Genomic DNA, 72,089 nt, shown 5'->3' with positions numbered 1-72,089 from the left:
ACCTCACTCCAAAACTGCGATCTAGGTTGCGGCTGGTCAGCTCTTCTTACACAAGAGAGAGCTGTCTCCATCAGGTGCGGCAAAGGATGAGGGCCAAGGATTGTAGTCATCTTGGGCCGGGGAGGATGAAGGACTCGATCTTCCATTAGGTCATTGCCCTGAGCTCTCTTGTGGGCTCCAGAGACACGACCAAAGTGACGGGGCTGGTTCAAGATGGTACTCTTAAGGAAAACCTTTGAGTGCGAAGGCTGAAGGTTGTTGTTTGAAGAAGGAGAAGCATGCAGGAGCTAGGTTGACTCATGAGGAGGCCTGAGTCGAGGGCAAGGGGACATATGTGATGGAGACGCATGTGCATCCCTTGAAGAAGGATCACAAGTGACCTGGGGATCAGCCTAGGCTCGAGCTAGTGGTTTGGCCTTAAGAGGCCGAGAACTACGAGCAAGTGTCTGTAAGGGAACAGGTGGAGGCTTGCCCCTTCCAGGGTGCCCTTGTATGTTCTGAGTAGGAAGATGAGGAAGTCGTGTCCTGTGTACTTGGGTTGACGCAATGATGGCGTTGCCTCAAGCAGTGAGATGCATGTGATCAGCGTCCGCAGGACCTGGCCTTAGAAGGTCTGTTCCTAGGTGCTGACTCGTGGTAGCACAAGGGTTGCCCCGAGGTGTGGCTCGAGTGGGTGACCCACGAGCCTTGTGGTGTGTGTGAGGGGTGGAAACCGTAGGGCTTCTGCTATGATGTGTTGAGCCTCTGAGGATAGAGACTGGTGGGGCAGGAATGTGGGGGGTAGCCTTGTGCCAACCCACAGAAGCAATAGCAACGTGCTTGCCTTTTGTATAAAGGGACTAGGTAGCCTTCCGACGTACCTCAGGAATACGACTTGCAAGTGACTTGTCGGTGGCTGGGTGCATGCTATGTAGGGAAATAAAAGTGTTGCCGATGCAGGGTGCCTTGGTGGAGGTTCCAGCAACGGGAGAAGATGGGGAGTGAGGGACCTTTAAGTCTCACCTCACAACGGTCTAGGGAGCTAAACAAGAGGTTTGTGCTCAAAAGGATGGTTGAGAACAAGTTGGAGGAACTTGTTCCCTAGGGACACTCACGGATGCAGGGATAAGAAAATCCTCGATTCAGATGAATGGGTTACAGAACCTGCATGCCATGCAATGTGAAGAGATAATGAAAGCAGATAATAAAAGAAGAAACTAGTCCAACAAGAACGATCCGACGAAGGGGTAGTAAGTCCCTAATGGAGTCGGCAAGCGGGTTAGGTGCCTCGATCTCACCTTTCATATATTTAAGGATCGGGCGGCACGCGTCTCAGGATTCAGGAGAGACCCAGGACTTTTGAGATCACTCTCTCGGGAACCTCATTCGAGAACGAGGGCAGGTATTACCAACCGGTGAGAGAGGAATTTAAGGTGGGTTTGGGACTTACTCGGGCTGGCTCTCTGGGCACCCTCTTAGATCACGAAGAAAGCCCCCCAATAAAAACTGGTTCGGAATCACCTCCCTTGGCTTGTATTCTCCTGTTTTTCACAATCACACACATATGAAAAATATTATAAGATAGGTGGGTTGACGGACATCACCCTTTTCCTCTTTGGTGAACGTACAAAAGCATGCGCATTCAAAAGAAGAAGATAAGAATAAGAGAAGAATGATGGGGGAGAGAAGAATTTGACCAGGCGGGGAGATCAGCACAGTAACTAAGCTGGTGAATAGTTGGCCTGACGTGGTAGTAAACGGGCTCGGTAACTCAGATCGGCTCACAGGATTACTACTAGACCTTAACACCGATACTGACTAACTAGGCACGATGGTTAGTCTGTCGTGGCAATAAAGCAGGCACAGTAATTTTGGCACAACAACATTACAGCTAGACGATAGAACTATCATAAGAGGCTAATCTCAACCCTTCTTGAGAGTAAGAAATAAGAGAATAAGAAAGATAAGAGAAGGGAAAGAGAGGAAGAGAAAGAAAGAAGAAGAAGAGTGTGAGAGACGAGAGAATGAATGAGAAGATTTTGAGAGACACAGTCGGCATTAGGCATCGTGTACTGAGTTTGAAGAGGAAGAGAAGGAAAGGGATAGACGCTAGGCATCGCCGGCTGGGTTAAAAGGAGAAGAGACAGATAGACACAGTCGGTGCTAAGCTTCATCATTGTGTTTAAGAAAAGAGGACAGACAAGACACAGTCGGCGCTGGGCATCGCCGGCTGGGTTGGAAGAGAGAGACTGATACAGTCGGCACTAGGCTTCGTTGGCTGTGTTTAAGAAAAGAGGAGAGAGAAGACACAATAGACACTAGGCTTCACCAACTGTATTAGACGAAGAGAGAATAAATGCAGTCAATGCTGGGCCTTGTTGACTGTATTAGACAGAGAAGAGAGAGAAGATGCAATCGGTGCTAGGCTTCACCGATTGTGTTAGACGAAGAGAGAAAAGATGCAGTCAACGCTAGGCTAAGCCGACTGTATTAGATAGAGAATAGAGAGAAGATGTTGTCGGCGCTGGGCTTCACCGACTGTGTTAGACGAAGAGAGAAAAGATGCAATCGGCGCTCGGCTTCACCGACTGTATTAGACAAAGAAGAGAGAGAAGATGCAGTCGGTGTTAGGCTTCGCCAACTGTGTCAGATAGAGAAGGAAGAGAAGATGCAGTCGGCGCTAGGCTTCGCCGACTGTGTTAGACGAAGAGAGAAAAGATGCAGTCTGCACTAGGCTTCACCGACTGTATTAAACAGAGAAGAGAGAGATATAGATAAGAAGAAGAGAGAGAAGATGCTAGCAAAAGAGAGAGAAAGAGAGATAGAGATGAGAAGCAGAGAAAGAAAGAGAGATAGAGATGGGAAGAAGAGAGAGATATAGACGAGCAGAAGAGAGAGAAAGAGAGATAGAGATGAGAAGAAGACAGAGAAAGAGAGATAGAGATGGGAAGAAGAGAGAGACAGAGGGATAGGGATGAGAAGAAGAGAGAGATAGAGACAAGGAGAAGAGGGAGAATGAGAGATAGAAATAAGAAGAAGAGAGAGATCAAGATGAGCAGAAGAGAGAGAAAGAGAGAAGAGATGAGAAGAAGAGAAAGATAGAGACGAGCAAAAGAGAGAGAAAGAGAGATAGAGATGAGACGAATAGAGAGAAAGAGAGATAGAGATGGGAAGAAGAGAGAGACAGAGAGGGATAGAGATGAGAAGAAGATAGAGATAGAGAAGAGTAGAGGAGAGAGAAAGAGAGATAGAGCTGAGAAGAAGAGAGAGAAAGAGGGGAGGAGAGAGAAAGTTACCTTCTTAAGGGGTACCAACCCTTTTTTCTCTCTCCTCTCTCTCTCTCTCCAAGATGTACCCATGAACTTAAGCAAAAATAGAAGTCTTTATTCAATATTGAAGAACGAACCTAGAGGGTGTTTTACAATGAAGCCTTGCATGTTTATATAGAATTGGGCTAAAACATGCGTGTACGCCTAAAAACTACCTAAAATGGAAGATAATTACAATTTAATTGAATTAAACAAAATTCTAAAAATGGGGCAAAAGGATTGCTTTGCCCCTACCTAACAATGTGTGGAATTCCATAACAGTCCCTACTACTGCCCGAGAACTTACGTGATCTTTCATGACTGACTCAGGGTTGTTCTGATGTCCGTTTGATCGAAAGATTATTTTTTTCTTATAGGGCTCAGCATGGCGATTGTTTTGATACCAACTTCGAGCTACGAATCATGTTTTTGAGCCATGATCATGAGACTTAAATTTTGGATGAAACTTGAAAACTTTTGATCGATTGTGTGCTCGTTCCTCGATGTTTTTCTTTATTTTCTTCACTGACTCACACTGAGCATGTCGTCACAATCACAATGCAATAAACGTAGCTTGATTGGGTGTCCGGATGAAGACTTTGTCGTCTTCAGTTTTTGGCCGAAATCTTAAAATCTGGCGACTGGAATTTACAGTAGCTTCGATGCCTTTGTGTGTGAAATCCAACCGTTCATCGAAAGCTGGATTCGGATCAGAGATAGCCTCGGACCTTACGCACATAATGCAATTTTTTTTTATGTTGATCGGGTATGCGAGTGTCATGATTTGGCCGCTTGAGCGAGGTGTGCTACTGTTGAATTTTCTGTAACTTTCTTCACGGATCAGCAACTTCTTTTTAGTTTTTCTCCCTACTTGGGCATCGTTATGAGGCATACCACATATCGAATCGCTCGTCTTCATGAGACGAACACGCTCACTAAATTTGGGAACGATCCGACATAAAGAGAGTGAGATATAGGCCCCAAAAGTGACTACTTGTGACTGTAAAAATAGCCACCTTTAATGGTGTTTTGGTGCAGGATAGCCACACGGGAATAGCTACCTTTAATGTTGTTGTGGTTTCGACTGTGCTGGATCCAATGGTGGTGGTCCCATAGTTGTTTCACGCACCAAAAATACAGCTCTAGTTATAGGGGTCCATTTTAGGGTGCTAGAGGCCAGTTTTGCCGAAATTGTTTCTTTGTGTTCACTACCTTAAACATGTCTGATCACGATGAAACTTGGCAGATGGTATTTTGAAGTGTTGATGAAGATCTTGATCAATACTAGAGCCATTCTAAGACTATCAAACTTTCACTTATTATGTAGGCTTTATTGACCTGCTTCCTTCTTTATTTCACATCAAGGACTAAGGTGTTGAAAAATGGGTTGAAATAGTGGGTTGAAGTGGCCCCCCTTAAGCAAGTTCTTCGGACAATAATGGGCAACTTCATTCGACATCACATTATATATCGGTTTGGGGCGCCTAACCGGATTATCTCGGACAATGGCCCTCAATTTCAAAGTCATCATATTAATCGCTTGGTTAATCAGTTTGGTTTTGAGTGGAAATACTCTACTATGTACCACCCTCGAGTGAATGGCTTGGTTGAGGCCTTTAACAAAACTCTGTGCAATGTTTTAAGGAAGTCAGTATCAAAAACAAAGAAGAATTGGCACAAGAAGCTTCCAAAAGCATTATGGGCTCATCGTACTACTACACAAAATGCTACTGATTCCACTCCTTATTCTCTAGTTTATGGGGGTGAAGCAGTTTTACCTCTTGAAATTTAGATTCCTACATTATGTATCGCTATACATCAAGGACTAACCGAAAATGAGAGATTCAAACTTCAGAATCAAGAATTGGATGCGCTCAATGAAAATAGGCTAGAGGCTCAGCAGAACCTCAAACTTAACCAAGGGAGAATGAAGAGAGCTTTTGACAAGTCTATCAATGCCCGCTCATTCGCCCATGGTGATCTGGTTCTAGCCATCAAAAGGCCGATTGTTATGCATGGATGTCATAAAGGGAAGTTTGAACCCAAGTGGGAGGGTCCCTTTATAGACAAAAAGGTCTCGTCAAATGGAGCTTACATACTGGCACATACTGATGGAGAGGAGGCAATGCCCCTTAACAAATACTATTTGTTATTCATATTCAAGAAAAGAGACTCAACGCAAAGCAAGCGAGATAGTCCAAACAAAGTCTAACTCTTTTTATTGTAGTAAAACTGAGTTACAAGTTACAAGCCAAAAAGCCCATTATTAGGGAGGTTACAACTCTCTTGCATCTAAGGATAAGAGGACGGTTACAAACTAAAATCTACAGTGTTGCTCTTACATCTGAGGATAAGAGGACGGTTACAGGCCCACAAGAATTGCTCTCCTCATGAAGAAGAAGCAAACCCACCAAAGAATTTCTATCCTCATGAAAAAGAAGCAAACCCACCAAAGAAACACCCTCATAATGAAGAAGAAGCAAAACCACTTAGAGAGTCAGCTTCAATTCATCTGACAAGTGTCTTCAAAGAGGATGATTACAGGCCAAAAGAAGAAGCAACCATTTCGAGTCAGCTTCAATTCATATGACGAGTATATCAAACATACAAAGAAGACTTCCTTAGCAAGGAACTGGCCTATGATGGAGAGCATAACCTGTCCACGGTGGATGCTCTTCCACAAAACGACATGGACTTCACTGTTGTGCTGGAAGACTTGGCTTCCAATGGGCATCGTGGCTTGACCACTCGTCGCCACCCTTTGCCTACCCAAGTCAGCATCATGTGTAAACATCATCGCACATGGCTCAACGTCATGCGCAACAGTTCCCACATTTTTAGTGCCTATTACCGGCCGTGTATCTTAAATGCTAGCGTCGACTATCTTCCTTAAGCCCGACACCGACTACATATCCCGAGTCAACGCCGACCGTGTTTTAAGGCCTCCCACAACCATGACTATTCACCTACCGGTCGCTTTTCATTTTCCATGTGTCTCCTCGATTTTCATGACCCCTTGTTTTTTTACCAAAGTCCCTTCACCTCCCCGACGGTTGCACGATTTCCAAGGGAAACCGTCCACTTCCAGCGATGGTTCGTTTCCTTGACCCTTCGGTTCTTGCCGAAAATCCCCTTCTGTTGCTAAAAAAACCTCTGCAACCTCCCCCAAGTTGCCAGGAAATCACCTTCGCCTGCAAAAAAACCACCAAGAAGCAGCAAAAAGGCTTAGGCAACACTCTGCTACTGCCTCCCGCCCTTTTCCTCTTCCCTGGAATTCCTGAAAGTTCACTGTTGAAAATTTGGCAGACCCCAAAAAACCCCTTTGCCGATAAAGTACCCTTCCCTTGCAAAAGGCCTCATGCTCCTTGCTGATGCCCTCTTCTCGCAGCTGGAACCTCCTCCCTGCGTGCTAGCGAACTCTGGTCAACTTTGCTGTCCTGTGTGCTCAATGAAGCCCTCGCCGAAAAAACCTCCCTCTTGCTATTTAAAATTTTTACTTAAAAGTTTTTACCTTTGGTGAGAAGCGGTGAAATGGAGTCTTACCCCTTTTTATAGCCGATTCTTCCCTCAAATGCCCCTCGTAAATTGGGAATCCCGGCTGTGTCCTAGAAGGCCAAACGACGATGGGTCGGGTCAAGATTTGACCCAGGTTACAAGGCAAGTCTCATTGCCGCTTGTAAAATTCCATTCCAACAGAGGCCAGGACCAGGTCAGGCTCGGGTCAAGGCATGAATACTAATATACACCCAGCACCGTCCATGTTGTTGGAACTACCCAGTGTCAGCTGAGTCTGCAGTAACCCCAGCACCGGCTGTGTCGTTAGTAACCCAGTGTCAGCTGCGTCCTCAGTAACCCCAGCGCCGGCTGTGTCCTCAGTAACCCCAACGTCGGCTATGTCTGTAGTAACCCCAGTGCCGCCTACATTCTCAATGACTCAACGCAAGCTGTGCTCAATAGATAACATGGGTTGTCCTCAGCGTCGGTTGTGTTCAAGAAATAATGTTGGTTGTTCTCGGCACCAGCTGTGTTTTTAACAAACCCAACGTCAACTGAGTGTTCAAGAAATAATGGCTATTGCGCTTACCGCCAGCTGTGTTTTAAACATTCTATTGTCACCTACTCCAGGTCGAAGCCTTGTGTGTCCTATTACTATTATCCCCAGTGAAGTTGCACCTTGACTGTGACCTATTATCCCAAGCAAAGTGGTTCCTAAGTTGTTCAATCTCAGGCCATGACTTCTTGACTCCAATTGGAGATTCATACTCGTGTTGTAGCTTATTATCCCTCACAGAGTTAGGGGTCATTTTTACTGCTGCAACCCCCATTGGGTCTGCCTCACATCTGGTGAAGGTCAAGCGTCATCTGTCTTCTTTTCTTTCTCTCACTTTTGTCACACTGGCGGAAAGCACATTGCTGCTTGTGCCTTTTCCTTCTTCTCTCTACTTGTCATAGCTGGCGGGGATTCATCGCTGATTAAGTTTTTTTGCTCCTCCTCTTGTTGTCGTCTGTGTCTTTGCTCCTTCCTCCTCTCTCCTCTCACACTCTTCCCTCCTTTCTTTCTCTTCCTCTCCTTTCTATTCTCTGTTTCTTCTCTTATCTCACTTCTTATTCTTTCTCTATGATCTCCATTCTTTCTGTTATTCTTTTATTTGATTCAGAGGGGTCAAGATTAACCTTCCGTGGTAGCCCTGTCGTCTAGCCATAATGATATTGTGCCAGTCAGAGTTACTACGCCTGCTTTATCGCCACGACAGACTAACCACCATGTCTAACTAGTCAATATTGGTACATCCTTTGGAGTCGATCTGAGTTACTGAGCCCGTTTTACTGCCACGTCAGACCAATTACCTACCAATTTAGTCATTGTGTTGATCTCCCCACTTGGTCAAATTCTTCTCTCCCCAACTTTCTTCTCTCATTATTCTCTTCTTCGTTTTGAACGTGCACGCTGGTGTATGTTCACTCAAAGGCAAGGTGAGGTCTGTTGACCCACCTGTCTTATAACATTTGTCATATGTATGTGATTACATAAAATAGAAGAATACAAGCCAAGGGAGGCGATTCTGAACTAAGTTTACTACTGAGGGGGCTTTCTTTGTGATCTAAGAGGTCACCCACATGAGCCAGCTCGAGTAAGTCTCGAACCCACCTTAAATTCTTCTCTCATCAATTGGTAATAACTGCCCTTGTTCTTGAACGAGTTTCCCGAGAGAGCGATCTCAAAGTCCCGGGTTCCCCTAAAACCCGAGACGCGTGCCGCCCGATCATCTGAATTGAAAGGGTGAGATCGAGGCACCTAACCAGCTCGTTCCCAAAGCTTCTTCTGTCGTGGTGGCCCTAGTAGCAACGTTTAGGCCTAGTTTCGGTTGGATGTCCGGCATAATTATGGACATGCTCCGCCTGGGCGTTCAAAGACTGAAGGATCTGCCTCTTACTGAACTTGCTGATGAGATCCAAAAATTAAGGTAGATCGCCCTTCTAAGGGGTGCACCAGAGGTCCTCTCATACTTTGATGACACCATAAACAAGCTGGAGGGATGACGAATAAAGGCACTTGAAGAGGAGGTAGCAGTACGGTAGTTAGAGGATTCTCACTTGGCCTCTCTAGAAGCCTCTCTCATGCATCATCATGAATCAATTGAGGCCCATACACAGAGGAGGGACGATGTGGCTTCTCAGAGGTCTGACCTAAATGAAGGGGTGATCACCCGCTTCAACAGAATGACAGCCCTGAAGGAAAGGATGAGGGAGGAGTTTCATGGGCTCGAGAAGGAAGCAAAAGCTTGGGAGACAGAAGATGGGGTCTTGACCCAAGAAATATCAGCCCTTGACTACACCCTGGGGGAGGAAACGCCCTCTTTGGAACAAGAGGCCCAACTAGTGCTTGATCTGAAATAACACATTGAGCATGACCAAGCTTCTTCTGCAGCATCCAAAGTGAAGATCAATGAGATCATTGATCATTTTTTAATGTGTCATTTTGTACTTTTCTCCTTTTTGCTAGTTACCTTGGGCATTGATCCGAGAATTGCCATTGCCCCGGTTGTTTCCTGAACTTGAAGATTGATGATTTGACCCACTATGGTGGCATGACAAACTCTCTATGCGAATTAACTTAGAGATCAGCTTTAACATGGAGGTCGGATTAGAGGCCTCAACATGTAGAGCGATCTTAGGTCGCATGTTTTGTACACATGTCCCAACTGCTTCCTTCTCAAGCATGGGATTGGATGGTGAGCAGCCAAATCTCTCCATCCTACTATGAATTGATCCACGGGTTCGTCAAGCTCCTGAGTCAAGGTGAGAAGCTCGATGGTTTGGACCTCTCTCGACCTCATAGAAGCGCTGGTGGAATAGTTGCTCCATTTCCTCCCAAGTATGTACTTAATTGGGGGAAGCCGAGCATACCACTGAAGGCCGGGCCATCAAGAGTTTCAACAAACTAAAGGAGGAGGAGTCTCCCATCAGCCGCTATCTTTCGACATGACACATGGAAATGCGCAATATGCTGGTACGGGGATGGTCATACCATTGAATAGGGGAAACTTCCCTTTTTTGTAGTCTAAGGGAAACAGAACCTGATTAATGTAAGAGGGTTATGGCTTTTGGTAAAGCGTTGTACCCTTTATACCCTGGATTTGTCTGTTCTTCAAGCTATGGGTTACCATACCATCAATATCTACCTATGAAACGGGGTGAGGGACGGAATTATCCTATGAGGTAGGAGGACGAGGCTGCCTTGGAGCTACATCATCCCAGTGAAGGGAGTCGGCCTCATGATGGGATATATTGACTAGGGACCGCATGCTTTCCATGTAATCAATCTTCTTCATCATTTCTCGTACCATCTGTTCGATCCTATCCATGCATTCTTCCTAAGAGTCACTACGTTCGTTTACAATCATAACGCTAACCATTTCTTCAGGGAGGTCAACCTTAGGTGCAGTTGAGGGCTTCCGGGCTTAGCGGGTTGTCCGCGACAGATCGGTTAGCAAGGGTTTAGCATGCCCTGACTGAACTCCAGTTTTTATGCCGACCGTGTGAGGACAAGTTCTCGACGGTCTTGGGACCGTGGCTGCTAAGTGGTCGAGTCATCTTCTGCGACGCTGACCACTGTGTAGGATTCTCGCACTTCCTCTCCGGACTCGGTGATTTGAAGGGGATAGAAGGGATTCTCAGGAAGGAGATCCTTGGAACTAGCTGCTCCGACTGTCCTGGTTGTCTTCTTGAGTAAGATCTGCAATCCTCTGTCTTGCTTGATCTTGAGGCTGTGATAGACTTCTCTTCAAAACTGAGACTGGGGTGGCCTACCTTTTTAGAGCATGAGAGGGCCATGACCATAAGATGGGGCAGCAAATGCAGACCAGGGATAGAAGCCAACTAAGGCTGCTGCCTCGGGGGTTGTAGGACTTCATCAACCATCAAGCCTTTGCCCCGAGCTCCTTTGTATGCTTCAGAGGTATGACCGACCTAACAGGGCTGGCTCAAGATGGTACTCTTAGGGAAAACCTTTGAGTACCAGGTCTTGAGGAATCCACAGGAGGAGAAAGGGTGGAGGTAGAAGTGACCGACACTCGACAGTGTCTGAGTTGGGAGCGAGAGCTAATCTAAGAAGGCAGCACATGTGCGCCCCTTGTAGAAGGATCACAAGTGACTTGGGGGTTAGCCCGGGCTCGAACAGGTGATTCGGCCTTAGGAAGCCGACAACTGCGAGCAAGTGTCTGTAAGAGAACAAGTTAAAGCATGTCTCTCATAGGGTGCATTATTGTGTGCTGAGAGGGAGGACGTGGGGGTCGTCTTCTGTGTGCTCGGGTTGGTGCAGCGATGGTGTTACCCTAAGTAGTGGGATGCACATGCATGTGTACAGGTTTTGACCCAAGGAGGCCTGATCCTGAATCCTTACTCTAAGTAACATAAGGGTTGCCCCATGGTGTGGTTCGAGTAGATGACCCACAAGCCTTAGTTTGTGTGCGTGAGGTGGAGGCTTCAGGGTCTCCACCTTGATGTGTCGAGCATCTAAGCATAAAGACCCGAGGTGGTGCAGGAATGTGGGGGGTAGCCTTTCAACGACCCACAGGAGGAATGGCAACTTCCTTGGCTTTTGTAGAAAGGGACTGAGTAGCCTTTCAGTGTACCAGCCACCTTCAATGGTGTTTTAGTGCAGTGAGGTTGCACGGGAATAGTGTGCAGCCTACTCCTTTTTAGTCTTTTACCCATAACTTTGTCCTGTAGTTTTCGATTAAGCAGAAACTTGATCCATAGGGGTTTTTTACCATGTCGGATTTAATGACGGTGGTCCCATAGCTGTTTGACACACCTAAAGTGTAACTCTAGTTACGAGGTCCATTTCAAGGTGTTAGAGACCGATTTTGCTGAAATTGTTTCCTTATATTCACTGCCTTAGACATGTATGATTGCGATGAAACCTAGCAGGTGGTCTTTTGAAGTGCTGATGAAGATCTTGATCAATTTTGGGGCCATTCTGAGACTGTCAATAATTTCCACTATTTTGTAGGCTTTATTGATCTACTTCCTACCAGGGACTAAGGTGCTAAAAAATACGTTGAAACACACTCGAGTAACCATGAATGGACCCTTCCAATTAGGTTTGAACTTGTCTAAAGGGTGTGGATATGCAGGAGTGTGGAAGAGTTTCTTGAGTACCACGTCCCCTTCTCTGAATTGTCGAGGAACAACTTTTCTTTGGTATGCCCTCTCGATTCTACACTGGTAAACAACAATATTTTGTATTGCTCATAGTCGTCTTTCATCCAAAGTAGTGAGGACAGTGATTCATGCTTCGATCTTTTGTTCCTCATTGGAATTTTTGTGAATAAGCACTCGGAGAGACGGTATCTCAACTTCAATGGGTAGCATTGCTTCCATACCATACACCAATGAGTATGGGGTCATACCAGAAGGAGTCTTCTCGGTTGTCTGATAGGCTCATAGCGTGTCATTTAACTTTTCGTGCCAACCTCTGCCACCTTCTATTATTCTATCTATAACCCTGAGAAGTCCTTTGTTTGTGGCCTCTGCTTGTCCATTTCCTTAAGGGTAATAAGGTGTGGAGAATTTTTGAATTATCTCGAACTTTTTCCATACCCTAGTGACCTTTTCATTTTTTAAGTTGGATCCATTGTCAGTAATGATTGACTCATGAACACCGAATCTGATTACAATGTTGTTCTTTATGAAATGGGCAACATGTTGTCCCTCAATTTTGACAAATGATGTGGCCTCTACCCATTTTGTGGAGTACTCTATAGCTGTTAATATAAAGCGGTGGTCGTTTGATGCTTTTGGTGAGATCATTTCGATGATATGAAACCCCACATGGCAAAGGGCCATACGGGCGGTGTTGAGTTGAGTGGTACGGATGGTGCATGGATGAGGTCTTCATAAAGTTGACATTTGGGACAACTCTTAACAAACTTCCAACAATCTTCGGCCATGGTGGTCCAGTAATAGCCTTGGCCCCTTATTTTCTGAGCCAAGGCGACTGCCCCAGAATGACCTCCTTCATTGTGCAACTCTGTCAGTACTTGGTCGATTTCTGACTGATAGAGACACCATAGAATGATGTCATCGAAGGACTTCTTGAACAGGATATCACCTCTTATTAAGAATCCCATATAAAACCTCTGAAGGGTTTCTTTATCATTTTTGGTGACTCCTTTGGGGTATAAACCATCTTTCAGTAGGGACATAACATCATGGAACCATGGTTTTGCCTTAACTTGAGCATCTAAAGCCACGAGAGAGACTTCCCCATCGTTCTCATTTTCTTGCTCTATTTCTTTTCAATCCTTGGTGGGGAAGGGTCATGTTTGATCCTTTTGTAGAATGGCAGTGTGGTGATTTCTGAAGGAATATCAACCATTGAAGCAAGGGTCACAAGGGTGTCGGTGAATCGATTATTTTCCCCAGTTACATGCTGAAAGATGATTTTCTTAAAATATGGTATCATCTTTTCCACCCTTTCTTGATAGGGTTTGAGCTTTTTTTCTTTCACCTTCCAAATCCATTGAACTTGGTTTATGACAAGTAAGGAGTCACCAATCACTCGTATTTGTTGGATTTTCATTCTCATAGCGTTCTCTAGCCCAGCTATCAAGGCTTCATATTCAACAATGTTATTGGTACATGGCAAATTCAATCTAATGGCATTAAAATCTTCTCGGGTGAGCATAGTATGATACCTACACCTAACCCGTATTCATTCCTTGCACCATCAAAGTATAGCTCCCAAATTGATTTCTCGCTTGAGAAGAGGTTTTCATCAGGGAGATTCGTGTTAACGGGAGTGTTATCTGACAGTGCGTATTCAACTAAGTGGTTAGCAATGGCTTGTCCTTTAACCGATTTTTGAGTGACATATTCGATCTCAAACTCGCTCAAAAGCATTCTCCATTTCCCCAAAAGTCCGGTAAGGACTGGTCTCTCCAATAGGTACTTGAGTGGGTCTATTTTCTAGATGAGCGTGACTGTATGAGATAAGACAGTGTCTTAATTTTTACATAAACCACACAAGCATCAACAATGCTTCTCCACATCTGTGTATCTTGTCTCATAGTCAACCATGGTTTTGTTGATGGTTCGTTCTTTTCCATGGTCATCGTATTGCCTGAGCATTGCCCCCATGGTGTTATCTTTCACTGACATATATAGAAACAGAGGTGTATCTGGATTAGGAGGACTAAGGATGGGAGGTTTCGTGAGGTACTCCTTAATTTGATCGAACACTTCTTGGCATTCATTATCCCATATAATGAAATAAAACGTCTTATGGCTTGTATGCAACCTTGAAGCCCTCGGATTTCTCTAATGTTCTGGGGAGGGGGCATTTCAGTGATGGCTCGTATTTTGGACGGGTCCACCTCAATGCCCCTTTGTCTCACTATAAAGCCTAGTAATTTGTCGAATTCAACTCTAAAGGCACATTTCTGTGGATTGAGTTTGAGTTGATGTTTCTTGAGTATTTCAAAAATGGTTCTCAGGTTGGTGAGATGATCAGACCTAGACTTTGACTTGACCAGAATGTCGTCGACATAGTCTTCCATAATAGTGTGCATCAAATCATGGAAGAGGCTAGTCATTGCCCGCCAATAAGTTGCCCCTGCATTATTTAGGCCGAAGGGCATGACTTGGAAGTAGTAAGTTTCCCATTGTGTTATGAATGCAGTCTTGGTTTGGTCTTCTTCTATCATGAGGATCTGGTTGTAGCCTGAGAAGCCGTCCATGAATGACAACATCTCGTGCCCCGCAGTGTTGTCGACTAAGGCATCTATGTTTGGTAATGGAAAATTGTCCTTTGGGCCTGGTTTATTGAGATTTCGGTAGTCGACACACACTTGGATCCTCCCGTCTTTTTAATTACAACCACTATGTTGGCCAACCATTCTGAGTAATCGATGGGGGTAATGAACTTCGCTTTGAGAAATTTGTCAATTTCTTCCTTAATTTTGAGCTCAAGGTGGGTCTTTTGATGTCGGAGTTTCTGCCTTATAGGCTTTGACCCTTCGTTAAATATTAAGGGATGTTGCACCAATGTGGGATCTAGCCCTGGCATATCATTGTATGATCAGGCAAAGACATTGAGATATTCCTTAAGAAAGGAAATCATATTTTTCCACTCCTCAAGAGATAGGGAGGTTCCAATCTTAGTTAACCTTGGGTCCATCTCAGTTCTTAGATTTACGTCGATCATCTCTTTGATGATTGCCGTTAGGTCACCATCAAACCTCTTCTTGAATTGCTCAACATGGGAAGTGAGTTGCTCAGATTGAGAGATTTCTTTAGACTCTTAGCTCTCTTGATCTTCGTCTTGGTCGTTCAATTCGTCGTCTTAGGTATTATGCATTGTTATTGGGCTATCTTGAGTGTTCACCGTTTTTGAAAATTCTTTTTTGTTATTATCAATTTTATAATGTTTAGAATTTTTGGTGGATTTTTTAAATATCGTAAGAGGCGTCCCTTATGGGACTCGCGAGAGATATGTTGGGGACTGGATTCGCAGGGTGGTTAGATGGCCACCCTGTGCCGATCCGTTTTTTGGCATCGAGACTTGAAGGTGCTGCAAGTATGCTTCCAGCGATTCTTGAGATTGAGGGATGATCGACCAATTCCCTTCCTGGGTTTGTATCGGTGGATGAGCATGCTTGGCTGTGTTAGAGCCGATTGTGCATACCTTCAAATCTAGGTCAGTAAAAAGGTCTTCAATCCCTAGTTCTTGTATGTGTTGAGGTGTGGAAGAGGAATTATTCCCCTTTAGGGATTCAAGGATCACCTTTGGGCTTTTTGAATGACAGGGATTGAGAGGGTTGAGGCTTTGAATGCCTCCAGATACAAAGCTCGAATGGCTTGAAGACCTCATCTGGCTTTGAAATAAGGTGAGAGTACACTCGAGTCCCCTTCGATCCCCGTTTTTAGTTTTGGCTTGGGGTGATTCAAAAACTGCCTCCGTTAGGCCTTACCCTTGACTCCCCAAGCCTTGGCTTGGTTGGAAGCCTTGCGAGAAGAGCATGTGCCAAGCCTTGAGGGACTTGAAACCATATCGATGTTGACATTGGATAATTTCATCCATTGATACGGAAGTTTGTGAGATTTGGGGAACAGGGTCACCGGCCTCTAGGCGTAAGATGGCACAATCGGCTTGCTCGAAGGAAGTGAATGAGATTTCTCCAAGCTTGACCCCTATGGCTAGCTTCCCGTTACCTATACTAGGATTGAGAAAAGAAGGGGGTTCGGCATACACCTTCACGACGTCGTTTTTAGTCCGAAATTTGAGGCATTGATGGAGTGTAGAGGCAACCATGAGGTTTTCATGCAGCCATGGTCTTCCTAGCATCATGTTGAGTGAATGTTTTATGTCCAAAACATAAAACATTACCACTTGAACAATAGGGTCAATCTTGAGTGTGAGAGGCAGTATGCCTTCAGCTTGTCTCTTGGTCTCGTCGTATGCACTGATAGTTAGTTGACATGGCAAAGTCATCCGGGCTTTTGCATATTTGCTTCACATATGTTTAAGGATGCCCCATTATCAACAAGCACTCTCCGTATCTCATATCCTTGCATGAAAACGGTGATCTGCAAAGGTTGGACATGAAAGCAGTTGAAGTTAGCTGGGATGTCATCGTCCATGAACACGATTGACATTAGTGTCATCAGTTGGTTGATCATTCTGCACAACAAATCTGGTTGTGTGTTGCTGGGGATGTGTGTATTGGCGAGGACCTTTTCAATATAAGCTTTGTGTGCTGGTGAATTGGCAAGCTACTCCAAGATGGAGATTTGAGCCTGGATCCTCCCGATATGAGCCAGTAGATTGTAGGTGGTTGCCGATCCTTGATTTTCTTTATTCGGTTCATGATCTGCGACCTCTGGTAGTTGTCTGACTTTTGAGGTGTTTCCCATTCTTTCATCTAGAGTATCGGCCATCAATTGAATGGGTTTGAACACTCGGCCTCTTCGGGTTAGGGAATCAACCTCGCTAGCCTGAAGCTCAACAGAGTCAGCCCTAGTGATAGTAATGGGAGATTTCAAGGTGTTGACCCCTTGTTTGGGAGATGACGCCTTTTCATTGATTTTGACCATATCGATTTCTAACGTATCATCTTCACCATATTGGTCCCATTTGAGAAGGTTATCGAGGTTCAGAGGTGAAGGGTTTCCTCTTAGTCTTCTTCGGACTCTTAGAAGTGATGATCACAGGCAAATATTAATTGACTGGGATCATCTTCTCGTCTCCACTCTCAATCATGTGCATTGCCACATTCTCTTTTGAGTTGTCTTGAGCTCCCAGCTTTTAGGTCGTTATGACTATATTTTTAGGGAGAGGATTTGTGAATATACCGATCTTTTGAATAGGTCCTTCGACAGGTTGATTTCTAGGTGCGACGTTGATGTCCCCCTACTGATTAACCCTTGAATCACTCGTTTCAAATACAAGCAGTTTTGAGTATCATGAGCATGGTTTTGATGCCATTTGCACCACTTGCTCTTATCCGTGACTTGAAATGGTGGTTCAGATGGTGGCAAAAGATAAACCATATTTCTAGCCAGGAGTAAATCCAACACTTTTTCTAATGGGTCTTTGAGAGGGGTGAAATTATCTTCTCGCCTTTTATTATTATTTTGAGTGTTGGCTCTAAGCTGACCTTCTTCGATTTTGGTTCCGATTGTTGTGCGGAGTGGCTGAACCTTGAGCCGGTCTGCTAATGACAATCTCATTAACCTGACCGGAAGCATTCCCCTTGTTATTGTTTTTGTTCTTATTTTGGGGAGTTGTTATCGGTTTATTGTCGGGTCTGGTGCTGAGGGGTGTCCCTTTGGCCCTTTCATGTCACGCCACCCGTTTAATCATGGAGTTGAAAGAGTGGGGGATAAGAACTTGGCTGAAGAAGGTCTTGTATTCAGGAACAGCGTTATCTAAGGCTATGGAGATTTTAGCTGGGTCCGTAAGTGGACATTCTACGACTCGCATAGTCGCCTCGCGGAATCGACTGATGAAATCCTTGAAGGATTCTCATGGGTTTCATTTCATTTACTAAGCTCACTCAGGGAGAGAGATCTTGGTGGCCAGTGATAGTGAGAGACGGATAGGTTGAACATTTCGTCTAGAGTGATGTGTGGTTGAGTGGACATTATTCTTCGATGCAAGTTTAAGGCCTTGCCGGTCAATGTTTACGAAAATATGGCCTTCAGCTGGTTAGGCATGCCTCGCAAAGGTCGAACAGAGAGGAGGTACGCATTGACTTGAGTATCTGGATCACTCTTCCTGTTGAACTTGTTTCTAAATTCTGGGATGGCAAAACCCAGGGGAAGGTCTTTCATGCCTCCAACTCTCATGAACATAGGACTTCAAGGGTAGAATATCATGCATGATCATATCATGCATTGCTTTTATGGTGGCTTCATGTTGGGTACTTGGCATGACAATAGGCCCATCAGTCGATCAACTCCCAAGTGTAGATTGATGAGTCGAGACTTGGGGTACATGTTGGCCTGCATGGGCCTGAGATTGATGAGCCGCAGTCTCCGGGGCAGTTTGATACATTTGTGCTTGAGGGGCATACTAACCAATAGGTGTCGCCACTGGTTGCGAAAATTGCACAGTTTGTTGGATCAGAAGAACTAGAGGGACTAATTGAAGAATCGGCAGACTCGGTGTTGCTAGGGGTTGACCTATACCACTGAGTTGGTTTGGGATCGCCTCGTAAGCTGGAGCATGAATGGTGTAACCTAGGTCAACTAGACTTTTAAGGGAATCTTGGATGCCCATCTCGCCTAAGGGTCGGTCTAGATTGACACCTCTGCTTCGTACAGTGTTCAGGTCATCACAAACTGTACTATGGTGGCACGAGGTTGGGTTAGATCCCCTAGACCTAGGTGGGTCTTAGTTTTGAGATCATTGTGCCTCGAGGTTATCCCGGTTCGAGTTGTGGGAATTGGCGTTATATACTGAATAAAATTCTTCCCTCACTCGACTTCTACTTTGGTTGCCTAAAAGCCCCTGTAGGACGACGCCTGGTGGGACCCCTTGACTATTCATAGTTTTTCGAGTGGAGCCGACTTTTCGGACCACACAGATTTTAGGATTAGGTGTGGACCCTTGGGACTCTGTCTCTAATTGAAGGCCTGGGCATTGGATAATGGATTGATCTGAGTTCTGTCGATAATCCCAAGGGATCGTCGCATATTAGCTCCTATGTCTGGGCAGGTTAGGCTTAAAGTCAGTCGTGGAGCAATCATCATAGCTGCCTTGAGTGACTGACATAGTGATTGTTTTTTATGGGGTTCTAGAAATGAGATTTAGTTAAGATCTAGTCTCGACGACTTAGGGCAGACCTAGCCTGACTTCTAGGGGTAAAACCTTCACTGAGATCTAGGCTAAGACTAGAATGGAATCTAGACTTAATGGGTTTTGGTTGAGCCCCTGAACTAGGGCCTAGTCTAGATTTAGAGGAAAATCTAAGCTTTAGACCTAAGCTAGAACCTAGACTAAGATATAGACTAGATGGGTATGAGTCTTAGCTCGGACCAAGATTGGGTCTAGGTTCGTACCAGGTGTGAACCTGGTTCGGACCTGGACCGAGCTGGATGCAAGCCTAAGCTTGGACCTAGAGGGTTGTGATAATCTGACCGAGTATGGACCCGGACTGAATAAAAGGTTAAGACAAGCACGAGCCTTAGGCTTGGATCAAGAAGGGGGCCTAGGTTCGAAACGGGGTGGACCTGGTTCGGACCTAGGCTAAACTGGATATAAGCCTGAACTTGGACCCAGAGAATTTTGATGATCATATTAGGTATGGACCCAGACTAGATCAAAGATGAGTTAGGAACGAGCCTCAAGCTCAGACCAAGCGGGGGTTTAAGTTCGGACCAAGGCAAAACCTGATTCGGACCTAGGCTAGGCTGGGTACAAACCTGGACTTGGACCTAGAGGGTTCAGCTCGGACCAAAAGCGGGTCCAGACTGAGATCTAAGATTAACCAACAAAAATAAGCAAGCACAGCACATGAAAACTTTTGACCTAGATTATAGGTAGGCTTGGCTTGAGAGTGGGTTCCTAACTATTGAAATGTGGCTAGGCTGATATAGGTTCCCACACAAGTCTTGGCCTCCTGTATAGGATTTCCACCAGGTCCTACTATAAGCGGATTTGCTTTGAGGCAAAGGATTATCGAGGGGCGCTCACAATTAAAGTTATGCGAATCCCAACCGCCTCGACTCTCAAAGCTAGGTTCCCTTCATGCCGTTAACGCAGATTTTGAGGGTTTTCGAAATATTTGTTTGTTGGTTTCCTGGGAATTCCCGGTCCAGTGCGTGCTAGAGTGTGTAAAGAAGCAGACAATCAAAAATAATTGTCACGCACACAATGCAATGAAGAAATAAAGCGAGCGCTTGGCACTAGTCATGCTTAGCGATGCGTGCTTCGAGGCAAAGCTCGCTCGAAGCACAATATATATGGAGGGGTAGGCAACCCCTAAGAAGGCACAGTCAAAATAGTGAGACCAAGCACAATCTGTGCTAAGTCGAGCGTGGCCCGGGTCGAGGGTGACTCGAATAGAACACGGTTCAGGGAGGGTGCAAGCAACCCTAAATGTATTTATTTTATTTTTTTTTATCTTTTTAACATTGATAAAACATAGTTAAACTAAGCAGGGAAAACATGATCTCAATCAAAATTAACAAACTAAAATAAAATAAAAAAGCCAAGAACAGAACAGACATATCTGAAGCAAAATATTTTTTTTATATTTTTTTAAAAAATTTATTTTAAGCCAAAAATTGGTGAACAGGAAGCTAACAGCCTCTGGTAGAAGCCTGTGGGGTCTCAAGAAATTTTTGGGACCACTGCAACTGGGCGACACGTGTGGTGTCGCCCGGGCGACAGCATTGGTGTCGCCCTTACAGGCTGGGCGACACTGCTAGTGTCACCCAAAGAAAAGTACATTTTTATAATTTTTTATTTTTTGGTTTTTAAATTTGATGAAATAAGGTTATAATAAACTTGCACGGAAAATAATATTTCTAGTGAAACAAATTAAAATTAAGTAAAAAAAAAGTGTAGATAGAATAGACCTGTATTAAGAAAAATATTTTTTTGTATTTTTAAAAATTTTATTTTGATCTGAAATTTTTTAAACAGTCACAAAAGAGTCCCTGGAATAGAACTATAAAGTTTCATTATGTTCTGAGACCTCTGGATCTGGGCGACAGGGGGGCATGTCGCCTTGGACCTTGGAGGCACTAGTGGTGTCGCCCGGGCGACACTGCTGGTATCACTAAGGATAGACAGGGTTTCGCAGCACTGAAACCTTGGGTCCTAGTCACAACCAATTTTTGGGACTTTTTTGTGACTGAAAATAGTAAAAAAAATGAATGAAACTCGTGTTTTTGAGCTCGGATCAAGCTCGAAATACCCCATGGTGGGTGCCAAGCTGTTTACAATGAAAATCAAACTGATCTTTCGACGAAAATATCTCAAATTTTGACACATTAAACTGATAAAAATAATATGGTAGACAAAGTGGGACAAATCGAATTCAGATCTGAGGCCAAATCTGCCTAGAAATGAGCAGATCCACTCTCAGATCTGTGGTAGAGCCAGCATGATCCAAAACATTAAAATACGAGTTCAAAGCAGCAAACTGACCAAAATAAAATCAAAATAGTAAGAAGAAGAAGAAAGAAAGGATAAGAGAACAATACCAAACCAGATTGGATGGCACACGATGACTCTCCTGTACTAGAACCGGTGTCCTCTCTGCCTCTGTGATTCAGAAGTTGACCAGAAGATCTCTGATTTAAAAGGGTTGTTTTGCTCTAGAGATGATTTAAAATGGTCAGGGTTTTTGGACCTATCCTTTCATGGCTTAAAGTTTCTCAAGCTTAGGGTTAGGGTTTTTAGGTTAGGGTTTTAGGCTTAACTTTCTCTGAGCAAAGGGGTTAGGGTTTCAATCTTCCTCCTTTCTCTCCCTGGAGCCACGAATTTTTCATTTTTATAGATTGGGAATTAACCCAAAAAGAGAAATTACCATCACTTACAAATTACCAGCCAGAATTTTCCACTTTTGGGGTTCTAGGTCTAGGCGACACTAGGTCTGTCGCCCAACCAAAATTGGTCAAAGTCAGGAAATTTGACCTAAAACAGTTGGGAGGGCCTCTGGCATGTGGAAACTACCATTTTTGGTCTGTCAGAGCTAGGCGACACATAGTGTGTCACCCAAGTCAAGACTGCTCGAAAGCGGAAATTTCCAGTGCAGAGCAGATGCTGGGGTTGTCAAGATGTTGCCTGCCAAAAATCATCCAATTTGGGTCTGTCTAGGCTAGGCAACACAAGATGTGTCTCTTAGACTAGATCTGCCCAAAATGGAAGATTCCTGCTCAACACTAATCTCTAGGTTGTCCTACCAAAAAATGAAACTTTTGGGTCAAATTGGGTTGGTCGACACACGGTGTGTCGCCCCGGTGACACTGGGTTGTGTCGCTTAGTATGGTAGGCGGCACAAAGCATGTCACCCAATCTGGGTTGGGCAACACTAGGTGTGTCGCCCAAGCCAATACCTCAGCCTCTTGTGAAGCTCTCAAAGAAATTTGGGTTAAAAAGGATTTTTCTACTATTTTCAATAATTTTCTTGGTAAAACAGGGTGTCTGCAGGATTTCGGGTCAAAACAGGGTATTTGCAGGGTTATAGATAGGAAGAATAGTTCTAGGCCATGGGGTAGACTATGTGAACTATGGATTTGGGATTACTAAGATAGTGTGGTCTTAAGGGTTCAGGAAACCACCAAATATACTAGATTTAAAATGGGGTGTTTACATCATGACATGGCTTACCAGGAAAAACACAATTATCGTCGTTCAAACGCCTCTTAGCTCATGCATACAGCCCAACCCCACTTGGACTGCCCACAACAAGGGCCCCTTCAGAGCACTTAAGGCATGCCTCTGCACCACTGTGCTTTACAGACAACGAACCTTGTTCCTTGTCTTGCCCACATACGGAACCCCCTGTGGTCCCCCCCTCACCAAAAAAAAAAAAAACCAAAAAGTTGTCTTACGAAAATTAGCAATGAACGGGCGCGACGGGCATTCCATCAGCCATTCCTTATCCCCACCACCCGCAGGGATAAGGACCCAGCCCACAAAAGAAAAGGAGAGCAGCACGTGGCGGCACAAAGCAGAGAAGGAGAATTCAATGCAAAAAGGTATTCCATTTCATGAACAAAAAAAACAATTACATAATTTTGTTACAATACAATCTCTAACACACAAAAAATGTGTACATCTGTTCTGAAGTGGCTTCGTCCCCTTTGAGCGTCCACCGCTTTCTCACAGCGATGGTAACTACTAGGAGGCCACGTCCATCTCTTCAAGCAGGACTTGAAGAAGGCAGGGAGAGCCTCCTCCTTCAACTCATCCTCCAACTAGGATGACAGGCCCCCGGTGCCTCATATACGGTCACGGGCCTCACGCCATGGGTCCCACACAAACAAAGGAGCACCGCATCAACAAGCTCGCCCTCTGTCACGGTTCCATCATCGCCTCTGCATGGGCAAATCTCTTCACAAGGACGCTCAACGTCTGGGTGCACCCCAAAGGTCGGTGTTAAGCAGACAACCCCTGCTGTGAGCATAGCTCACCTGCCAAGCTCTTCAAAGAAAACGAAGTCTCCACGTCGTCTTCACACAAAGGAGCATCCAAAGAGGAACTTTGTCACAAAGGAGAAAAGCTGCAATCATGCTCTCCTGCCTAGCCCCTTTTTAAAGGCCTAGGCTCATCAAACCTTGCTGCTTCCAAAGTGCTCTGTCGCCTAGTTGCTCAGCCACATGTCACCACAATAGTGCCTTATTGACCGTGACATTTAACCTTCTCGTGCCTCACCGACCAGGCATTACTCACAAAGCGTCATGGTCAAATCCTGCACTGCCACACTGTCAGCCTGGCGTATCAACAGATCACTCAAGCGGATCTTGCGCTGAGGCCCCGTCGCCACGTGGCATTCTCCATCTAACCTCGCTCTGCATGTAGGCGTCTCGTTAGCCAAATGCTGCCTCTACAAACTTTGCCCCCTCAGGGTATGTCTCTCTTCATTCACCCCCCGTAGGTCCCACCTTCATTCACCCCTCGCGGGTTCCATCTTCATTCACCCCCTGCAGGTGCCATCTTCATTCAACCCCCCCCCCCCCCCCGGGTCCCATCTTCATTCAAGCCCAGCGAGTACCATCTTCATTCCCCCCCTACGAGTGTCATCTTCATTCACCCCCTCGCGCGTCCCATCTTCATTCACCCCCCGTGGGTACCATCTTCATTCACCCTCTGTGGATGTCATCTTCATTCACCCCCCCACGGTGCCATCTTCTTTCACCTCCCGCGGGTCCCATCTTCATTTAACCCCCGCGGGTCCCATCTTCATTCACTCCCGTAGGTCTCATCTTCATTCACCCCCCACGGTTGCCCTCTTCATTCACCCCCCACGGGTGCCCTCTTCATTCATCCCCCGCGGGTGCCTCCATCACTTCACCGCCCCGCAAGTACTTCCAATATCCCAGCACCGTGGGCACCATCCGATACCTCCTGCTGATGCCTCCATCATCGACCCTGCGAGGACACAAACCGCCTGGGTCACCATAAACCTACTCTTTGGGGCAACCCCCCAGAAGGAAAAAAGATGCCCTGCTTCAGCCTCGAGCAGCTACAATCGACCCGGGGCAAGGATGCACCCTCACGACTCTCAAGACCCCTCCATCAAGGTTCACCACATTGGTGGCCTCTTTCTGCAAAAAAAAACAGAAGCCAGACGCGATGGAAGTCATCGCGAGGTAAAGAAAAAGAGTTTCAAGCAGACATAGCCCAAAAAAAAAGGGTGTTATGGGTAAAATCGTCCAATAAGAAAAACAAGGGCATGGTGAAAACCCGCAAAGGGCACCATGAGTAAAAATGAGTTGTGGGCATGGCCACGAAGCCATGAGTAAAAGAGTCCTAAAAACAAATCTGAGCATGGCGAAAAGCCACAAAGGGTATGGTGAAAACCACTTCGTTGGCACCATATCCCCTCGATCCCAGTGAAAACCCGCAATGGGCACCTGGACCAAACCTCCTGCTGCCCGCCTTCCAAAAACCTCCTCATTTCGGCCCCAGTGCCTTTCAAAAAAACTATGACCCCAATGCCTCCCAAAAAAAAAAAAAAAAACCACAGCCCCAGTGCCTTCCAAAAAAAAACTACAGCCCCAGTGCCTTCTAAAAAAAAACTACAGCCCCTGTGCCACCAAAAAAAAACCACAGCCCCTGTGCCTCCCAAAAATAACTACGGCCCCAGTGCGACCATTTTTTATCCCAAGCGTTACTGCCGCCTTCTTATTTTTGGCACCGGATCCTTAGTGTTCCAGTGCCACCCTTTTATCTCGGGGCTTAGTACCGCCTTCTTATTTTTGGCACCGAAGCCTTAGTGTTCTGGTGCCACCCTTTTATCCTGAGCCTTAGTGCCACCTTCGTATTTTCGACATCGGAGCCTTAGTGTTCCGGTGCCACCCTTTTATCCCAAGCCTTAGTGTCGCCTTCTTATTTTTAGCACCGGAGCCTTAGTGCTCCGATGCCACCCTTTTATCACAGGCCTTAGTGTCGCCAACACAAAAAAAAAAAAATCCTCCCCTCCTCTTCTTTTCCATCAAACTCTTGCAGCCAGGGTGAAGTCCCCTAAAAATGGGACCGCTTCTGAGGCCATCCTCCTATCACGCCTGGACAATTGGGACGCGCCGAGAAACCCCCAGCCATGCCAATAGGACGTAAGCCAAAGAGGTACCTTGACTATCGTTCTTCTAATGAAACTCCAACACCCAAGGTGAAGTCCCCTAAAATGGGACCGCTTTTGAGGCCATCCCCCTGTCACGCCTGGACAATCGGGACGTGCCGAGAAACCCCCAACCACGTCAGTAGGACGTAATCCAAAGAGGTACCTTGTCTTCCTTTTCTTCCTTCACCAACCTTCAAGCATCCAATGTTAAGTCCCCTAAAATGGGACCGCCTCAAAGGCCATCCTCCTTTCATGTCTGGGTAATTAGAGAGACCCCCAACTGGACCTGTAGGACGTAAGCCAAGAGGTACCTTGTTTGCTCCTGGCGTTGCTATTTGGATAGGGATAAAGCTCATAAGAAGGGCCCTCGCCAACTGAAGCATCAGAACCTCCCCAGCTAGAATGAGATAAAGCTCACAAGAAAGGCCCCAATTGGCTGGAAAATCGGGAGTCTGTGTTGAGAAGTCGTAAGCCCGCTAACGGCAGAATATCGGCGCAATCTCCCAAAACGAAAAACGGATTCTGACGAAACCAGGAGAAAGCCCCTCAACAAGGCACTGGACCACTGGCAACCACTTTGCTCACCCCCAGTCAAGGGAAAAGCTCAGCAAGGTCTACCCCTCGAGGATTGGCTATGCCGGTGATAAAGAAAAAAAATATGATCGAGAGACAATAAACACATCTTGACAAGGATTCATCAGAGGAGCTACGACGTTAAATTTTTCTGAATGTTGCACTTCTCACTTCTCTCGAAGCGCAACAGCCGGTGGGGCAAGTTGTTGTACGTCATTTTTGACATACTTCCATGAGCCCATACGAATAAGGAGAGAGCTAGCGACAGTCTGCTCTCGCAAGTTCACGAAACACCTGCAAACCAGGATTGTGCCAAGGAATAAAGCCTCCAACCTAGTGACCTGGGTGCAGTGCCCCAGCACCAAAGGAGGACCCTCCATTGTAGCCCTATGAGAGAGGCTGCATCAGGGCACCAAACCATCGCCATTGTGCTCAGAACGTTAAACCCCCCCCCCCCCCCCCCCCCCCCCTCGCCCCCTGAGGACCAAATTTGGGCTCAATCGAACCCCTCTAAAAGGGTATACGCTCATGCGGCCTCACAACTCATGGGTTTTACCATAGCACGATGCGGCTTCACTAAACCAGTCCCAGAAATGAGGCTGTGTCAAGGTTTTTTGACAACGACTTCTCCAACCTACGGGGCCTTTATTTGAAATCAGACCGAACTCAAATGTTGATATGTTTTAGATCACCCCAGCCCCCGTCATTTTGACCTATAGCACTCACTGTGGTGTGACTGAGAACCCCTATTTCGCTGAAGAGGAAAGTAGCTAGAGAAACCAAGACAAAAAACCTATAGGCTCCTGATTCGATGGAGCATAAAAATCCAGGCCATGGATTGGCGCGAGGAAGAGTTCAAAAGAACCACCCGGCACAGAGCTACATTCTAGTATGACTCTCGCATTCAATCCCCTGTTTGATGAGTGCGAGTCCTCAGGTCACCAAAGATGCAAATCCAGTCAGTTGCTGGAATCCCTTTCTCCGGTAACCTTTCAAAATAGCCAAAGACGCAAATCTACACCAATTCGGGCCCAACTTGGTGCAAAACGACTGCAACGACCTCCTCTGTGACTTGCAAGCAAAGCTAGGAGCTAAAACTACACAACTTGGAGATGCGTCAGCAAAAAAAGTTCACAAAACTGGCCGGACTTTCACCCTGAGGAAGAAGGCCACCACAACACGATTGAAGGGCATCAAAATGCTCGCAATCAAAAGAGAAACGAAGATAAGTTGCTGAAAAAGCTGAAAAATTGTCGCAAGTTGCAGAACCAGCTTCCAAGGTCTTCCCATGGTAGAGCAACCTGCATGTAGGGACGGTCTAGTCATTTGGGCAAAAGATCACAGGGGCATTTTGGTCATTTGTGTCTAATTTTGGATTTTTTTTCAATTACTTTAATTGTAATTAAGCTTGACTTTTGAGCATTCAGCCCTGTTTGGTGAATCCGCTATATAAGCAGGCTTAGCTCATTGGTAAAAGGGCCCAAAAAATCGCTCCAAAAGGTTCTCTTTTTTGAAGCTCCAATAGCCCCAAAGGCTGGGAAGAATCAAGGCTAGTTCATTCTTGTTTTGTCTTATTATGTGAGCCTCTAGCCCATTCGGGAGAGAAGAGAGAAAGAGAGAGAAAACTTTGAGAGGGAGGGTACCCCTGAGTGTATGGTCCCGCAGATACCCCGTTCACACGGGTCATCCCATTTCCCCCGAGCCGGGTCATTCCTTCTCTCTCTCTCTCTCTCTCTCTCTCTCTCTCTCTTCCTCCCACTTTCGCACACATGACCTTGTCTGGCGGAAGCCCCCGTCTGTCCCCGAGCCCACAACGTGTCCTAACCTGCGGGACTCTTCCCTCGACTTCTACCCACGCCCCCTTTTAGTGGCCAGCAAACCGTTCCGAAAAGAGCATCCAGGGAGGAGGGACATCAAGATCCCATCCCTATAGCACGGAGAGAGTGAAAGCAGAGAGAGAGATTGACAACCTAAGGAGGACTCCCGTCCAAATCATGCTAACAAGCAGCCGGAGGGCTTCGTAATTACTCTAAGAGGGCCATCCATCGGGCTCGTCCGTGAACCCTCAAGCTGCGTAAGAGCGATCCGCGCTCTAGTCACAAAAATCTCTCTCATCTTTTGCTTCCTATTCACAAGCACGCGTCCACCGTGCATCAGACCTCCACGGTTGTTCGAGAGAGGGTCTCCTCATCCCTGTGCGGAGGGAAACCAGGACCCCACCGACATCAAAGAGGATAATAGAGAGAGTTCGTTGGAGATGCTTATTCCACTGCTGTAAATTCATCATATAAAGAAAGAGGGAAGAGAGAAATTTAAGAGGATAATAGAGAGAGTTCATTGGAGAGGGAGAGAGAAAGAGCATGTTTATTAGATAAGCTAATTCTAAAATTCTATCTTTTTATTTATATATCTCTCTCTTGCTATCATTGGTCTCTCTCTTTCTCTCAATGCTCTACTTCTCAATCCACACACCAATTTAGAAACTCTAGATTTCATTCTCTCTTGCTCTCTAAGTAATATCATGTTTCTTAAATAGGCTTGTTCTAAAATTCTACGTTTCTATTTATCTCTCTCTTTCTCTCAACGTTCTCCTTCTCTATCCATACACCAATTCTATCAACAGCGAAAGAGGAAAAGAGAGAGAGGCATAATTATTTTGTCACCCTCCAAATTTCTTGCACATCTCCTAATCACGTCCCATCTAATTTAATCTTCTTTTAAAATATAATATTCACCTTCGATATCTATTGAGAGAGAAATAGAGAAAGAGAGGGGGAAGGAAAGAATGTGAGAGAGATAAATATGGGGGAGAGTTTTAAGGAAAGAGAGATTTGATTTTGGGAGAGATATTTAGGGAAAGAAAAGGGACAGAAATATGGCGTTGGGAAGAGGGAGAGAGAAATATGGGTTGGGAACAGGGAGAGAGAGAACGAAGAGAGAGAGGTATGGCGTTGGGAAGAGGGGGAGAGAGAAATTGGAGGCAGAAGGTAATTATAAAAAAATGACACTTGGCACAAGAATAGAGAGGATGTTGCTCTCACATAATATATAGTAAATATATCGGATTGTATACAATGAGACCATTTACCTTTTGTACAAGGAAGTCACAATTACTTACAACAATTAGATGTGAAATCTGATAGCTTAGATGTGTTACAAAATATGTGAAAATTTCTTTTGAACTTTGAGCTTGGTCAATGAAATAAATGCAGGCACCCAATTCACATCCAATGGTCAAGATTATTTAGGAGCACCTTATACCAAAAGTAAATGGTCTCATTATATACTTTCCAATAATATATAATACATATATAATATTGTAAGCACCCAATTTTAAATCTGGCAAATTTTGCGGTTTTCTGAACCCTTAGGACCGCACTTAACTTAGTGACCCCCAAATACATAGTTCAAATAGCCTACGTTGTGATCCGGAACCAGTTTGCCTGCCCGAAACCCTGCAGAGACCCTATTTTGACCCAGATTTTTGTAAATGACCTGTTTTACCAAAAAATCATCAAAAATAGTAAAAAAATCCATTTTGACCCAAATTTTCTCTTAGCGCTTCACAAGAGGCTTAGAAACACATCAGAAGTGAAAAATCTAAATTTTGACAAAATTGGTTTGTGAAACATGGAGCATGTTGCCCATGGGATGCGAGGCGTGTCACCCAAGAGACACGACCCATGCACCCAAGAGACGCGCCCCGTGCCGCCCAGATTCGAGACCTCTAAAATGCATTTTTGACTGAGGTTTTTGGTTAGTTACGGGAAGATATTCTCCCCAACAAATTTTCCCCCCCTTTTAGCATCTTTTGGGGACCATTTAAGGGGGGATGGTGAGAGAAATAGAAGGAGGATGGAGAAGTGAGAAAAAACCCTAAGAGAGAGATTGAAACCTGAGATAGAGACAAAAATCCAAGAATGTTGCAGGAGATAGAGATCTGAGAGAAAAACTCAGAGAGAAAACCCTATCTAACCTAAGCCTTAGCCCCCTAAGAGAAACCCTAGATCTACCCTTAGGACACAGACCAGATCTACCAGAGACTTGTTGATCAACATCTGGACCAGAAGGGCAAGCGGACTGGGTCTGATAAGGTGAGCCCCAGAACGCTCGGGAGTCCCGGGCCATCCAGCCCGGTTTGGTATCATTCTCGACCCTCTCTTTTTCTTCATTTCCTTACTAATTTATTTTACTTTGATTTTTTTTTATTAATTTTCTTTAAAAATCATATTTTTGATATCTTGGATCATGCTGGCTCCGCCATAGATCTGAGAGCAGATCTGCTCGTTTCTAGGCAGATCTGGCCTCATATCTGAATTCGATTTGTCCCACCTTCTCTACCATTTCTTTTCATTTATTTTTTATCAGTTTAAAGTGTCAGATCTGAGAGATCTAGATTCGTAGATTGCTTCTATTTTTCACTATAAACAGTTTGGCTCCCACCATGGGGCAAACCGAGCGTGATCCGAGCATCAAAATTTCAAAAATCTCATAATATTTTGAAATTTTGCAGGAATTTTATAGGTATCATTTTGTGATTTTCCCGAAAGCTTCAAGTCAAAATAAAATATTTAAAAATACAAGAAAAAAATAATTTATGTTAGATCTGTTGTCGCTTTATTTTAATATTTTCATCAAACAACATTTTATTTGTTGTTTCTCCAAGTTTAAAGTAATCTTATTTTATCACGATATACAAGAAAAAATATAAAAAAAATAAAAATAAATAAATTTTTGGGCGACACTAGGTGTGCCGCCCAAGCGACACAGAGCGTGCTGCCTAGGCAACACGGACCGTGCCGCCCAAGTCCAGGGCGACACACTCTCTAGTTCCCCCCATCGCCAAATTCAAAAAAATTTGAAATTTTTCAGGATGAGTCTTGGGTCTCTTTTGTGGCTGTTCACAAAATTTCAAAGCAAAATAAATTTTTTTAAAATACCAAAAAAATATTTTGCTTGATACAAGTATGTTTTATCTATTGTTCTTTTGCTTCACGTAGTTTTAATTTTATTTCATCAAAAAGTCTGATTTTTTCTACTTCTGCCAGTTTCAGTAGCCTTATTTCATCAAGATCAACAAGATATAAATAAATACATAAATTTGGGCGACACGACTCGTGCTGCCTTATCATAGAGGTCCCAAAAAACTTTTGGGACCCCACAGGCCTGTTCCAGAGCCCTTTTTGTGCTTGTTCACTAATGTTTGGCTTAAAATAAAATTTTTAAAAATATAAAAAAAATATTTTGCTTCAAATAAGTATGTCCTGCTCTTGACTTTTTCTTTTTTATTTTAGTTTAGTAATTTTGGCTGAAACCATATTTCCCTTCTTTCACCATGCGTAGTCTAACTGTATTTCATCAAATTTAAAATAAATAAATAAAATATATATACTTCGAGGGCTGCTTGCACCCTCCCTGAACCGTGTCCCGTTCGAGTCACCCTCAACTCGAGCCACGCTCGACCCTCGACTCGTGCCATGCTCAAATTAACACGGACTGTGCCTGGTTTCATTGTTCTGACTTTACCTTCTTAGGGGTTGCTTACCCCTCCATCTACACTGTGCTTCGAGCAAGTTTCGCCTCGAAGTGCACATCGCTAGGCGCGATCAATGCCGAGCGCTCACTTGTTTTCTTTCTTATTTTGTGCATGTGTGCTTGACTGTATTTTCATTTGCATGCTTATTTACATACTCTAGTACACACCGATCGGGAATCCTGGAAAACCAGAAAACAAATTTTTTGAAAGCCCCCAAAATTCACGTTAACATCGTGTGGGGAACCTGACATTGAGAGCCGACGCTGTTGGGATTCGCTTAACTTTAATTGTGAGTGCCCCTCCATAATCCTTTGCCTCAAAGCAACTCCACGTATAGTAGGACCTGGTGAACATCCTATAACAGGAGGCCACGACCTATTTGAGGACCTATATCAGCCTAGCTACATTTCAATAATTAGGAAGCCACTCTCATGCCAAGCCTACCCATAATCAGACTAGGTCAAACATTTTCGTATGCTTGATTGCTTATTCTTGATCGGTTAATCTTAGATTCCAATCCGGACCCGCTTTTGGTCTGAGTTGAAGCTTCTAGGTCCAAGTTCAGGCTTATACCCAGCCTAGCCCAGGTCCGAACCAGGTTTCGCCTTGGTCCAAACCTAGGCCCCCTCTTGGTCCGAGCCAAAGATTCATTCTTAGCTCATCTTTGATCCAATCCAGGTCCAAGTCTGGTCTGATCATTAAAACTCTCTGGGTCTAAGTCCAAGCTCGTACCGAGCCTAACCCAGGTTCACACCCAAGTCCGAACCAAGACCCCATCTTGGTCCCAGCCGTAAGCTCGTTCCTGGCTCATCTTTGATCCATTATAGGTCCACACCTGATCTGATCATTAAAACTCTCTGGGTCCAAGTCCAAGCTTGTACCCAGCCTAGCGCAGGTCCGAACCAGGGGCACACTCAGATCCAAACCTAGGTCCCCCTCTTTGTCCTAGCCGAAGGCTCATTCTTATTTCAATCTTGATCTAGTCCGGGTCCACATCCGGTCTGAGTTTTAAAACCCTCTAGGTCCAAGCCCAGGCTTGCACCCAGCTCAGTCCAGGTCCGAACCACGTTCACACCCTGATCCGCACCTAGACCCACCCTTGGTCCAAGCAGAGACTCATATACCATCTAATCTAGATCTTAGTCTAGATGCTAGCATAGGTCTAAGCATAGATTTGCCTCTAGAGCTTGACTAGGCTTACCCTAGTTTAGGGTCAAAACCCACTGAGTCTAACAAGTCTAGATTTCGGGCTAGTCTTAACCTTGGTCCTAGTTAAGGTTTTTCCCTTAGAGTCAGGCTGAGTCTGCCCTAGGTCATCGAGTTTAGATCTTACCTAAGCCTAGACTCTAGAACCCGGCCAAAGAAAGTCATCATGTCGGTTACCCAAAGCGATTATGATGACCGCTCCATGGCTGACTCTAAACCGAACCTTCCCAAACCTATGGACCAGTATGTCGCAATCCCTTGGGATTACAGCCAGAGCTCAGGCCAATCCATTATCCATCGTCCAGGTCTTTAATTAGAAGCCGAGTCCCAGGGATCCACTCCTAACCCTGAGTTCTGTATGGACTGAAAAGTTGGCTCCGCTTGAAAAACTTTAAATAGCCAAGGGGTCCAGCCGGGCATTGTCCTACAGGGAACCTTACGTAGCCACAGTAGGAGCCATCTAACCTTAGGCAACCAAAGCAAGAGTCGTGCGAGGGAAGAAGTTCATGCAGCATCTAACACCAATTCCCACAACTCGAACCAAGATAAACCCGAGATGTAACGGTCTAAGAACCAAGACCCACCTAGGTCTAGGAGATCCAATCCAACCTCGAGCCACCATAGTACTGCTCACGCTGTTCTTAACACTGTAAGGAGTAGAGGCATCAATTTAGATCAAACCTTAGGCGAGATGGGCGTCCAAGCTGCCCTTAAAAGTCTGGTTGACTTAGGTTACACTATTTATGCCCCAGCTCACGGGTCGAATACGAACCAAGTTAGCGATATATGCCAACCCCTAGCACAACTGAGTCAGTTGATTCTTCAATCGGCCCCCGTAGTTCACCCAGTCCAACAAACCGTGTCATTTCCACAACCGGTGGCGACACCTATGGGTCAGTACACCCCTCATGCACAAGTGTATCAAACTATCCCAGTGACCACAGCCCATCAACCTCAGGCCCATACATGCCCACATCTACCCTAAATCTCAACTTACCAATCTACACTTGGGAACCCACCGACCGGTGGGCCTATTGTCTCGCCAAATACTCATCAAGAAGGCACTTTAAAAGCGATCCGGGATATGCTCGTAAGAATGGGCATGCATGATATTCTACCCCCAAAGTCCTATGTTCAAGAGACCCTTGGAGGCATGGAAGACCTTCCCCTGAGGTTTGTCATCCCAGAGTTTTAAAACAAATTCAATGGGAAGAGTTACCCAAATATTCAAGTCAACACGTACCTCCTCTCCGTCCGAGCCTTGCGAGACAGGCCTAACAGATTGAAGGCCATGTTTCCACAAACTTTGACTGGTGAGGCTTTAAATTAGCATTGAAGAATGATGACCGCTCAACCACACATAACTCCAGATGAAATGTTCAACCAGTTCGTCTCTCATTACCATGGGTCGACACCAAGATCTCTTTCCCTGAGCGAGCCCAGTGCAACCAAACAAAACCCACGAGAATCCTTCAAGGATTTTGCCTGTCGATTCTATGAGGCCGCGATGCGGCTCATCGAATGTCCACTTACGGACCCAGCTAAAATCTCTATGGCCTTAGAAAATGCAGCTCCTGAATACAGGACCTTCTTTAGCCAGGGACTTATCCCCCTCTCTTTCGACTCCATGATCGAGTGGGTGGCACGATATGCAAGAGCGAGAGGGATACCCCTCAGTACTAAGCCTGATATCAAACCCATCACGACTCCCTAAAATAAAAATAAGAGCAACGGCAAGGGGAAAGCTTTTGGTCAGGTTAATGAAATTGTCGTTAACGGACCGGCTCAAGGTTTAGCCACCCAGCACAATAATAGGAATCAAAATCAAAGGGGTTAGCCTACAGCTAACGCTCAAAATAACAATCGAAGGCTAGAGGACAACTTCACTCTTCTCAAAGACCCGTTAGAAAAAGTGTTGGAGTTACTCTTGAAGAAAAACATGGTTCAACTCCCGCCACCATCTGAACCACCATTTGAGGTTAAGGATAAGACTAGATGGTGCAAGTGGCATAGAAACCATGCCCATGATACCCAAAACTGTTTCTACTTGAAGTGGGTGATTCAAGGGTTGATTAATAGGGGCAACATCATTGTCGGACCTAGAAATCAACATGTTAAAGAATCTAATCAAAAGATGGGTATTTTCACAAACCCTCTCTTCAAAAATACGACCATAACGAAAGAAGAAATGGGAGCTCCGAGTAACTCAAAGGAGGATGTTATCATTCACATGATTGAAAACGGAGATGAAGAAGATGATCCCAGCCAATTCATATTTGCTTGTGATCTCCAAGAAGTTGAAGAAGATCTTTTGAGTCTTCTAAGGGGAAATTCTTCGACCCTGAACTCTAATGATCCTCCTAAGTGGGACCAGTATGACGAAGATGATGCCCTCGAGATTGACATGGTCAAAGCTGATGAAAAGGGATAGTCTTCCAAACAAGGGGCCAACACCCCGAGGTCTCTAATTACTCTCGCTAGGGCTGACCCTATCGAGCTCCAGGCTGGCGAAGTTGATTCCTTGACCCGAATTCACCGACACATAGAGCTCAAATTGAAAAGGTTCTTGCTAAGACCCACATCCCGAGCAACACACAACCCCGATGAGCTGTATGGGATGATCAACCAACTAAGGGCATCAACGCCAATCGTATTCACGGACGAGGACATCCCGGCTAATTCAATCGCTTTCACGTCCCGCCTCTTCATATCACTATTTTCATGAAAGGATATGAGATAAGGAGGGTGCTGGTTGATAATGGGGCATCCCTGAATATATGCCCTATGAAAACGGTGAAGCAGATAGGCAAAAGCCCAGATGACTTCGAACCGTGTCAGTTAACCATTGCTGTATATGATGGGACCAAAAGGCAGGCTGAGGGCATATTGCCTCTCACACTCAAGATTGACCCCACCATTCAACTGGTAAAGTTTTATGTCTTGGACATAAAACCTTCTTTCAACATGCTGCGCAGAAGACCCTGGTTCCACGAAAACCTCGTGGTCGCCTCCACGCTACATCAATGCCTAAAATTTCCAACCAAAAATAGCGTTGCAAAAGTTTGTGCCGACCCCCCTTCTTTTCTTAATCCTAGCACACATAGCGGAAAGCTAGCCATAGGGGTGGAGCTAGGGGAAATCCCATTTGCTTCCTTCGAGTAAGCTGATTGCGCTACTTTACGCTTAGAGGCCGGTGTTCCTCGAATTTTGTAAACTTCCGCATTGATGGAGGAGATTATCCAATGCCAACATCGATACGGCTTCAGGCCCCTCGAAGCCTGACACATGCTCCTCTCCCAAGGCTTCCAATCAGACCAACACTTGGGAAGTCAAAAGCAAGGCATAAAGGAAGCGATCTCAACCTGAGGAACTTACCTCCTATGTTAAGCAATTCAAGAAGAGGTTTGATGGTGACCCAACGGCTATCAATGAAGAGACGACTAACGTAAACTTAGGAACTGAGAAGGACCCAAGGTTAACCAAGATTGGAACCTCTTTATCTTCTAAGGAGTGGGAAAATGTGATTTCCTTTCTCAAGGAATATTGTAATGTCTTCGCCTGGTCATACGACGATATGCCAGGGTTAGATCCCACATTGGTGCAACATCACCTAATATTCAACGAAGGGGCAAAGCCTGTAAGATAGAAACTCTGAAGTCAAAAGACCCACCTCGAGCTCAAAATCAAGGAAGAAATCGAAAAATTGCTCAAGGCGAAGTTCATTACTCCTGTTGATTACTCAGAATGGTTGGCCAACATAATGGTCGTACCCAAAAAAGACGGGAGGATCCGAGTGTGTGTCGACTACAGAGACCTCAACAAGGCATGTCCCAAAGACAATTTCCCGTTACCAAATATAGATGCCTTGGTCGACAACACTGCGGGTCATGATATGCTATCATTCATGGACGACTTCTTAGGTTACAACCAAATCCTCATGGCAGAAGAAGACCAAACCAACACGTCATTCATAACGCAATGGGGAACTTATTGTTACAAAGTCATGCCCTACGGTCTCAAAAACACAGGAGCAACTTATCAACTGGCAATGGCTATCATCTTCCATGATCTAATGCATACCATTATGGAAGACTATGTCGACGACATCTTGGCAGGTCTGGTCATCTCACCAACCTGAGAATCATTTTTGAAAGACTCTGGAAACATCAACTCAAACTCAATCCACAAAAATGTGTCTTTGAAAGTGAATCCAGCAAATTACTATGCTTTATAGTGAGCCAAAGAGGCATTCAGGTGGACCCATCCAAAATACAAGCCATCACTAAAATACCTTCTCTCCGGAACATGTGAGAAATCCGTGGGCTTCAAGGTCGCATACAAGCCATAAGGAGCTTCATTTCACAACTGGTGGATAAGTGCGCACCATTCAATAGACTCCTTAAGAAGGACACCTCATTCATATGGGACAATGAATGCCAAGAAGCGCTTGATCAAATCAAGGAGTACCTCACCAAACCTCCCATCCTTAGTCCTCCTAGTCTTGATAAACCCCTGTTCCTATACATGTCAGTGAAAGACAAGACCATGGGAGCAATGTTAGGACAATATAACGACCATAAAAAAGAACAAACGATATACTATATCACCAAAACCATGGTCGATTATGAGACAATATACATGGATGTGGAGAAACACTGCTTAACACTTGTGTGGGCCACGCAGAAACTAAGACATTATGTCTTATCTCATTCTGTCAAGCGCATATCAAAAATTGACCCACTCAAGTACCTATTGGAGAGGTCAGTCCTCAACAGACATTTGACAAAGTGGAGAATGCTATTGAGTAAGTTCGAGATCGAGTATGTCACTCAAAAATCGGTCAAAGGATAAGCCATTGCTGACCACTTAGCTGAACACGTACTACCAGACAACATTCATGTTAACACGGATCTTCTTGATGAGAACCTCTTCACAATTGAGGATTCAATTTGGGAGCTATACTTCGACGGTGCAACGAATGAATACAGATTAGGTATAGGAGTCATATTATGCTCACCCGAGAAGATTTTAATGCCAACAGCCATTAGGTTGAATTTCCCATGTAACAATAACATTGCTGAATATAAAGCCTTGATAGCTGTGCTCGAGAACGCCATGGGAATGAAAATTCAGCAAATACGAGTGATTGATGACTCCTTACTCATCATAAACCAAGTTCAAGGGATTTGGATGGTGAAAGAAGAAAAGCTTAAACCTTATCAAGAAAATATGGAAAAGATTATCTCATATTTTAAGAAAATCACCTTCCAGCATGTAACTAGGGAAAATAATCGGTTTGCCGACACCCTTGCAATTGCCTCAATAGTCAATATTCCCCCAAAAATCACCATGCTCCCATTCTACATCAGGAACAAACATGGCCCTTCCCCACCAAGGATCGAAAAAGAAATAGAGCAAGAAAATGAGAACGATGGGGAAGTGTCTATTGTAGCTTCAGATTTGCTAGTTAAGGCAAAACCATGGTTCCACGATGTTAGTCCCTGCTAAAAGATGGGTTATACCCCGAAGGAGCTACCAAAAAGGATAAAGAAGCCCTCCGAAAGTTTTCTATGGGATTCTTAATAAGAGGTGATTTCCTTTCAAAAAGTCCTTCGATGGCATCATTCTACAGTGCCTCGATCGGCTAGAAATTGACTAAGTACTAACAGAGCTGCACAATGAAGGACGTCATTCTGGGGCAGCCGTCTTAGCTTAGAAAATCAGGCACCAAGGCCATTACTAGACCACCATGGCTTAAGACTGTTGGATGTTCGGTAAAAGGTGCCCCAAATGTCAACTCCATGGAGACCACATCCATGCACCGTTTGTATCACTCAACTCAACACCGACCGTATGGCCCTTCACCATGTGGGGTCTTGATATCATCAGAAGGATATCACCAAAAGCCTCAAACGGCCGCTATTTTATATTAACGGCTACAGAATACTTCACAAAATGGGTAGAGGCCGTGTCATTTGTTAAAATTGAAGGCCAACATATTGCTTGTTTCATAAACAATAACATTGTATTCAGATTTAGAGTTCCTGAGTCAATCATCACTAACAACGGACCCAATCTCAAAAATGAAAAGGTCCTTAAGGTGTGCAAAAATTTTGGGATAACACAGAAATTATCCACACCTTACTACCCTAGAGGAAACGGACAAGTAGAAGCAAAAAATAAAGGACTTCTCAGAATCATAGACAAAATAATAGAAGACGGGAAAGATTGGCATGAAAAGCTAAATGACGCTCTATGGGCCTATCGGACAACTGAGAAGACTCCTACTGGCATGACCCCATACTCATTAGTATATGGTATGGAAGCAGTGCTACCTATCGAGGTTGAGATATCATCCCTCTAAGTCCTTATTCACAAAAATTCAGATGAGGAACAAAAGATCGAAGCATGATTCTTTGCCCTCATTAACTTAGATGAAAAACGACTATGAGCAACCCATAATATCGTTGCTTACTAGTGTAGAACGGAGAGGGCATACCATAAAATAGTTGTTCCTTGACAATTCAGAGAAGGAGACACGATACTCAAGAAAATCTTCAACACTCCTGCAAATCCACACCCTTTAGGCAAGTTCAAACCTAATTGAAAGGGGTCATTCGTGGTTACCGAGTGCATGCAAGCAATTCTTATAAGATCCAAATCATGAGGGGTACGAATTCAACGAGTCCATTAATGCAATGTATCTCAGAAAATACCATCTGTAATGGGCTAAAAAATGTGGTGAAAACCTGAAAAGGCATCACAAAGAAAAATAAAATAAGAATAATAATAATAATAATAATAATAATAATAATAATAATAATAATAATAATAATAATAATAATAATAATAATAATAATAATAATAATAATAATAATAATAATAATAATAAAACAACAAAAAAATGGACGTGGTGAAAACCTAAAAAGGCACCATGGGTAAAAGGAATAAAAAGATCTCCAAGAAGGAGCTTTCGATGCAAAGCACTCAAGTACAAACAAGTACTTGCAAGTTCCAATAATACTGCACAAGCAAACTAGGATGAAGACTCCTCCTAAACCCTGCAGGTTCCCAATAGAACCAACTCAGAAAGATGTAGGAGGGTGACATGAATGGAAAGCCGAAGTGATTTCGACGAACCTTGGAAAACTTCAAGACCTTCCAAGAGGAAAGCTTGGCAAGAATCCAGAGGACTCTTCATGGATCCGAGAAGCAGAGGATGAAAGCTCAAAGGGTAAAAAGACTGCTTCGTGATTTCTGAATTCTCAGGATGCCACAAGGGAATCCTTTTATCATATTTGGATAGAATATAACAAAGAAAATGACCACCAAAGGAGCCACATGTGGCAAAACTGTAAGGCCCGTCCCTTTTGAAAATGCTTATCAAATTGACTTTTAAATTATTCATTTTAAAAAACAAAACCCTTTTAGAAAGGACTTCCTCATCACTACAAGAGGCTAAACTGTTCATCAATCTGGCTTCGTTCTCGAAGCCAACTTCCTATGCCTGTTATTAAGGCTTGAAACTAGTCAGGCACCCTATGATTGTAGGAGTATAACTACCAACTACCACATATCAGAGATGGGTGAACCTCGCCAATGACGAAATTGGCTAGTCTGGGAGCATTTTTCTCTCGACTGGATCCCCTGAGGTAAAATTAGGCAAGCTCATCCCTGTGTGTGCATATGACCCAATAGCAGGAAATTCGAGATAAAAAACCCTACAACTAGGTGGTTGAATGTGTAAAAATTCAGCTTAAAAAGGTGTGTGCAAGGAAGGTGTTTTATTTTGTATCATTGATCCATCGCACACATGCAAGTAAACAAAAAAAGGCACCAACAAGGGCAACAACAATAATAGAGAAAAAGAACGATCAATCAGAACAAAAAGTAAAATTCTGATCCTAATTAAAATGGGCTTATTACAAGCTTGCATGCCATCAAATTTGGTATGGTGACTAAAGTTCCTATTGTCCCAACAGACTTTAACAAAACTACTTAAAATAATAGTGATCGTGAGATCAACCCATTTTCAAAATATAAAAAAAACAAAATTACATGGGCGGCATGTTTCGTGTCCCCCACCTTAGTTATAAAAATAAAAATAAAAATAAATAAATAAAAAAATTACATGTGGGCGGCACGTCTCGTGCCTCACGGCCAACACGGTCCGTGTCGCCCACCCCATTATAATAAAAAACAGTTTTTGGAAAATTTTGAAAAATAAAAGAGGATTCCACCATCCCATGAAATCAATCAGAATATAAAACAAAATTCCAAATAGGTCACAATTTTAGATTTTATTCATCCCTTGAAAATGGCTTCGTTACATGCATTCTCACGATCAAATCTGATCTTGAAACCGAAATTCCTAACCAACTTCCACAAAACTACTTAAAAATAGTGTTGATCATGAGATCAACTTATTCATGACAATATCAATATATATATATATATATATATATATATATATATATATATATATATATATATATATATATAGCTATTCAGTCTTTGGCTTTGGATCAACGCCCTTCTCCTTGAGTTCTGCCACAAAGGCCACCCATCGAGCCAATTAAGCTTCAACATCTTCCAAACTAATGTCAAATACGTCCTCATTCGATTTGATTCGTTTATTAGAAGAAGAGGTGTTATCTTCTCGATGGGGCACGAGATTCTAAGTTGGAGCAAAAGACTCACCATGAATTCTCGAAGATTTAGGGCATAGTGGAAGAGAGCAGGCACGTTCCCACCAAGAATCATAGTTCAAAGTAGTTGTGGGCCTGTCTTGCTTAGTCAGCCCCTCGTTAAAAGAGGACTTCTTTCCCTTCCACGACAAACTCGCCTTGACTAGAAGAGTGGAAGAATGCCAACGAAGCGGAAAGATAAGGTGACGATTGATTGCATCTCCTGGAGAGGTATAATTCTGAGTATGGAGAAATTGGCAAAGCACCCTTTGAGGGAAGTACCCCTTTGTGAAGTGCTGCCCCGCCAGAATAAGGGATGAATGCCTCATAGTAGGCAGCAATAGAGACACATTTTCAAGACCCCTGATCACCCAATCGAATGATGACAACTCGTCAAGAATCCTGCGATAATAATTGACATTCTAGGGTCGAGAGGTGTCATTGACATATGCCAGTCCTAGAGCATCAGATACAGTCGTCGTTGAACGAGGAGGGCGAACATCAACAACGTGTTCGTAAGCCCAAATCTGTAGAAAATCAAGACACCATCCACAAAATCGAGTTTCAGAGCCAAAATAAATAAAATTATGTTAAAAAAATATACCTGCAAAACACTGCTCTCAATAAATTGGTCACCTCGTATGACCCTGTCTTGAAGACCCTGGTATATGCTCGCCAACATGATCGGAACAATTATGTAAATTGCTCGTTCCCAGAAAGCATGGAGTAAAGGAATACGGGAACTGCAAACCGTCTTACGACCACTCGAGAAAAGAACGAAGCCCAACAACACAAAAAGAAATATACAGATCTGCTCAGTGGCTTGAGATTGCTCACGATTCCAGACCAGTAACTCCATATAAACCCACTGACCACAAGAAGAATAAGCAGCCCCCAATAGTCGCGCACCCATGATAGAGTAGTCATCAGTGGCAGTGGAGGGTTGATATGCAATCCCGCCCAAGTTCAAGCCAGAAATCCTGACAACTTCCTCCAAAGTTGGCGTTGTCTCGCTTGAAGGAAGAAAGAAAGTGTTCATCTGATAGTTAGACCTTTCGGCAAGAGCTTTGAGAAGTGGAAAGTTCATATGGTAAGAGGCCATGTTCAAGATGCTTATCATCGAGATTGAGGTCAGACGGGCCATGAAATCGGGCCATTACCGAGGGAAAAGAAACTAATCTCGAATCCACGACCCAATAATAGGGAAGCCATTGACACGTCGAGGAACTTCACCTGATCAAAGGCCCTGTGAAATATGAGAGGGCAGACCTTCAAGGAAGTGCTTGACCCTAGGGAAAAGTGGCAAAGCCTCCTCCTCTCTTTCATTGTCAACCCGCTCGATAACCTTTCCTTTTCCCTTGGAGATCGCATTGTCCTTCTTAGGAGCCATGAAAGCTTGAAGTTGAGAGCAAGAAAAATCTGTAAAAACAGAGGGAAGATTATGAAGAAGGGAGAGGATGAAGATGAGAGGAAGAAAATTGAGTTGAAAGATAAGGGAAGAATGGGAGGGGGATGATTTTTATAAAAAAAAAAAAAACAAGAAACCTGACCCAAAACACATCCTATAGTTATCCACTTCAGCCAACAATAGGCATGGATAACCCTAAAGCCAAGAAAAATAAAAGATAAAATAAAAAAATAAATTTTTTTTGGGCGACACGCTCCATGCCTCCCAATTCCCTACTCAGACTCAGGCGACATGACCCGTGCCGCCCAAATTTTATTTTCCCAAAAAAAAAAATTGTTTTGCTTAGTGGCACATCTCGTGCCACCTAGGCGACATGCCTAGTGCCACTTGGTGACACGACCTGTGTCTCCCAGCTCTAGGCGACACGCTTTGTGTCTAATCCAAGGCACAACCACCCTGTTTCAATGGAAAAACGTCAAACTCGTGCTACGTTAACTAGCTGAGATAGGAAAAACGTCAAACTCGTATGATGTTAAAGAGCAGAGACGGGAAAAACGACAAACTGGTGCGACGTTAAAGAGCCGAGACAGAAACGTCTAGCCCCGTATGACATAAAATGTTGGATGTGTTCAGGGACCAACCATCCTGTTCAATGTGTTCAGGGCACAACCATTCTGTTCAAATGTCTAGCCCCATATGACTCTAAATGTTGGGTACATCCAGTTCAACGTCAAACTCGTGCGATGTAAAAGAGCCGAGACATGTAACGTCTAGCCCCGTATGACGTAAAATGTCGGAAGTGTTTAGGGCACAACCACCATGTTTAATGTGTTCAAGGCACAACCACCTTGTTCCAACGTCTATCCCCGTATGATGTAAAAGGATCGGGTGTATGGTCCATCACTGCATGACATTAAACTGCTCAGAGGGCTCTATGGTTGCAGGAGTTAAAACTGCTAACCAACTTTGTTTTTTTCAAATATCTTTCTTTTTTCAAAATTTTCACTATATGTCTGTGATTTCAAAAACTTTAATTTCTTTGTTAAAATCGTAACCTGTCCTTGCTCCGGGTTTTCTTTCAAATCTCCCCTTACTTTCAAAATTTCTAAAATATTTTCTAAAACGAAGGAGGTTGGACATCCGTACATGATGAATACCGCGTGTGCCGCGATTGCTGCGTTGCTGCCTTGTCTCTCACTTCGGATTCGGCCAGACAAGTCTCTTCCTATAGAAAGCCTTTCCCTATAGACATCTTAAGAAACCCTCAGGAGATCAAAGAAAATGCCAGGGTTTAAAATTCAAATTGTAAAGTTAAGTGGCATGACCAGAAAATCCAACTCGAGTTTTGAGCTTGTGTAACTCGTCGACATCTCATGCCGAAAACCATAGGAGGAAAAATGCCCTAGGTGGGTGAGTTTGGTGAGCACAATGACTTGGAGGGATAGTTGATGTGCTTTCTGACCACGTGACGTCAAGACAAAATTTAAAATATCTGCTTTATCTTTGACGTTCACCTGCCCCTCGAAGGACATGGAACGCCAGAGTGTCTATTTCTTTGCCACTCACATGTCCCCCGGAAGGACAGGGAGTGCCAAAGAGGGGCAACTGCAGATGCCCCATTTAAATTTGGCAAATTATGTGGCTTTCTGATTAGGGCCACACTTAACTTGTGATCGGGAACCAGTTTGCTTGCCTGGAACCCTATAGAAACCCTGTTTTGACCCAGATTTCTGTAAATGCCCTGTTTTACCAAAAAACTCATTAAAAATAGTAAAAAACGTTGTTTAGGCCCAAATTTTCTCTGAGAGCTTCACAAGAGGTTGAGGAGCACACCAGAAGTAAAAATCTTAATATTGAAAAAAATTGGTGTGTGTGACACAGAGCATGCCGCCCAGGCGACACGGAGCATGCCGCCCAGGCGACACGACCCATGCCGCCCAGCTTTAGGCAATACGGGGTGTGCTACCCAGGAGACACGACCCGTGCCACCCAAATCTAAGACCTCTAAAATGCGTTTTTAACTGAGCTTTTTGGTTGGTTATGGGAAGATATTCTTCCCAACAAATTTTCCCCTCCTTTTAGCTTCTTTTGGGGACCATTTAAAGGGGGGGGGGGGGGGGGACGGAGAGAGAAACAGAAGGAAGCTGGAGATGAGAGAAAAATAAGAGAGAGATTGAAACCTGACATAGAGACAAAAATCCTAAAGTGTTGTACGAGATAGAGATCTGAGAGAAAAACTTAGAGAGAAAACCCTATCTAACCTAAGCCTTAGCCCCTTGAGAGAAACTCCAGGTCTACCCTTAGGACACAAACCAGATCTACGAGAGACTTGTTGATCGACATCTGGATTAGATGGGCAAGAGGAACCGGTTCTGATACGAGTGAGCCCCAGAAGGCTAGGGAGTCCTGGGCCATCCGGCCCGGTTTGGTATCATTCTTGGCCCTCTCTCTTTCTTCATTTCCTTACTACTTTATTTTACTTTGATTTGTTTTTTATTACTTTTCTTTAAAAATCATATATTTGATATCTTGGATCATGCTGGCTTCGCCATAGATCTGAGAGCAGATCTGCTTGTTTTTGGGCAGATCTGACCTCAGATCTGAATTCGATTTGTCCCACCTTATCTACCATTACTCTTCATTTATTTTTTATCAGTTTAACGTGTCAGATCTGAGGGATCTACATCCATAGATCACTTTGATTTTGCGTTTTAAACAGATATATAATATATGTAATGTTTATTCGGATGAGATTCTGTCTAATTTATCCACATATGCGTTAGGGATGGATTATGAAGTTTTGAGATGCATAATATTAAAAGGTTATTGAAATTTTAATTTTTGTAGATATGATTGAAATTTCGGTGTTTAGTGTATGAGGTGGTGTACTTGCAAAAGATGATGTAATGGTAGATCATATAGCCCCTATTATTTTTTAAGGCTGTCAGGGGCAACGGTCATAAGGGAAATTTCAAAACAAAAATTATCAATTTTAAGAATTATTCATCTATTTTTTTAAGTAAATATAATACTATATGAATTGAAAAGTTGAAATATGTATTTACTTTAAATAAGCACTTTCTGAACGTCATTAGCGCTTTTTATAGTAATTTTTAATTAAAATTTACATTGTATTTCTAAATTACGAAAGAACAAGAGAAAAACTAAAAATTTATTGTTTATAAGGAGTTTTAATTTAACATATTACATGTGCAGTACGTGAGTGAAGAGTTTGAAAAATGATTACATTAGTAGAACACCAAAGTTATAGATAACATAGCATAATATAATATTAGCCTATGAATTTATTTCAATATATTATAATTTTTATTTATTCTTTCATTATTTTTAGGAAATTTTGAATTTAACTACATAATATAATATAATATAAGATTATACTAAGTTTTTAATCTCATGTTTCAGTAATATAAAATAATATATATGATGTAATAGGTAATATATAATATATACTATATAATATTATATATAATACATTAAATTATTGTATAAGTAGGTTTTGTCTTCTTCCCTATTAAGATACTAAAAACTTTACATTATCAACTATTTTTGTTTTCTTCTCTACGACATTTTTGAAACTTGATAAAATTTACTACTGAATTTTCAGAGTTTTCGATGGTGGCTCTAAAATCAATTTTCAACACCGACAATAAAATTTAAAACTAAAAAAATTATACAGATCTTGTGGATCTTTGAAGGGTTATATTTAAGGTGAAATAGACAGTCTAAACATTTGTTAAAATATCATTTTTAGAGTTTGAAATTTTTTTTTTTTCCAAAAATATAGTATTCAAGTTGATCCATGTAACCATTTTACCGTACTTAAACAACAATTTTCAGTTAATTCTTAGGTGAGGATTTTCTTATTTAAAAAGCTGCAGTCCTCTCAAATCATTTTACTTATGATTTAGCCGAAATTTAAATTTTTTATAACGTTTTTACAGCAAATTGACAAATAACGTTTACAAAAGAGCATGAAGCTTATTGCCGCTACAAGAGGTATTCTAAAAGTATATATAGGGGCAAAAGGTCGTAAGTGGCATAAGGGGTCTACATTGTACCCATCTCCTCTATTCACACATGTAGAGTTTGTGTGGAGCAAAGTAACACGTGGGAAATTAAAAGGACAGCTAACATATTTCTGCCGATGCCTTGCAACCATGAAATAGTACACCCGAGGTACTTTGAAAATGTAAGGGAGGATGGATAAATATTTTAATGCCGAGGGACCATCTTAAAAAAAGGTTCAATTAAAATATTCTGCTGGACGGAAATTAAGGCATTGGTACACCCGAGGGACCTTGAAAATATAAGGGAGAATGGAAATATATTTAAAAGTTCAATTAAAATATAAATATTTATGCGGGACGAGGAATTGGGACTTTTTAAGGAACTTAGCGCTCAGCGTTTGATAACAGCGAAATGGGGTATTAAGTGGAGAAAGTATCTCACCTTGTGAGCGTGTTTGATAGAAAAATAAAAAATAAAAAAATAAAAAAATGGGAACGCCCTTTTCCTCCGTTTACCTTGCACCTTCAATATCCCAACACTGAACGGCAAACTTTCACCCCTCGAAGCGCTCTCTCTCGCCGCGCTTGTGAGCTTCCTTCCCTTCTCTGTCCCATCCGAGCTTCTGTTCTCTCTCCTCCCTTCTTTGTTCTCATTCCGCGAGCATTCCTCGAGGAAGAGAAAGCCCGTGAAGCCCGTGAAAACCTAGGTGAATAACAGGAAGACGCCCCCTCGCTCCATCGCCATTTTACAGAGCTTGAAGAGATTTAAGCAATTGAGTTGTTATTTTTTTACTGTTTATTATGATGATAAACCCTAAAGGAGTGATTTAATTTGTTTGTTGCTATTGTGATAAACCCTAAATATGTGAGTTAACCTAATAATCCCTAAATCAGTTCGTTAAATTTTTGTTTGCTATTCGTTCTAATGAACTCCAAATCAATGAGTTATTATTATTATTATTTTTTTACTGCTATTGTTTGCTGATAAATCCGAAATATTTGAATTCACTCACCTAAATCATCTAAATCACCCAAATCAGTGAGTTTGAATTTCGTTTGTTGTTATTCTATATACTATTATTGATAAATTAGGGTTTTAAGAAATTAGGGTATTCTATATACTATTATTGATAAATTAGGGTTTTAAGAAATTAGGTTTTCTGGTGTGTTTGGTGGATCTTTCAGGCGTGGATGTAGTTGTAATTATCATATATTTCTTATTGGTTTTATTGTTTTGATGTTTGTTGGTGGTTGATCACGGTCTGCATTGATCTGGTTTTATTGGAGTTATTTTTACAGTAGATTGGGATTATATTTAGTTATTGATACATATTAAAAAATTTATATTGTTTTGTATTGGTTGTTTTTTCGTATTGGTTGTTTTTTCAATCTGATGCTTGCATATATTTCAACTGGATGGAAGTATTAATTTATTAGCCTTTTTTTTTTTTTTGCTTATTGTCTTCTTTAATCCTCGGATTTTTATTTGTTTTTTGTTGCATCCATATATTTTATTTTGATTTTCAATAGTTTTAGGCATGTTCTTCGCTTGGAACTGGTCCCCCAGTTGATGTTATAGTCTATTACTGTACTTTATATCATGATTTAGGTTTCTATATGTATTTTTTGTGCATTTTAATGGCATGTTAAGAGTGGCTTTATTATTTTAATTTATGTTTTTGTTCTGTAAGAAATCAGGGTGTTTGTATGGATTCTCTAATATTATGCGGCTGGATCTTACAGAAAATTGTTATTCCTTGGCACTGTTTGTTGTGTGATTGCATCTAATAAAAAAATTTCTTTCTTGAAAATAGAAAATTTATTTTCTTCTCTTTTATCTGTTTGAGTAGTTAAGATAAGAATTTTTTTCTCTTATCTTTTATAAGTCTGCCATGGATTTATTCAGAGGTTTGCATCTCTTTGCTTGTTATTAACAGAGAGAGAGAGAGAGCCATCTTTGACAATTGTTAGCAATAGAGGATGAAAATTTTTAGGGTTCTTCCAAGACTTCTGAGGAGTGGTGTTGCTTCACAGTCACGAAACCTCTTATCTCAGAGACATGCTTTCCTCTGTGGAGGTCATGTGATTCCGCAACTCGAACGACCTCTATACAAGGTTAGTCATGTTTCTCTTCTCTCTCTAAAGTTGATTAATGAGCAAGTTCGGTTTTGGAATGGTATTATTTGAGGATGTGTGGTTTCCTAATCCATCTTTGAGATGAGTTTTTATTTCTGATGGTATTTTGTAAAGCTAGATCTTTTGCAACTTTGATATGGGTATTGGTTTTTGATATTTTGTTGTTTGAAAAAGCTAGTGTCGTCATCAATCTTTGGTACTGTTCTTGATTATTGAATGGTTTTATTTGAAGAATTGGGATTTGTATGACTTTTTGAGGCAGTTCTTGATTCTCAAAATAGTGTTATTTGAAAAGCTTTGGTTTTTTATTTATCCTGAGGTCTGTTTTGGTTCCTGCAATTGTGTTGTTTGAAGTGCTAGGGTGCGATGTTTCATAATCTATGCTATGAGCTTTGGTTGTTGTAAGTAATTTTATTTGCAGATTGGGTGCTTTTATTTTCTAAATGAGATGAGTTTTCTATAGATGACAATCGATTAAAATTTCGTAATACGTTTATGCCTCACTTTTGAGACAGAAAAGTGTCATTTTGATATCTCAATGCATCATTATGGACCCAAAAAAAAGTCTATGCATCCGTAGAATGAACAAGACAAGAAGCGAGATCCTTAAGTCTATGGGAGCGAGATCCGATGTCAAAAGGTTCGATGTTTTGACTAGCAGGAATCTAAGCTCCATTATACAAAAAAAATGAGGTTGTAAGTAGAGCTAGTAGGAGTTCCCTTGGTTAAGGAATCGAGGTTTAAGTATGTTATATAACGGGGTCCCATCATATTCGGAACAAGGCCCATCTTTTGAGGAGTCGTGATCTCTGAGGTACGCAAGTGCCATTTACTAGGGATCCCATATCAAGTGCCCCCCACCCTTAACAAACAATTTATTTATTTTTGTGTGAATAACAACTACATCTTCGGTCTATGACACAAGTTTGGCTATTACCATTCCCTCTGAGTCCCCGACAACCCAGAAACCTATTGCCCAAGAGTCATCTTCTTCGAATGTAGTCTCCTCTGCTTCCATTGTTTCCCAAAGGCTGGCTTTCCGAAGGGGCAAGAGGACAAGATGAATTACTTTCTCTCTCTCTCTCTCTCTCTGTGATTGATGTAAAAGAAGCTTTTTAAAGCTTGAAATGGAAGCATATATTCTCATCTCACGACTGCAATCAGATTTAAACTCTAAAACAATAGGACATCATAAATATAAATTTTTTTTGAGAAATATATCATAGTTGCGGATATCTTGGTCAAGGGTGGCATTCCCCTCTTGGAATCTTGTTCCGGTGATCCGGGAGCTGGAGCCCGAGCGGTACTCACTTCCTGCCTTTTGGGGATCTTGATCCCTACATATTGGGATCTCGCTTCCTAATATAAAAGGATCTCGATCCTTGACTGCAAATGATCTTGATCCCTATCGATGGGGGATCATGACTCCTCAAAAGATGGGCCTCGTTTCGAATATGATGGGATCTTGGTCCCCTAGAAATTCTTTTGAATTTTTTCCTCCCCATCTGTCCCTGGTGAAAAATGAAAACCTATCGACTTTGCTGTCTCACTTTGTGTTAATCATCCTTGATCTATATAGTTACATATGAAAGCTAATCCTACTAGGAACTGCAACTGCCTATCAAGATTTTGCCTCTTGGAACTTGAATAATCAAGACAACTCTCCTACAATATATACACCTATACAACAAAGAATATAAGAAAATCATATATGCAATAGCTCTCTACATTGTAGGTGTAATTATCTCCGTTTCATAAATAACACAGATTACGTAATGCTCCACAGATATTAAGTTCCACCACCAACCTCCAAAACTTGAACGAAACAATGATTAGCATAAGTAATCAACAATTCAACATTAACAAAATTTTGATAAGCAATGATAGAAGAGAACTTCAAAATATTACAACAATTCACGTCAGAATAATAATATATTAGATTAAAAATAGTCAATAGCGTCCCCAATTATCACCTAAGCAGGGCAATGACACACAATTTATCACTTTATCGATAACAAGTGCATGATTATTTGATAATGAGATCTTTCCTCCTTGATAATTGTATTAATAATTTATTGCTAGAGAATATGTAAGAATTGTTGTAGTTCCAGTGTTTTAAAATGCAGCCGCATCATGCGGGATGCGGTGGGCACCGCATCTGCACAGACCGCATATGTGCTTTTGAGTTATGCGGCCGCATCAGAGCCACATCTGGCTGCATCGTTTTTGCAAAACAATTTCGATTGTGCCCCTCGGGGAGGGGCAAAATGGTCTTTTTGACCATAAAAAATTGGGTGAAACAGTTTGGGAGGGTATTAAACCTCCTAAACGATCATTTACAGCCACTTTTGTGGCTTTTTTGGGATCAAATCGAGCAAAAAAAAATTTAGGCGAAAATTATTTTTCATTTAGATCTTGGATTTGGGGATTGTTTGATGCTTGGATATTGATTAGAACCTTTTGATTGTTTATTTGGGGAAGTTTAGGTGAATTTGTGACAAGAAATCGAGGGTTTCAGAGGCCGTGAAGAAATTGAGCACTAAAATTGGGGATAGTGGATACAGAATCTCCGACAGCTAATAATTTTGGAGTTAATCATTAACCTAAAATGCCTACTATCACATATATCACCTCTATATTTTTTTCTATGCATTAACCTAATTTTTTAGATTTTTTAAATTTTTTTTTACATTTATGGACCGCATCGTCGCAATGCACCCGCATCTGGACCGCTTCGAGCTGCATCGTCGCATCGCCCCCCCCACCGCTTTTGGCCGCTTCCCGCATTTTAAAACACTGTGTAGTTTAGAAACTCCTCACTAATATCGCAAATCAAAATTCCAACCTGGTAGTGCTTATTTGACAAAGCTTGAGTAGTTCGCATCTAATAGAGATCAGTGTGCATGAGCTCATAAGCAACGCAAGTTGCAAACATCATCAAGGGACTCCGAGGGGGGAGGAGGAAGTGAGGAACTCTGTAGTTGACAATGGTTTTCATGATAAACATTGAATACCACCCTTTTCCTTGCATAACAATCCAGTGTCAGCAGCCAAAACCCAGCTTGGGACAATCATATTGCCAATGCATCTTGAGACCCAAGGATAGAATGATATAGGCCCACCACAAACCCTCTTTCCCTTTGTCTCTCTAAAGACACTCTCCCTTCACAAATCTCTATGAAATGAGGCAGCCCACCATTTTCCTCCACCAAACCCTCTTTTCCTCTCTGTCTAAAAACACTCTCCTTGCACAAACCCCTTTGGGAAGAAGAAGGAAATATGAACCATCTTCTCTCGCTAATTCGACCCATATATCTCTCTCTTCTCAAACCATTTATGGAATCTCTGCTAAGATGTTATGAGAATCCATAAAAAACCGGAAATGAGGAGCATGTACCAAATTCCAGCTGCAAAGCCATCATTTCTATAATATGAGAAACGAATCAAATGCAAAAACCCCATTATCCAAGACCCAAGAGCCCTTCCATTAAGGGCTGACTGCTGACAACCCAAAAGAATGCAAAACCAGTGTTGCATCTTTTTGAAAGTGATGCAAACTTGCATCTCTTTGAAAGTGGCGATGAAAACCATAGAGAAGAGCAGATTCTTCTTAAGAATGTGCGGTCCTTTGTATTGGTTCTTCCAATGAACTCGTGCTTGGAACTCTTGTTTGGAAAATCTTGGAGAGAGAGAGAGAGCTGGATCCTCTAATGAACTCTTGCTTAGATAATTTGACAGAGTGAGAGAGAGAGAGAGTAGAGGGGCTGTTTCCACTAAGGAATTCTTGTCTTGGAAAGGAGAGAGGGAGAGAAAGTGGAGGGGCAAGTGTAGATTAGGGAAGAAAAGATTGGGAGATGAGACCGTGGCAATATGAAAGCGGAGAGAGCAGTACGGATAAGAGAGAGAAAAAGAGAGGGTTTTATCTTTTTTGGTGTGATATAAACAAAGGGAAAGTAGTCACCAAAGAAAATCCTTGATGGGCTGTCCAAGTTAGTGGGCTGTTAGATTTTTTTCTTTGTGTGATTGACGGTTTATAAGTTAGTTTGATACACACCAACACCGTGTATCTATAAATCATAGGATCATTCCCCTATTTATACATGGAAGACAATTAATTAATTACAAGTTACAACCATTTGATGTGAAATTTGATAAATTGAAGTTTGAGCTTGGTCAATAGAATAAATCCAGCCATCTAATTTCGTATTCAATGGTCAAGATTAATTGTGACCACCTTGTACCAAAGATAAATGGTCTCATTGTATACTTTTCTTTTTTTATTTGGATTATGTTCTTGTACTACGAGGAGAGAAAACATGTTATTGTATAATAAAATTTGATACGCTCTCCAGAGTCCAGCCTAAATATGATGTGACATGAAGTCTATAGCTTGAATAGCAAACATTTATGGCATGGAGTATGGTGCGTGTGTAGCAACAATATGAACGTGTGTAGCAACAATATGAATGTGTTATATTACACATGCAACAATACATACAAAGTCTAGCCTAAACCCTAAATATGTTATGACAACAAGTATATTGTGTGCAGAACAAATATTTAAACATAACATGTTTAAGCAAGTACTATACTGCTTGTACAACAATACGAGTCTAACCCAACCATAAACTATAAACCTTAAACCCTAGTCCCTAATTGTATTGCTTGTTTGCAATCATAGTATCATACTAGTATAGTCTATTTTAATAACATGTTTAAGCATGTACCATATTGCTTGTGCAGCAATACGAGTATAACCCAACCCTAAACCATATACCTTAAACCCTAATCCCTAAGGGGCCGTTTGGGTACATGACAATCGATTACAAGGAAATATGACATTTCCACAGTTTGGGTACACTTTAGGGGCTATTTGGGTACGTGGAAAATCTATTACGTGATGACATTTACACTGTTTGGGTACACTTTAATAGTAAGGAAATGGAAAGGCATTACCCAAGATTTTCCCAAAAATCACGAAATCCATTACGCAATGCGTGGCGAGGGTGAAAAATCTATTACGAGGTTGACGGGTAATATTTGGAAACCCTATCCTTGCTTAAAAAAACATTTCCCTAAGTAGAAAGTGAAAGCAGGAGATATTAAAAGGGGAATCTAAATTGATTTGAACAGTTGTAGAACTTTATGAGGGATAATTTTCTACTGTAATCATAATATAAAAAATTTCTACATCCCTCTATCCCCAATTTGGGTTGTAACCCGCCATCAGCTCTCGTATAAAAACATAAATAATAAAAATAATAATTGGTAATCGATGAGAAATTACACAACACAATCATAATAAAAAATTTCACACAACATAATCCTCATAAGAGATTTGTAAAAGCTTAATTGAAATAAGCTACCTCTTTAGTCTCCTCCAATGCTTCAAAATTTTCTACACCTTCTAGTTTGCTAATCAAACTTCTTCCCATTTTTTAATTTGTACTATAAAGATTTTGATTTTGGTATCATAAATTTATTGCTTATTTGAAATTATATATAGAGAGACATTTGAAAGACTTCTATAAAAAATAAATAAAAATAATGCTTATCACATTAAAATAATGTTATTCCAATCATATTATTCTAATGACTTATGCTGAAACCAAAGTCTAATCATGTTAGCCAAATATATCCATATTTTTCATATTTGGATGGTAATGCATTTCTCATATTTCTTCTAGACATAGCCAAACAGTAGCTATGTATTTCCCAAGTTGCATCTAAATACTACCCAAACAGTGACAATCCTTTTGCAGGTAATGTATTATGCAGTAATGTATTACACCCGTAATATATTTCATAGACAATATATTTCACAGACAATATATTTCCAGGTATCCAAACGGCCCCTTATAGTAAGGAAATGGAAAGAGATTACCTGAGATTGTCTCAAAAATCATGAAATACATTACGCGCAGTAAAAGGTGAAAAATTTAATACGCTCTTGACGGGTAATCTTTAGAAATATTTCGCCTGTGTCTCTTTGCCCTACCCCAACTTAATAAAATACCAACGGCCTACTCGGTTTGCATAGTACTCGGTTTGAATAGGTGCTCCCTCCCTCTCTAAGCCCCTCCCCTCTCATGAACCCTAATAACTGGTTTGCAGCCCCTCCCTTCTCTTGAACCCTAATAACTGGTTTGCATAAGGTGTTCCCTCTCTCTTTAAGCCCGTCCCCTCTCTCTTGAATCCTAATTACTGGTTTGCTCCCTCTCTCTTTAAGCCTCCCTTCTTCTCATCTGTATTTTTTTTTTAAGCCCCCTTTATCTTTAAGCCCCTTCCTCTCCTCTGGACTTTATCCGTATTTTTTTTTTAAGCCCCTTTACTCTCACTCTCTCATCTGGATTTTTCTCTCCTTAGCATATCCATTCTCCTTAGCATGTCTACTCCTTAGCATATCTAATCAATGAGAAATGGATTTTTTCTAGCATATCCATTCTCCTTGGCATAATTACACAGCACAATTGTAATAAAAAAATTTCACCCAACATAAGAAATTACATAACACAATTATAATAAAAATTTTTACCCAATATAATCCTCATAAGAAATTAGTAAAAGCTCAATTGGAATAAGGTACCTCTTTAGTTTCCTTCAATACCTCAAAATTTTCTACTGTAATTACCAAACCTTCTAGTTTACTAATCAAACTTTTTCCCATTTTTTAATTTGTACCATAAAGATTTTTAATTTGGTATCATAAATTTATTGTTTGTTTGAAATTATATAGACAGACATTTGAAAGACTTCTATAAAAAATAAATAAAAATAAGGCCTAGGACAATAAAAACATGTTATTCCAATGGCTTATCATGTTGAAACCAAAGTCTAATCATGTTAGAAGATATGTGATTCTATGTAAGTGCCAAAGTCATGCAAAATAAGTAAGAAATTGTGTAATGATGACTTTACAATGGACAAGTTATTATTAGAAAATCTTTTTGGAATGGTGATGATGTTATTATTAAAAAATCTTTTTGGAATGATATGATGATGACTTTAATTCCGTATTTCAGTGGAATTTTGTGACAAAAAAAAGAAAAAAATGTTAGTCTATAGGCAAGTGTTGGTAAAATGTTAGTAATGCATTTCCCATATTTCTTCCAAACAGCCAAACAGTAGCCATGTATTTATCAGGTTGCATCCAAATACTACCCAAATAGTAACAATCCATTTGCAGGTAATGTATTACGCCAGTAATATATTTCACATACAACATATTTCCAGGTATCCAAACGGCCCCTAATTGTATTGCTTGATTGCAATTATAATATCATACTAGTATAGTTTATTTTAAAAACATGTTTAAGCATGCACCCTATTTCTTGTGCAGCAATACGAGTATAACCCATCCTAAATCATAAACCTTAAACCCTAATCCCTAATTGTATTGCTTGTGTGAAACCATACCAGTATAGTCTATTTTAAGGGCCCGTATGGATGTAACAAGTTCATAGTCACTGAAATTTTTTTTAGTAATACTGATTGTAATGAGTTTGCAGTTCATGTAATCATTTCAAATATGTAGCATGATCCATGAGAAACCTTATATTACTACGATCAACATTAGTTTAAATTAAATCAACTTTATCAATTGAGTTTATTATATAAAATACTAAATATATGTTAATGAGTATACAGTCCATAAACTCATTTAAAAAATTTACCATAGTCCAGGGTAAATCTTACTACAATATTATTAGCATTAATTTATTTCCACTAAAGCTATGTACCCTGGTATAAAGAATTCTAGTATTTTTATTATTAAGATTTCATTAATTATGTCTTTCAATTCTCAAAAATATTATTTTTTATCATTTGTAGCATTTAATATAACTCCCATTAAACAATTATTAAATCAATTTCTAGATTTGTTAATTTCTAGGATTTCAAAATTTATATTTATTTAACTAAGTTGTCTTATCAATTTCTATGTATTTTTTAAAAATTACGGATTTTATATTATTTAATTGTGTATGATATTATTAATTGTATTTTTCATATATTAATTTTTATTGTCTAAGATGCATGTCGAAAAATTAAATAGAAAATTTTTTTTTTTATTCTTTTTTGAAACAAACTTTATGCCTTTCAAAATTTTAAAAAAAATATTTTCTTTCATATCTTGCATTTAATGCAAATCTCATCAAATAAATATTGAATCCATTTCTAGATTTTTTAATTATTACGGTTTTAAAATTTATATTTTTTGGCCAAGTGGTCTAAATCAATTTCTATGTATATTTTCAAAATTATGGATTTTTTATTATTTAATTATATATTGTTAATAATTGTACTTTTCATATAATAGTTTTTATTGTCCAAGGTGTCATGTCCAAAAATTGTATAGTAAAAAAACTAAAACGAATTATATCCTTTCATATCTTGCATTTAATGCAAATCCAATATTGAATCCATTTCTAGGTTTTTTTAATTATTACAATTTCAAAATTTATATTTTTTTAACAAAGTTGTCTTATAAATGTTTTTTTTCAAAATTACAGATTTTATTTTACTTAATTATGTATTTTTAATAATTGTACTTTTAATATAATATTTTTTTTGTCTAAGATGTCAAGTCCAAAAATTAAATAGTAAAAAAAAATCTTTTATTGTTTTTGAACAAACTGTCTTTCAAAACTAAAATATTTTATTGTCTTTCATATATTGCATTTAATGCAAATCCTATCAAATAAATATTGAATCCATTTCTAGATTTTTTAATTATTACGATTTTAAATTTTATAGTTTTTTAACAAAGTTGGCTTATCAATTTCTATGTATATTTTCAAAATTACGGATTTTTTTTATATTTAATTATGTATTGATAATATTTGTTCTTTGCATATAATATTTTTTAATGTCTAAGATGTCATGTTCCAAAATTATATAGTAAAAAAAATCTTTTATTGGTTTTTGAACAGTGTTTCAAAAAGCGCTAGGCGGGTCCTAGGCAGCTTGGGGGGTCTAGGCCACCCAGCGTTTAGGCAAGCGCCCAGAACTTGGGCGGCCCAGTTAAATTCAAAATAGATTCCGTAGTTATGTCAGTATCAGTTATATGTATTGCAGTACATAATTCAAATTATACTACATATTAGCATTTAGCACACACTCCATAAGCATAACCGTAATTGTTGGCTCTTTAATACAAAAAAAAAGACCAAAATTGCCCCCACCGAAACTTATATTTGCCACTGGGTGGGGCGCAGCATAGGCGGGTTCTGTACCGCCCAGGTTCGACCGCCCAGATTGGACGCCTAGGCTTGGGCAATGAATCCAGGCCTTTCGGATCGCCTAGGAGTTGGGCGGTCCGCTTTTTGAATCACTGTTTTTGAACAAACTTTGTCTTTCAACAAAAACATGTTATTTTCTTGCATATCTTGCATTTAATGCATATGCCATCAATTAAATATTGAATCCATTTCTAGAGTTTTTAATTATTACGATTTCAAAATTTATATTTTTTTAAGTAAGTTAATCTTATCAATTTCTATGTATTTTTTGGAAATTACAGATTTTATATTATTTAATTATGTATTGTTAATAATTGTACTTATCATTTAATATTTTATATTAAGATGTCATGTCCTAAAATTTAATAATAAAAAATTGCTGGAATGATTTTTTTCTATGTTTTTTTGGATTATCAAGTTTTTCTTAGTTAAGGCTTAAAGCTCATGGCCTCATGCTCTAGTGTCCATGAATTTCCTTAAGGGCTATAGAAAGAGTAATAGACTCTTGTCATCAGAGAACTCTCAAGGCTCAACTCAGCATAACAGTGTATTGTCACCTGCATATTGTGCCCACTAATTCCATATATCAGCCTATAGCATCCCTCGAATTCCCTCCTTGAATCAATTGAAGGCCAAGTTCTATGTTTCCAAGCGAGTGGAAGTCTATCTCTGTCAGAAATTCAGCATAACAGTGTTGGTATTGGTTCATGACTTCATACTCTATTGCAGGCAAGGTCTGTCTTTGTGCAATTACATTCATGAGCTTTATTTTTTATTCATCATATGTTTGAGGTTAATGAAGTTGGTCTCTAAGTTCGTGGATCATAGAGGGCATTCTGTCATCCGAAGTTAGTACTTAGTTCTGTGATCCCAAAGTTCAACTATGTGTTTGGAACTTTGGATCACAGTTTTGTCTTGACAAATTGGGTTCATCACTCTCTTGGCGTAGTGTTGTTTTTTTTGTTTCCTTTAATCCTTTTGAATGCCTACATGTAATATGCACTAAGGCAACCAAGATGAAAGGCCCTAGTGGCTTAATAATAAATCTATTTTCAAGACCTTGCATTCTCGTTTTTTCTCACTTTTTTTGTGAGGGACTTTCTAGCAATAAAGTTCTTACATGTGTTGATCATTTTGATAATTCTAAGGGATGGATTGTTCGTACTTCTATTTTTAAAGGGTATGGTTTGTAGACTTTGTACAAGGTTGATGCCCTAAACAATTAAAGTGTGTGTGTTTATATATATATATACATGTAGTTCATATATATGAGATATCTCCCATGTCGCTCCCTGAGTGCTCCCACGATCTAAGGGTTGGGAACTTTAGCCAAGTGCCGATCCCAAGCACCCACACACGCACCCACACCCACACCCACACCCGCACTTGCACCCGCTCTCGCTCCCAACAACTATGAAATATATATTCTCACAACTAAGAGGGGTGGCTTACACAATAGGACTTAATAAAACAATGGGTCTCTCTAGACTATGTCTAGTTCAAATTACGAATCTAAAATAATGGAACTTCGTGCTATGCGAAAAAAGGGTTGGATTCTAACATCATGGAACCTATGATTCCTAAATAATAGGAACTCAATGGCAATTTCTGACCTATTAGCATCCGTTAATGAAATTAGAACCCGCAAACATAGAATCCAAGATTTTAATATGCCAAAACCTTGGACTATGGTTGATGGGAGAGGGGATCTATTTCGAAATGGAACTGGATTCCACTGATGGATGGAATGTGGTCCCCTTTTTTGGGAGTGAGATCCCAAAATCGAAAAAATGGGGTGCAAGATCCCTTGCCGAAACTGTGGGATCGAGGTTTCGAAGCGAGATCATCACTCTACCCACAAGGTTCCCTTAACTCAGAGAGAAAATTCAATTGAATGCAATGGAAAGTGACAACATTTATTAAAGCACCTATTGAGGTGCTTGAGCTCCTAGGAACGATAGGCAGGGATTGTGCAGGATAGATGCTTATTTGTGTCGGAACGTCTGTATTTGATGTGGCATAATAGTCACCTAAATAGAAATCACGTTGGATGCTGTAGTCATCCTTAGAGTACCCATATATTGTTTTATATTACCAGTTAGTAGAGATGTAAATGACAATGGCATAGCTACTTTATTCACTTACTCATATTCCATTATAACATATGGGAAAAGGAGAATTGCATCTAAAGATACACCAGTCAATCTAATTTCTCTTAGAGTTTGCAAGTTGTACTATTGATATTTTTGACCATTGTATGGTTGTCCCCCATGGAAAGGAACATAAGATGCAAGCATGTTTGTACCCTCTTCTGTGGGCCTTAATTATGAAATTGATTAAGGACTGAATGGATATGTGATATAGTTACTGCCATTCCCATTGTTTCATGTTTGTTTGATTATATTTTGTGTGCTTGATTGATCCTCAGTTGGTTAAAGTGTTAGTCTTTCTTGTTAGTCAAAGTGCTTGTCTTGCCTGTTATTACTTTTTTGCACTTCGATCTCATGACAATAAAATTAGTATGAACTCATTTCTGTTTTCTTGGTGTGCATCCATGGGATTAGGTTTCCTATTTATCATCGCGAGTTTTGTGCCACTCCCACATTGGGACTTTTGCTCGACATCACTCCTGGTTTTCGTCATCTGCATCACCTCAGACAAATCAGAAGGAGACCAGCCAGGTTGTAGATGAAACAACAACTTCTAAACACAATGATAAGACCTCTGAGAACATTTCTCATGATAAGAACGAAGCCGAGTCGACAAAGAAAGAAGGGAGCAATGGTGATGCTGCAGCACATGTTGGAGAGTCAGGTTCTCATGTTGAAACTGACCTTTCAAAGTCAGATTCTGGCAAGAAGAGGAGGAAAAGTACTAAACGAATTGCACTTTCTGATTCAGATGCTGAGGATGAATTATCTGTTGATGATCTGGTTAAACTAGTAGCTGAAAAGGAGGAGTTACTGAAGGAAAAACAAAAGGAAATTGAAAAGATGCAAGAAAAAGTTCTTCGTAGCTATGCAGAGATGGAGAATATTATTGAAAGGACAAAGCGTGACTCAGAGAATTCAAAAACGTTTGCTATTCAGGTTAGCATTCTTGAAGCGTGGGATCCCAATTTTCATGCATTTTCTTTATGCAAGTGTTTGGAATAGTCAAAGTAGGCTGAATGGGCAATATATGGCATTCATGCTGCAAGTGTTTGTTTTAGCAATATATGCTGAGTGGACAGTATGTGTTAGTTTTTTCCCCTAATGTTCTACTTGAAATGGGCTGTAGAACTTTGCAAAGGGCTTGTTAGATGTTGCAGACAACTTGGGGAGAGCATCCTCAGTTGTTAAAGTTGACTTCTCAAAGATTGATCAGTCTAAGGACTCTGTTGGTGCTGTGGCACTACTTAAAACCCTTCTAGAAGGAGTTGAGATGACTGAGAAGCAACTTTCAGAGGTAATTTGTATTTTGATTTATGCAATACTCATGGTAATGCTTCTTTTTCTCCCATCTATGTAGTGAAAGGAAATGGCTAGCCTACAGTGTGTAAATTCCAATACTTCAGTTTTGGACTAGGTTACTTTGGCCTTCATTAAAGATTATCAATATTGATGGGAGACTCTTATAGGAAAGTTGCTCAATAAAATCATTGGTATAAAACCTCTCTCTCTCTCTCTCTCTCTCTCTATATATATATATATATATATATATCTTGTAGTTTTTTTTTTTTTTTGGGGAGGGGAGGGAGGGGGGGTGGTTATCATCAACTTGAAATTTATACTTATTCTCAAAATTTTTTTTCCTGAAATTTGTTGCTTGAAACTCATGACTTTTAGTGCTTATGACATACTATGCGATTCATTAACTCTGAAATACTGACTCCTTTTAACCTATTTAAGGTTGGCAATAGACCATGCGAGCTCTAGCCCTAGTCCGGCCTTGACTGGCTAATGAGACCCTAGTGCAGGCTCTGAACTTGCCCTGTTTAAGTCGGGTGGGGCTGGCCAGACCTTATAAATCGAAAGAAAACAAAAAGTAAAAAGGGTTGGGAGGGGCCAAGCCAGGCTTATTGTGGCGCAGTCCCAAGGCTGGCATTCAAGCCACATTTTGTGGCCCAGGCCCTAGTTTTTCGAGGCCTGGCCGTGCTTCCCGACCCATTGTCAGTCCTAATTGCTACATTGGTTACCTCCCAAGAAAATGATCGTGATTGTGGCTTGATGATCCCAACTATCTTCCATCCACATTTATTGTGGTTCAACTTCGTCCAAGTCCATGTAATAGTTAGAAAGGGAATCACAAGATTGAAACGTTTGTGTTCTAACTCATACCAACCGAAACCTACAAGAAACGAAGGAATGAATTTGGCATAATCATAACTGATGGGATTGGAAGCGGGATATGGATTGAGAGCAGGGAATGGTGAATGGATAGAACCCTATGGTTGGGAGCGCCACCCATAAACTGCATACACGAGGGATCTAGATCCCAACCTTTTGGAGATTTAGATCCTGACCTTTTGGATCTTGATCCTAAAAATAGGAGGATCTTGCTCTTGACCTTGAGTATCTATAGTTTAGAATTATATATGCTCTTTAAAGTAGGGATCTCTTTATTTAAAGCTAGCAAGCAGTGCAACTATATTAAAAGCTAGCTTTATATAAAGAACATGATCAGTTTAGTCATTATCTTGGTCTTTAAGGTCGGGGGATTGAGATCCCAAAATTTTAAAATCAAGATCCCTTGAACATCCCTTTCCTGTAGTGCCTTCCAGAGCGGGATTGCACTTAGGTTGGGACCAACAACTATGTGGTCCATCCCTCTGCTTTCCTTTGCAATGCGCATATTGGGTAGAATCATATCTCAGTGCATGAGATTCGTCTATATGGATTTTATACTTAATTGCAAGCTGAAGAAAAGTAAGAAAATGAAGGTGATTCTCTTTGGGTCACATCTAACCACTAGGGCAGTGTGCTTATTTCTCCCTTTTGAGTTTATGGGCACATATGATTTTGTATAACTGTGAAAACCATAAATGCTGTCATGTACTGGGATATTTAATCCACCTCTAGCAACCATACTCACATGTGCATTTTGTGCTAAAGCTTAGTCAGACTTGCATGTTGCAAACTTGTTATCGTGAAGCTTTTTTCTAGGGTCTAATATCCAAGTTATCCTATGGAAATTGGCATAGAAACAATCCTCTATCGGATATTTTGGATTCTGAGCAAGAGCCTCAATTTTTAGGTTTTGGATTTAGGCTCTCTGCATCATCCATCAATCTAAAGTTTTGGATTGAGGTTTTGGATTTAGCCCCTTGACAAAAAGGACTGTGATTCTAATGGCCTTTTCGACCTCGAGCATAGTAAATGATCTCTTTCCACATGCAACCTTGTATTTATCACCCATGTTTACCATCTGTGGGCCATCTGTTTCTGATGCTATTTTCCTAATCACTATTCGTTTGGACTTGCATTTATAAATTTGACGATTTGATGTCTTGAATACCTAGACTTGCTTGGTCCTTGGGCCTACGAGCCACATGTTACTGGCTTTGTTCCAAAAGGCGGACCACCTAGCGTTTAGGCGGTAAAATAGGCAGCTTTGTCCCTGGGTGGCCGCCTAACCAACTGGGCACCCACTTAGGCGGGTGCCTAGCGCCTAGCCTTGGGCGGCTGTCTAGGCCCTAAATGCCCCTCGTTGAGGGACACTTTTGGGTTTGATAAAAATAAGATTGTAAAAAGTGCGGTTTAGGTTCATTTCAAACATAAACCCTAATAGAGGCCATTTTAAAGAGAAAGAAATATCAAAAAACTAGTTTTTTGTGATTTCCATAGGATTGAGGGGTTTATGAAAGTTACGAGTAATCAATCTAAACATCAAGAAACTAGTTTTTTGTGATTTTCATAGGATTGAAGGGTTTTTCAAAGTTACAAGAAATCAATCTAAACATCACCCATTAAGATTAGATTTAGTTTTGGAGGTTTTATAAGTCTATTAGAGGGTTTTTTGTGTATGGACTATGGAGTGCATGTAGTTTGGATTATTGTATGGAGTATGGAGTATGGATATGGTCTAATACTCTAATGCCTAATGGTTTGAAGTTTAAACTTAAAAGTTTGATTTTTGAATTTGAAATGCATGGAATTATGGACTAAAATATGTATCAATATGCATTTTTAAATTTTGTTTACAAAATATGACATTAAAACACCTTTTTATTCTATTGGGTCGCCCCAGGTTCTTGGCGCCTACCTAGGCGCTGGGCCACCTGGACTACCTCGGCGGCCTATCTGCTGCTCGACATTTTTGGGAACATTGGTTGCTGGTGATGGTGGAATCTATAGTTAGATTTTCATTACTCCAAAGATAGCTTCTCAGTTTGATAACATATAGGCCTAATCTAACATCAAATTACTTGAATTTCAATTATCCGGAGGATGCCTTATAAAAGGTGTACAACTTTTTTTTTCATTCATTAGAAACCCAAACAAAGAAGTGAATATGGTAACCCAAAATGATATATATGTAAAAACCATATCAGATTACGCTTATTTAATCGATCAGCAGCATTTGCAATCCTATGGAGGAACATGAAATAAACAGGGATTCTGGCCAATTTAGATTTAATGATGATATAATGCTCCATATCAATGGAAATAATTTGCCTTTCCAAGTAGCTAGCATCCTGGTCACCTTTGAGACCACTTGATCCTAATGCACCAAATATTTTTATGGAGGTTGTTGAGATTACTTGCTTGAAGAAACATTAACCTTTGATGCAGGTGCATGAGAATTCCTCGAGTGACACATATTCCGCTTGTTTTGCCCAAATTCAAGGCATCCCTTGTACCAATACCCTAAATGCGTCAAATCTTGTTTTCCAATATCAATTTCACTGGCCTTTTTTTATGTAATTCACAATATTTTTCTGGCTTCTACACCTTATTTGCTTTTCAAAGGGATTTTCTTTTACTATAAGAAACACATTTTAATTTTGTATGTTTGATAGTTTTTTCTGTTTCTATTCAACATCTCTTTAAATAAAATAGTTCGCTGAAGGTTTTTATTGGTCCATGAAGCATTTTTACATAAAAAAATTCATAGGAGCAGAAGGTTTGTGACAAGCCATCCTACCCTACTGGTTTAGATGTTTCAATAAATGTGAGGATTTGAGCCTTCCTGATCAAGTAGTTCTATTATTTTTCCCCTTCAAGTGGTTCTTTCAAACCTGCTGCGAGGAGGGCTTGTGGCAACATACCTAGTGCTTGCAGGAGAGACTGCAAATACGTGTTGTCTGGCTATATGAGCTTTCCCTACTGGTCATGATGCTTGTTGAAAAATTAGAACTGCTGTCTAAGTTTGTATATAATACTGTGATGTCATATTAGGCGATAAGGTCACTATGTACAACTCCCTGCAGAGTTTCCTCGACTTGCTTGATGTCTTTGTGCCATATTTTGCAGTGGCAGTTAGTTAGCGACCTATTTAATTATTTGAAGATTTAACTTGAAATCTGCCTAGGTTGTTTTCCTTTTAAAAATGATAACTATTTTATTAAATTATAAGAAAGAGGGAGTATGAAGAGGGTTAGTTTATCAACTGTATTACATATTATCTGCATGTGTTCTGCATTATAGACATCTGTTCTTTGTTATTCACTTTGAAGGTCATCTGTTTGTCTCGTTTGCGAAATTTATGGCATCGTTTGTTATGTTCTTTTCATTTTCATGTGAGTTTGTAAGCATGTTGTGTTGATAGTATGTGTCTTATGCATGTGAACTTATGGATTCTGTTAGAAAGTGGATTATGTAGCTTAATAACGGCTGTTGCGCTCTTATACTTCCCAGGTGTTGAAGAAATTTGGAGTGGAGAAGTTTGAACCTTTAAATGAGGCATTTGATCCCAATAAGCATCTTGCAGTTTTCCAAGTTCCCGAGCCCTCAAAGCCGCCTGGTATTGTTGTTCATGTTTTAAAGGTATGAATTTGACACGGTCTTGTTTACTCTCAGTTCTCACTAAATTATATGCATTTTATGTTTCCATATATACATACTTATCACTTTCATAAGGATTCTGTATCACCAGAGTCTAATTGATACTTTGACTTGTTATCAATTACCAAATAGAAAAAGAGGTTGTTACTTTGATTTCTGTGTGATTGCTTTGTATACTACCTTTGGCTCTTGCTGTAATAGCTTAAATCGGTAAAATGTCAAGTATGTTGTATTTTCCATTGGATGTGTTTATGTACCGACTTGTGAGTTAGAATGTTTGAGTGGGACATTCAAGGATTTTACTTGTTTAATGCATTGTCACTGATGTAATCACTCTGGCTGGTTAGACCTCCAAGTTCTAATCACAATTATATCAAAAACCTTTGAATTCCTTGGATTATTTCTTGGAGCGGCTGTTGATCTCCTATATAATTGTGTATTGAGATCTTTTCGAATTCCTTGATTCATCTGCGAAATTCTCAGATCTTAGTAATACAGTTAGAACCGTTGGAGTTAATTCTTTATTAGTGTTATTAAATGTGATGGAGGACCACAGGGATGGATCCCTAAAATTAGGTATTTGGGGTTTGGTAAAGAATGATTTGGCTAATGACAATTAGGTTCGGGCATTGGCGTGGGTGGATGAGCTTATGCGAGTCTAGGGTCATTGGCATGCATTTGGGTTCGTCTATGGTTTGATGTAGATGGTGAGGGTGTGGAGCTTGGTTTTGGTTTCTTGGAGGTAGCATGGAAGGGTGGTATGGTTTAAGGATTGAATTGAGAGCTGTGGCTGGTAATGGTGTATGATGGGTGATGGCATATGGGGTTTAGGGATTGATGAGAATGGTGGATGTCTGGGGTTGTGGATTGTGATTGAGATGTATGGAGTGTCAGATTGAGAAGAGACGGATGAAATGCTCATGGGACAAACAAAATAGCTTGAGGACCGAGTTATGGGCATAGAATGAGCACCACAGCAAAGCTATGGTTTTTGAAGTCAGTGTCACCAGAGGGGGATCAATTCATACCACCAATAAATTGCAAGAAGCAACTCTTATTCTGTTCTTAAAAGCATGAATCTGGCATAGGAGTTGGCCTTTACATTTGTATATGTACATGTTCACGACTCCTAATTTTAAGCATGGGTTTGGCCATAGGCCTTGGCCTTTACATTTATATTTATACAGGTTCTCAACTCCTAATTTTCTCTTACATGGGTTATGAATAATATACCAATCTTGACTGGGGGATCAATTCACACCACCAATAAATTGCAAGAAGCAACTCTTATTTTCATTTATCAAAAGAATGGATCTGGTCATAGGCGTGCCCTTCGCATTTATATTCATGCAGGTTCTGATCTGAACTCCTACTATTTTCCTGCATGATTTATGAATAATCCTAATCTTCACTCCTATTTTTAAAAGGAAATCCAACTAACATGTAGAAATTTAACCAACCCGGAAAATTAAGTCAAAAGGAGATGAAAATTATAACCTCCAAAGAAAATTTAAATACAATATGGAGAACAAACACAATAGAATATGGAGAGTAGAACCAAAGTAGAACGCGCATTGGACTCATGCCCCAATTTACATGCTTCTAAAGGTATGTTCTTCTTTTTGCTTGTACCTTCCTTTTCCCTGTACATCTTGACATTAGAGACAGACCTAAAAACTCATCTCAGCAGGCTCCATGACCTGATCCAGTTGACCAAGTCACAGATGAAAAATTAGAACAAATGTAAACATCAAAAGTTCCTTAAAAATCACAGATCCAATAAAACATAATATGATATTATATTTTTAAAAAGATAGTAAATGAAATAAAAAAAAAGATAGTAAATAATTATACTGTTTTGGGTGTGCTAATTTCCATCTTTGTGCTCTTCAAATAATTTTTCCCTGAGAAAAAATTCAGGTTTTACAAGTTTTCGCACTATGGATTGGATATCCATAAAAAGTCATGGATCTTTTATTTATTTCTTGGCTCTTTGGGAGAATATGAGTTTCTAAGTATGTGGGCTGGAATAAGGGTTCAAACATCCAAATGACTTCGACAGGTCTTATATTTCCTTAAGAAAACAGAAATCTTATTCGGGTTCTGTTTACCTTTCTAGAGAAGGAAATAAAGTTCAGACTCAAAAACAGTTAATGACTCGATGGCTGCCTCTATAGACTCATTCAAGTCGTTTAAAGAAAAACATTTCCCTTGAAGCTCTGATATATGAATATACTAATGATCATTGAGTCTAAGTGTAAATTTTTACGAGATAAATGAGAAAAGCATGTTTCAGGTGGCATTGCCCCCCCTGGCTCTGTAAACTTTAATGTTTTACTTGTAGGCTTGTTAGCAGTCCCGGCCTGATGAGGGCTGAAATCATTTAAGTAGGCCTGGCTTGAAATATTACCTATGAGGTCCAAATCCCAAAACTCAGACCTGGCCGGGCCTTTTGCATATGTGGGTTTGTAGATGTAGGAAAAATATTTATTTTAAAAGCTTATGAAATAATTTGGCTGGGCCCGAGCACAAAAATATGCTGGGCCTGCCAAAGCCCGGCCCATACTGGGCCATGGGCTTACCCAGCCAAACTGGGTCCCAATTGAAAGCCTGCCGGCCATCCCAGCCCCTTAACAGCCCCTGTTATATCTTCCCACTTACAGTTGCTAGTAATGAAGTTAATTATAAACTGAACAATAGTAAAATGGTTATTACTTTTCTGTGGGAAATAAAATGATTATTATTACTTGTTAAGTGAGAAGAGCAATAGACCTCATAATAGAAAGATTTATTAGTTAATGGAGTCGAACAATAGAACTTAATATGGCTTAATTTTATATTTCTATTGTCCTTTTCGAGCTTTTAAAAAAGTCTTGCTATTATCATTGACACGTGGACCAATAACTGCAATTACTGTTTTCTTTTCTTCATGCTATTTAAAACTTGGGTGCAGTTTATTTTATCGACTCAGTCTTTACCTTTCTTGCAGTCTGGATACACACTTTATGATCGGGTTATGCGCCCTGCTGAAGTTGGTGTTACAGAGGCTGTAAGCAATGAGGCAGAAGGAAGTTCAGAGGCATGAAAAATATTTGGGTCTTGATATTTAAAATATTTTCCATATAGTTTATTTATTTGGGAAACCTGTATATTGAGTAAGATATTGAGCTTTTTTTCTATTTTGGTTGAGGTTGTCTCTCAAATTTTGCTAACATTTAGGATAGGCTTATTTAAACTAAATCATGTGTTTTGCACCGTGGGCAGTGGAGGAAAGTTACGGTTTTGTAGACAGATATGTAGAGCACTGTAATTTTTCTGCCACAATTTTGGTTGCTTGCATTTTAGTTTTTATGTTCATTCTTTTTACCAGTAGTGGTGATCTTGATCTCAGTTGTTTAGTTGGACAGAAAATAATTCTTTTTGGTTAGCACCAATTGTATTTGAATGTATTCTAGCAAGATTGTGTATGGGTTTTAATTTATGGATCTGTTCAAGTCTGGGAGCTCTCTCACTTTTGAGCTTTGAGTGTGTAATGCTGAATATATGTGGTGGGACTTTTGTACACAGCAGGTGCTTTTTCTTCATTGTGATTACATTTTCTACTTATTTTTCACTTTTAGTACGACTGGTATGCAATGGGTTGGCCGGCCTGCAGTTAGTAAAACAAATTCTTTAGTGGCTTTGTTTTTTATTTTTTATTTTTCCCGAAACGTTAACTCGGATTTCATTTGAGGAAATGAAAGTTGCAATTACAATGAAAGCATAGAAAGCAAATTCAAACAAGGAGGTACTGCAAATCGGAGATCAAATGCCTCTACAAGTTGATAGCTCGGGAGTGATTGAAATGAAGATATGATACTGAAGTCGAACAACTCCATTTGGCCATAAACTCTTCTTTCCTTCAAAGGACATTCAGGTACCTTACCTACCTAGTGATTCATTGGGGAAGCTTTGAATTAATGAGATGAAGGAACAGAATATTTCAAATTTCTATGAATCTCTATGATCATAAAGGGCTGATAGATATGTATGGGAGGGGGCACATCCAATCCCTGTTCGTACTTGAGAATAGAAGGTTAGGAAGCTAGAGCTTTCAAAGGATTGAGCCGCCCCTTGCTTCTTTTGCATGGGCATCTGCCTCCCTTTTTTGTTCCCTGTTGATATGCTTGAATGGTACCTTACGTTCTTGTAACTCAAAAGAATTTCATCCATAATATTGCTCCATGCCCATGATGGTTGATCTGGAAATTTCAACCAATTTATAATTTTGGCTGAATCTATCTCCGCATTACTCCAGAATGATTAGGGCCCAATCTGATAATACCAAGACTTTAATGCCTATAGTTCGGCCTCATTAATACCGCAAGGATACTATTATTGCTCCATTAGAATCCCTTAACATACCTTCATATCCCACAATCTACCCCTCTTTATGCTGCCATCAAAATTAATCCCTGGACATACCTTCATATCCCACAATCTACCCCTCTTTATGCTGCCATCAAAATTAAGTTTGACTCATGATTTAGGTGTGCTCTATTGTGATGAATTTACTTTCTTCTTATAATATAGCAATTCTTTGACATTGTTTACAAAGAACCCTTTAGGGACTTCCAAAGGCCGGGAGGAGCTTGCGCCCACATTATGACCAACGAAATGATAGATGGTTGTATTTGGTGTACCTCCTTAGACCTGCCCTCAAACGTTATGTAATTTCTCTCCTTCCACAGCTTCCACATTACTGCAGCCATTACAATCTTCCAAACGCTGGGCCCGGTATCGAGAATGGGGAGACCAATCTTGCTCTAAAAATGCTCAATTTGTTGCGGTTGGATCTAACTCAGGGGTGGCAATGGACTTGGATCAGACCTGAGATCCGATGATAGACCCAACCCAGATCTGGGTATGGTCCAAAACAGGGTCAAAATCTTGGACTCGAACATTATTTGGGTTCAGGTTTAGGTCCATGTAGACCTGACCTAGACCTAACTTGAATAGTTATGATATTTAAATAATATTTTATATGTGATATTTTAATAACATTTAAAGAAAACATAACTATATATAACTATATATTTATAGTTATAATATTTAAATAATATATATATATATATATATATATATATATATATATATATATATATATATTTATATGTAGAGCCGATGCTCTAAACAATCAAATTAGATCCCACCTCAAAAATTTCACTAGAAGATGTTTTGACGCTCAACTATCTTCAAATTGATCCTCTCGACATCGAGATGTATGGACATGAAAAAAAATGGATTTCAATTTTTGAAAATAGTGCATCTTATAACGCATTTTTGGACTATCAATTTTCAAGATTTTAAAGTTTTCATATATCTGTTCAATCTACACTATTTTGAAGCTTTAAATTTTATAATTAAAGATGAAAATATATTTTAAGGCTATCACATAGATTTTCAGTATTAAAACCGCATTTTTGACACTATTTGAAGGTGCACTTTACTTTGAATGTTTAGTGCTTCGGCTCTATACAAACCGCACCCATATATAAACACACCTCAAATAATAGTTATAAACACACCTCCTCAAATAATAGTTATAAACACACCTCCTCAAATAATAGTATGGAAATCAGAACCCATGCGTAAATAAATTTTCCTTACTTTTTTAACTAAAAAGTTGGTATATATTATTCTATTCTATTTATATTAAAT

The 72,089-nt window shown here is 40.9% G+C and overlaps 1 protein-coding gene across 2 annotated transcripts; it reads left to right on the top strand.

Annotated features, from left to right (window-relative positions):
- Positions 1-47,580: 47,580 nt before the first annotated feature.
- Positions 47,581-69,886, top strand: LOC18421651 (grpE protein homolog 2, mitochondrial). 2 transcript variants are annotated; one of them, XM_011630559.3, is made up of 7 exons: positions 47,581-47,736; positions 48,967-49,144; positions 60,969-61,218; positions 61,306-61,493; positions 61,684-61,851; positions 66,243-66,371; positions 69,379-69,886. In XM_011630559.3, exons 2-7 carry the CDS (start codon positions 49,010-49,012, stop codon positions 69,472-69,474), a joined length of 966 nt encoding a protein of 321 aa, XP_011628861.1. In that variant the 5' UTR covers positions 47,581-47,736; positions 48,967-49,009; the 3' UTR covers positions 69,475-69,886. The 2 variants fall into 2 exon arrangements, with proteins under 2 accessions (XP_011628861.1, XP_020517184.1); XM_020661525.2 differs by having other exon boundaries at positions 60,969-61,493.
- The last annotated feature ends 2,203 nt before the right edge of the window (positions 69,887-72,089 follow it).

Source organism: Amborella trichopoda, chromosome 2 (genome assembly GCF_054954075.1).
Source record: "Amborella trichopoda isolate Santa Cruz 75 chromosome 2, AtrichopodaSantaCruz75HAP2 v2.0, whole genome shotgun sequence".
In the NCBI taxonomy this organism is placed as follows: domain Eukaryota; kingdom Viridiplantae; phylum Streptophyta; class Magnoliopsida; order Amborellales; family Amborellaceae; genus Amborella; species Amborella trichopoda.
The sequence above is the reverse complement of the archived record's forward strand: the minus strand, read 5'-3'. Positions and strand labels throughout refer to the sequence as shown.

Coding starts and splice junctions, on each gene's coding strand:
- LOC18421651 (XM_020661525.2), top strand. CDS start 49,010: ATGAAAATTTTTAGGGTTCTTCCAAGACTTCTGAGGAGTGGTGTTGCT. Junction 49,145..60,968: donor TCGAACGACCTCTATACAAG/GTTAGTCATGTT, acceptor CCATGGGATTAG/GTTTCCTATTTATCATCGCG. Junction 66,372..69,378: donor TTGTTGTTCATGTTTTAAAG/GTATGAATTTGA, acceptor CCTTTCTTGCAG/TCTGGATACACACTTTATGA.